At 40.1% G+C, this 72,089-nt stretch overlaps 2 protein-coding genes across 2 annotated transcripts; one reads left to right on the top strand and one right to left on the bottom strand.

Annotated features, from left to right (window-relative positions):
* Positions 1-30,765: 30,765 nt before the first annotated feature.
* LOC101693967 (olfactory receptor 7A17-like) lies at positions 30,766-37,435 on the top strand. Its single transcript, XM_013060462.2, has 3 exons — positions 30,766-30,778; positions 32,089-32,176; positions 36,448-37,435. Exons 1-3 carry the CDS (start codon positions 30,766-30,768, stop codon positions 37,433-37,435), a joined length of 1,089 nt encoding a protein of 362 aa, XP_012915916.2.
* A 19,513-nt stretch (positions 37,436-56,948) lies between these two features.
* Positions 56,949-57,911, bottom strand: LOC101693687 (olfactory receptor 7C1-like). Its single transcript, XM_004761200.1, has one exon. It carries the CDS (start codon positions 57,909-57,911, stop codon positions 56,949-56,951), a length of 963 nt encoding a protein of 320 aa, XP_004761257.1.
* Positions 57,912-72,089: the final 14,178 nt, after the last annotated feature.

Below are 72,089 nucleotides of genomic sequence, written 5' to 3'. Positions count from 1 at the left end.
GAATCTGTTTACTTTTTTATTCCTAAATCATTAAAATAGTGCAAAAAAAATCTAAATATATTTTTTATAAGTAACAAATGCTTGACAATAAGGGATGAAATGACAGCTCTAAATTTACTAGTATGAAATTCCTAATCATTTGGCAAATGTATCAAAAGCTGAGGTATGTCTTGCTCAAGGCATTTTGTTTGGTTGGGGTTTACCTGATTTCAAGCTTTATCACAAAGCTGTGATCACCAAGACAGCATGGTACGGGCATAAAAACAGACACATAGACCAGTGGAACAGAGGAGAGAGCCCAAATATGGACCCTCAACTCTATGGGCAATTAATCTTCGACAAAACAGGAAAAAATATACAGTGGAAAAAAGACAGTCTCTTCAATAAATGGTGCTGGGAAAACTGGACAGCTATAAGTAAAAGAATGAAACTCGACCATTCTCTTACAGCGTACACAAAGATAAACTCAAAATGGATAAAAGACCTCAAAGTGAGACAGGAATCCATCAGAATCCTAGAGGAGAACATAGGCAGTAGCCTCTTCGATATCAGCCACAGAAACTTCTTTCAAGATATGTTTCCAAAGGCAAAAGAAACAAAAGGGAAAATAAACTTTTGGAACTTCATCAAAATCAAAAGCTTCTGCTTTTGGAAAGCTTCTGCAAAGGAAACAGTCAAGAAAACAAAAAGGCAACCCACGGAATGGGAGAAGATACATGAAAATGACAGTAAGGACAAAAGGTTGATATCCAGGATCTATAATGAACTCCTTAAACTCAACACACATGAAACGGGCAAACATATCAAAAAATGGGCAGAAGATATGAACAGACACTTCTCCAATGAAGACATACAAATGGTATCAGATACCTAAAAAAATGTTCATCATCACTAGCCCTCAGGGAGATGCAAATTAAAACCACATTGAGATATCACCTTATAGCAGTTAGAAAGGCCAAAATTAACAAAACAGGAAACAACATGTGTTGGAGAGGATGTGGAGAAGGGGGAACCTTCTTCCACTGTTGGTGGGAATGCAAGTTGATGCAGCCTCTTTGGAGAATAGTGTGGAGATTCCTCAAGAATTTAAAAATAGAACTTCCCTTTACCCTGCCATTGCACTCTTGGGTATTTACCCCCAAGAATACAGATGTCGTGAAAAAAAGGGCCATCTGTACCCCAATGTTTATAGCAGCAATGGCCACGGTCGCCAAAAGATGCCCTTCAACGGACGAATGGATAAGGAAGATGTGGTCCATATACACTATGGAGTATTATGCCTCCATCAGAAAGGATGAATACCCAACTTTTGTAGCAACATGGATGGGACTGGAAGAGATGATGCTGAGTGAAATAAATCAAGCAGAGAGAGTCAATTATCATATGGTTTCACTTATTTGTGAAGCATAACAAAAATCATGGAGGATAAGGGGTGTTAGAGAGGAGAAGGGAGTTGGGCTAAATTGGAAGGGGAGGTGAATCATGAGAGACTATGGACTCTGAAAAACAATCTGAGGGGTTTGAAGTGGCAGGGGTTGGGAGGTCGGGGTACCAGGTGTTTGGTATTATAGAGGGCACGGATTGCATGGAGCACTGGATGTGGTGAAAAAATAATGAATACTGTTTTTCTGAAAATAAATAAATTGAAAAAATTTTAAAATAAATAAAATTGTTTCCTTTTTCCCTCCCTTCCCCTATAAAAAAAAAAAAGAAAATGTTTTTTTTTTTTTAATTCTAAAAATGTTGGGGCGCCTGGGTGGTTCAGTGGGTTAAGCCTCTGCCTTCGCTCAGGTCATGATCTCAGGGTCCTGGGATCTAGCCCCACGTCAGGCTCTCTGCTCAGCGGGGAGCCTGTTTCCCTTCCCCTCTCCCTGCCTGCCTCTCTGCCTACTTGTGATCTCTGTCTGTCAAATAAATAAATAAAAATCGTTAAAAATAAATAAATAAATAGGGGAGGAGTCAAGATGGCGGAGAAGTAGCAAGCTGAGACTGCTTCAGCTAGCCGGAGATCAGCTAGATACCTTATCTAAAGATTGCAAACACCTGAAAATCCATCGGCAGATCGAAGAGAAGAAAAACAGCAATTCTGGAAACAGAAAAACAACCACTTTCTGAAAGGTAGGACCGGCGGAGAAGTGAATCCAAAGCGACGGGAAGATAGACCCCGGGGGGAGGGGCCGGCTCCCGGCAAGCGGCGGAGCAACCGCGCACAAAATCAGGACTTTTAAAAGTCTGTTCCGCTGAGGGACATCGCTCCAGAGGCTAAACCGGGGCGAAGCCCACGCGGGGTCAGCGTGGCCTCAGGTCCCGCAGGGTCACAGAAGGATCGGGGGTGTCTGAGTGTCGCAGAGCTTGCGGGTATTGGAACGGGAAAGCCGGCTACAGAGACAGAGCCGACAGTAAGCTCGCAGCTCCGTGTTACCTTGAACCGGTCGTAGGCTCGGTGAGCTCGGAGCGCGGCCGGAGGTCAGGCAGACGGGAGTAACTGGGTGCTGTTCTCTGAGCGCGCACTGAGGAGTGCGGCCCTGGGCTCTCGGCTCCTCCGGGCCGGACCAGGAGGCCGCCATTTGTATTCCCGTCCTCTGGAACTCTACGGAAAGCGCTCAGGGAACAAAAGCTCCTGAAAGCAAACCCCGGCCCTGGGTAAGGGCGGCGTAATTCCGCCTGGGGCAAAGACACTTGAGAATCACTACAACAGGCCCCTCCCCCAGAAGATCAACAAGAAATCCAGCCAAGACCAAGTTCACCTACCAAGGAGTGCGGTTTCAATACCAAGGAGAGCAGCAGAATTCCAGAGGAGGAGAAAGCCAAGCACAGAACTCATGGCTTTTTTCCTGTGATTTTTTTTAGTCTTGCAGTTAATTTAATTTTTTCTTTTTCATTTTTTTTTTTTTTTTCTCGCCTCTCGGGTAAAATTTTTTTTTTTAACTGTTACCTTTTACTTTTTTAAAACGATTTTATACTAGTTTATCTATATATATATATTTTTTTTTCTTTTTTACATTTTTTTCTTAGGTGTATTCTTTTTTTAAAAAAATCTCTTTTCTTTTCTTTTCTTTTTTTTTTTTTTTTTCTTTTTGTTTTTTTTTTTTTTTTCTTTCTTCCTTTTTTTGAACCTCTTTTTATCCCCTTTCTCCCCACTCACGATTTTGGGATCTCTTCTAATTTGGTTAAAGCATATTTTCCTGGGGTTGTGTGCCACCCTTTTAGTATTTTACTTGCCCCTTCATTTACTCTTATCTGGACAAAATGACAAGACGTAAAAATTCAACACAAAAAAAAGAACAAGAGGCAGTACCGAAGGCTAGGGACCTAATCAATACAGACATCGGTAATATGTCAGATCTAGAGTTCAGAATGACAATTCTCAAGGTTCTAGCCGGGCTCGAAAAAGGCATGGAAGATATTAGAGAAACCCTCTCGAGAGATATAAAAGCCCTTTCTGGAGAAATAAAAGAACTAAAATCTAACCAAGGTGAAATCAAAAAAGCTATTAATGAGATGCAATCAAAAATGGAGGCTCTCACTGCTAGGATAAATGAGGCAGAAGAAAGAATTAGTGATATAGAAGACCAAATGACAGAGAATAAAGAAGCTGAGCAAAAGAGGGACAAACAGCTACTGGACCACGAGGGGAGAATTCGAGAGATAAGTGACACCATAAGACGAAACAACATTAGAATAATTGGGATTCCAGAAGAAGAAGAAAGTGAGAGGGGAGCAGAAGGTATCCTGGAGAGAATTATTGGGGAGAATTTCCCCAATATGGCAAAGGGAACGAGCATCAAAATTCAGGAGGTTCAGAGAATGCCCCTCAAAATCAATAAGAATAGGCCCACACCCCGTCACCTAATAGTAAAATTTACAAGTCTCAATGACAAAGAGAAAATCCTGAAAGCAGCCCGGGAAAAGAAGTCTGTAACATACAATGGTAAAAATATTAGATTGGCAGCTGACTTATCCACAGAGACCTGGCAGGCCAGAAAGAGCTGGCATGATATTTTCAGAGCACTAAACGAGAAAAACATGCAGCCAAGAATATTATATCCAGCTAGGCTATCATTGAAAATAGAAGGAGAGATTAAAAGCTTCCAGGACAAACAACAACTGAAAGAATTTGCAAATACCAAACCAGCTCTACAGGAAATATTGAAAGGGGTCCTCTAAGCAAAGAGAGAGCCTACAAGTGGTAGATCAGAAAGGAACAGAGACCATATACAGTAACAGTCACCTTACAGGCAATACAATGGCACTAAATTCATATCTCTCAATAGTTACCCTGAATGTGAATGGGCTAAATGCCCCTGTCAAAAGACACAGAGTATCAGAATGGATAAAAAAACAAAACCCATCTATATGTTGCCTCCAAGAAACACATTTCAAGCCCGAAGACACCTCCAGATTTAAAGTGAGGGGGTGGAAAAGAATTTACCATGCTAATGGACATCAGAAGAAAGCAGGAGTGGCAATCCTTATATCAGATCAATTAGATTTTAAGCCAAAGACTATAATAAGAGATGAGGAAGGACACTATATCATACTCAAAGGGTCTGTCCAACAAGAAGATTTAACAATTTTAAATATCTATGCCCCCAATGTGGGAGCAGCCAACTATATAAACCAATTAATAACAAAATCAAAGAAACACATCAACAATAATACAATGATAGTAGGGGACTTTAACACTCCCCTCACTGAAATGGACAGGTCATCCAAGCAAAAGATCAGCAAGGAAATAAAGGCCTTAAACGACACACTGGACCAGATGGACATCACAGATATATTCAGAATATTTCACCCCAAAGCAACAGAATACACATTCTTCTCTAGTGCACATGGAACATTCTCCAGAATAGATCACATCCTCGGTCCTAAATCAGGACTCAACCGGTATCAAAAGATTGGGATCATTCCCTGCATATTTTCAGACCACAATGCTCTAAAGCTAGAACTCAACCACAAAAGGAAGTTTGGAAAGAACCCAAATAAATGGAGACTAAACAGTATCCTTCTAAAGAATGAATGGGTCAACCGGGAAATTAAAGAAGAATTGAAAAAAATCATGGAAACAAATGATAATGAAAATACAACGGTTCAAAATCTGTGGGACACAACAAAGGCAGTCCTGAGAGGAAAATATATAGCGCTACAAGCCTTTCTCAAGAAACAAGAAAGGTCTCAGGTACACAACCTAACCCTACACCTAAAGGAGCTGGAGAAAGAACAAGAAAGAAACCCTAAGCCCAGCAGGAGAAGAGAAATCATAAAGATCAGAGCAGAAATCAATGAAATAGAAACCAAAAAAACAATAGAACAAATCAACGAAACTAGGAGCTGGTTCTTTGAAAGAATTAATAAAATTGATAAACCCCTGGCCCGACTTATCAAAAAGAAAAGAGAAAGGACCCAAATAAATAAAATTATGAATGAAAGAGGAGAGATCACAACTAACACCAAAGAAATACAAACTATTATAAGAACATACTATGAGCAACTCTACGGCAATAAATTTGACAATCTGGAAGAAATGGATGCATTCCTAGAAACATATAAACTACCACAACTGAACCAGGAAGAAATAGAAAGCCTGAACAGACCCATAACCAGTAAGGAGATTGAAACAGTCATTAAAAATCTCCAAACAAACAAAAGCCCAAGGCCAGACGGCTTCCCGGGGGAATTCTACCAAACATTTAAAGAAGAACTAATTCCTATTCTCCTGAAACTGTTCCAAAAAATAGAAATGGAAGGAAAACTTCCAAACTCATTTTATGAGGCCAGCATCACCTTGATCCCAAAACCAGACAAGGATCCCACCAAAAAAGAGAGCTATAGACCGATATCCTTGATGAACACAGATGCGAAAATACTCAACAAAATACTAGCCAATAGGATTCAACAGTACATTAAAAGGATTATTCACCACGACCAAGTGGGATTTATTCCAGGGCTGCAAGGTTGGTTCAACATCCGCAAATCAGTCAATGTGATACAACACATCAATAAAAGAAAGAACAAGAACCATATGATACTCTCAATAGATGCTGAAAAAGCATTTGACAAAGTACAACATCCCTTCCTGATCAAAACTCTTCAAAGTGTAGGGATAGAGGGCACATACCTCAATATCATCAAAGCCATCTATGAAAAACCCACCGCAAATATCATTCTCAATGGAGAAAAACTGAAAGCTTTTCCGCTAAGGTCAGGAACACGGCAGGGATGTCCATTATCACCACTGCTATTCAACATCGTACTAGAGGTCCTAGCCTCAGCAATCAGACAACAAAAGGAAATTAAAGGCATCCAAATCGGCAAAGAAGAAGTCAAATTATCACTCTTCGCAGATGATATGATACTATATGTGGAAAACCCAAAAGACTGCACTCCAAAACTGCTAGAACTTATACAGGAATTCAGTAAAGTGTCAGGATATAAAATCAATGCACAGAAATCAGTTGCATTTCTCTACACCAACAGCAAGACAGAAGAAAGAGATATTAAGGAGTCAATCCCATTTACAATTGCATCCAAAACCATAAGATACCTAGGAATAAACCTAACCAAAGAGACACAGAATCTATACTCAGAAAACTATAAAGTACTCATGAAAGAAATTGAGGAAGACACAAAGAGAAATGGAAAAATGTTCCATGCTCCTGGATTGGAAGAATAAATATTGTGAAAATGTCTATGCTACCTAAAGCAATCTACACATTTAATGCAATTCCTATCAAAGTACCATCCATCTTTTTCAAAGAAATGGAACAAATAATTCTAAAATTCATATGGAACCAGAAAAGACCTCGAATAGCCAAAGGGATATTGAAAAAGAAAGCCAACGTTGGTGGCATCACAATTCCGGACTTCAGGCTCTATTACAAAGCTGTCATCATCAAGACAGCATGGTACTGGCACAAAAACAGACACATAGATCAATGGAACAGAATAAAGAGCCCAGAAATAGACCCTCAAATCTATGGTCAACTAATCTTCGACAAAGCAGGAAAGAATGTCCAATGGAAAAAAGACAGCCTTTTCAATAAATGGTGCTGGGAAAATTGGACAGCCACATGCAGAAAAATGAAATTGGACCATTCCCTTACACCACACACAAAAATAGACTCAAAATGGATGAAGGACCTCAATGTACGAAAGGAATCCATCAAAATCCTTGAGGAGAACACGGGCAGCAACCTCTTCGACCTCTGCCGCAGCAACATCTTCCTAGGAACAACGCCAAAGGCAAGGGAAGCAAGGGAAAAAATGAACTACTGGGATTTCATCAAGATCAAAAGCTTTTGCACAGCAAAGGAAACAGTTAACAAAATCAAAAGACAACTGACAGAATGGGAGAAGATATTTGCAAACGACATATCAGATAAAGGACTAGTGTCCAGAATCCATAAAGAACTTAGCAAACTCAACACCCAAAGAACAAATAATCCAATCAAGAAATGGGCAGAGGACATGAACAGACATTTCTGCAAAGAAGACATCCAGATGGCGAACAGACACATGAAAAAGTGCTCCATATCACTCGGCATCAGGGAAATACAAATCAAAACCACAATGAGATATCACCTCACACCAGTCAGAATGGCTAAAATCAACAAGTCAGGAAATGACAGATGCTGGCGAGGATGCGGAGAAAGGGGAACCCTCCTACACTGTTGGTGGGAATGCAAGCTGGTGCAGCCACTCTGGAAAACAGCATGGAGGTTCCTCAAAATGTTGAAAATAGAACTGCCCTATGACCCAGCAATTGCACTATTGGGTATTTACCCTAAAGATACAAATGTAGTGATCCAAAGGGGCACATGCACCCGAATGTTTATAGCAGCAATGTCCACAATAGCCAAACTATGGAAAGAACCTAGATGTCCATCAACAGATGAATGGATCAAGAAGATGTGGTATATATACACAATGGAATACTATGCAGCCATCCAAAGAAATGAAATCTTGCCATTTGCGACAACGTGGATGGAACTAGAGCGTATCATGCTTAGCGAAATAAGTCAAGCAGAGAAAGACAACTATCATATGATCTCCCTGATATGAGGAAGTGGTGATACAACATGGAGGCTTAAGTGGGTAGAAGAAGAATAAATGAAACAAGATGGGATTGGGAGGGAGACAAAGCATAAGTGACCTTAATCTCACAAAACAAACTGAGGGTTGCCGGGGGGAGGGGGTTTGGGAGAAGGGGGTGGGATTATGGACATTGGGGAGGGTATGTGATTTGGTGAGTGCTGTGAAGTGTGTAAACCTGTTGATTCACAGACCTGTACCCCTGGGGATAAAAATATATGTTTATAAAAAATAAAAAATTTAAAAAAAAAAAATTAAAAAAAAAAAAAAGGTTATTATGGGATTTGAGCACTGAACATCTCATTGTGATGGTAAATAGGTTAAAAAGTTATATATATATATATATAATTAAAAAGAACCAGAATAGTGGGAACGAATTAAAAGTAAAAGTTATGTCTATGAAGTAAAAATAAATAAATAAATAAATAAATCTAAAAATGGAATTGATAAGATAGGTTGGTTGGGAGAGAAAAATAAAAAGAAAGTGGAGAGGACCGCATGGTCCTCTCAATTGATGCAGAAAAAGCATTTGACAAAATCCAGCATCCGTTCCTGATCAAAACGCTTCAAAGTATAGGGATAGAGGAAACATTCCTGAACCTCATCAAATCTATCTATGAAAGAGCGACAGAAAATATTATCCTCAATGGGAAAAGCTTGAAGCCTTCCCGTTGAGATCAGGAACAAGACAAGGATGCCCACTCTCACCACTCTTGTTCAATATAGTATTAGAAGTCCTAGCAACAGCAATCAGACAACAAAGAGAAATAAAAGGTATCCAAATTGGCAATGAAGAAGTCAAACTCTCTCTTTTCGCAGGTGACATGATTCTTTATATGGAAAACCCAAAAGACTCCACCCCCAAACTATTAGAACTCATACAGCAGTTCAGCAACGTGGCAGTATAGAAAGTCAATGTGCAGAAATCAGTGGCTTCCTCATACACTAACAATGAAAATACAGAAAGAGAAATTAGAGAATTGATTCCATTTACTATAGCACCAAGAACCATAAGATACCTGGGAATAAACCTAACCAAAGAGGTAAATGATCTGTACTTGAGGAACTACAAAACACTCATGAAAGAAATTGAAGAAGACACAAAAAGATGGAAGACCATTCCATGCTCTTGGATTGGAAGAATAAACATGGTTAAAATGTCTCTACTGCCTAGAGAAATCTATACTTTTAATGCCATTCCGACCAAAATTCCACCGGTATTCTTCAAAGAGCTGGAGCAAATAATCCAAAAATTTGTATGGAATCAGAAGAGACCCCGAATCACTAAGGAAATGTTGAAAAACAAAAATAAAGCTGGGGGCATCACGTTACCTGATTTCAAGCTTTATTACAAAGCTGTGATGACCAAGATAGCATGTACTGGCATAAAAACAGACACATAGATCAGTGGAACAGTGGCCCAGATATGGACCCTCAACTCTATGGGCATTAATTTTCGACAAAACAAGAAAAAATATACACTGGAAAAAAGACAGTCTCTTCAATAAATGATGCTGGGAAAACTGGACAGCTATAAGCAGAAGAATGAAACTCGACCATTCTCTTACACCATACACAAAGATAAACTCAAAATGGATAAGAGATCTCAATGTGAGTCGGGAATCCATCAGAATCCTAGAGGAGAACATAGGCAGTAGCCTCTTCAATATCAGCTACAGCAACTTGTTTCAAGTTATGTCTCCAAAGGCAAAGGAAACGAAAGCGAAAATAAACTTTTGGGACTTCATCAAAACCAAAAGCTTCTGCACAGCAAAGGAATCAGTCAAGAAAACAAAGAGGCAACCCACGGAATGGGAGAAGATATTTGCAAATGACGGTACAGACAAAAGGTTGATATCCAGGATCTATAATGAACTCCTTAAACTCAACACACATGAAACAGGCAAACATATCAAAAAATGGGCAGAAGATATCAACAGACACTTCTCCAGTGAAGACATACAAATGGTCAAACACATGAAAAAATGTTCATCATCACTAGCCATCAGGGAGATTCAAATTAAAACCACATTGAGATATCACCTTACACCAGTTAGAATGGCCAAAATTAACAAAACAGGAAACAACATGTGTTGGAGAGGATGTGGAGAAAGGGGAACCCTCTTCCACTGTTGGTGGGAATGCAAGTTGGTGCAGCCTCTTTGGAGAACAGTGTGGAGATTCCTCAAGAAATTAAAAATAGAACTTCCCTATGACCCTGCCATTGCACTCTTGGGTATTTACCCCCAAGAATACAGATGTCGTGAAAAAAAGGGCCATTTGTACCCCAATGTTTATAGCAGCAATGGCCACGGTCGCCAAACTATGGACAGAACCAAGATGCCCTTCAACGGACGAATGGATAAGGAAGATGTGGTCCATATACACACTATGGAGTATTATGCCTCCATCAGAAAGGATGAATACCCAACTTTTGTAGCAACATGGACGGGACTGGAAGAAATTATGCTGAGTGAAATAAGTCAAGCAGAGCAAGTGAATTATCATATGGTTTCACTTATTTGTGGAGCATAACAAATATCATGGAGGACAAGGGGTGTTATAGAGGAGAAGGGAGTTGGGGTAAATTGGAAGGGGAGGTGAATCAATCACGAGAGACCATGGACTCTGAAAAACAATCTGTGGGGTTTGAAGTGGCGGGGGTGGGAGGTTGGGGTACCAGGTGGTGGGTATTATAGAGGGCACAGATTGCATGGAGCACTGGGTTTGGTGAAAAAATAATGAATACTGTTTTTCTGAAAATAAATTAAATTATTTAATTTAAAAAATTATAAAATTTTTAAAAAGTTCAGTTTAGAAGGTTATTATGGAATTGGATGTACTGGACATCTCACTGTGACGGTAAATAGGTTAAAAAATTATCTATATAATAATAAAAAATTAACTATATAAAAAAATGAGCCACAATAGTGGGATCGAATTAATAATAATAATTGCCGTATGAAGTAGTGGTGGTTGTTCTCTTGTCTTTTTGTTTGTTTTTCCTTTCCTGGTTGGTTTTCTAGGACAGGGGCCTTCCACGTGGGATTTCAGTCTATGATGTTCTCTGAGTTAATTCCTCCCGCCCCCCCCCTCAAGGGGGTGGGCTCTGAGGAAACCGGTTTTTTCAGAGTTTTGTTCTCTGAAGGTTTTTATATTTGTTCACTTTTGTTTTTCCTCTCTCACCTTGACCGCTTTTGATGGTTTTTGTAGGTTTAGAGGAAAGCAAACTGTACTCTGACCTCCCTCTCAGAGAGAGGCCACAGTCTGGCTGCAGAGCCCAAATAAATCCCCCCTTGGCCACTGGCAGAGCAGGTTCCCTGTAGCGGTCCCTGAAGTCTCAGGATTTTTTGCTTGTACCAAAAACCATGGCAGTGGCGGCTGTCTGGGCAGCTCCAGACTGCCAGAGAAGTTCCAAGCAGCGATCACACACTGAGATTTTACCGTTGGCCGGGGCTGGGGTCTTTCTGGTCTGGGAGCAGCTGGCTGGCGCCTGTGTGCACCTCTCTCACGGGAGGGAGCAAGGCATGACTCGGACTCTGATGGCATGGTAGGGCTCTCGCGTGGGGACTGCAAAAAGGCTATGCTTCTGTTGGCTGGTGAGGATCCCTGCCCCTCTCCGGAGCCAGGTGCCAAGCACTCTCAGGCACACTGGTGGTTCAAGGACTGAGACCTGGTTTCTCTGCTGCACTCTCTCTGGCTCTGCACCAGGGGTGGCTGTCCTGGGTCTAGAGACTTAAGCCCCGACCCTAACACGCCAATTCCCGCAATTTATCCCCCCCCCCCGTGATCCTTTGCTCTTTTGTAGTGCTTTCTACCAGACTCCCGAGTTAATGCTGGTCCCCAGGCACAGGGCACTCTCGTATTGGGGTATTAATTTCCAATGGGTTACCTCTGGTGGCTCCCTCCCCCTTTCCTGTATCTTCCGATATCAGTTCGACTTTCCCACTCTGCTTTACCTGCCCACTGGCGTCTTCTGCTCCAGTAGAGATCCAGACGTGTATAATTCTGATCTCAGGCTGATTTCATGAGTGATTGGCATTCCTTGGAAGGTAATCAGCTCACTTTAGGGTACAGGTTGAAAGGGTGCCTCCTCCTACTTCCCCGCAATCTTGTCTCCCCTTATTCACACCATTAGTTTTTGATGTACCATTCAATGATTTGTTCATTTTATATAACTTAAATTTTAATCATGAATTACTTTTACCTTAATTCTTCAAAGGCCTCAAAATCAGAACCATATTTATATCTATGCAGTGGGAAATTCTCTGTACCATCAAATGGGGCCAAATCTCTCCAAAATTAACTTCAATGTCTCTATTTAATGTGTGATGTCAACACAAAATGCCTTGGCCCAAGGGCAGGTAAGTGAATGATTTCTGAGACTCAAACTCAGTTCCTGTGAACAATATCTTATTAGATAAATATGTGATAGATTCCTTTTACTGTTGCAACAAATATCCATGTAAGTGTCTCAAAACCAATAATTCTCTGAAAGTTCTAGGGGTCAGAAGCATGAAAGGCATCTGATGGGCTAAAATAATGATGTCTTTGGGCCATGATACTTCTGGATGCTCTGGGGAGAAAATTCCCTTTCCCACTCCAGTGTCTAGTGGCTTCTGCATTGCTAGGCATATGGCCTTTCCTCCACCTGCAAAACCAGCACAATAGTAGTTTCAGGTGTCTCTCCGACTCCATTCTTCTTCCTCACTCTTCCACATTTAGAGGGCCATTTAAATTGTACTAGTTCAATTATTTTCTTGTTGTAGAATAATGATTAGTAGCTTTATTCTATCTGCTATCTTAATTACCCTGCTAAGTAAGCTAACATTTTCAAATGCTCTTCCAGATGACATCTTTTGGAGGCCCTTCTTGTGCCTACTATAAAACTTTCTCAGTATATATTACTTGGTATCTCCCAAGAGCCTTTTCACTTAAAAAATTGAGTGTAGAATTTTTTTCCACCCAAAGAGTGAGTGAAAAAATATTCTTTCAAAAATACTTGCAAGGAAGATTCCCAGTGGAGAAGCCCTGAAACTACCTACATGTGACTCTAACACAGCCCACAGCCTTGCTCTCAAATTATGCTACACAGACCAAGACCTGTAGCATCAACACCACCTAGGAGCTCATTAGAAATACAAGGTCTTGGGTGCCTGGGTTTCTCAGTTGGCTAGGCAACTGCCTTCAGTTCAGGTCATGATCCTGGAGTCCCAGAACCGAGTCCCACATTGGGCTTCCAGCTTGCCAGGGTGTCGGCTTCTCCCTCTGACTCTCTCCCCATCTCATACTCTCTCATTCTCTCATTTCTCTCATTCTCTCTCTCTCAAATAAATAAAATCTTTAAAATAAAAAAAATAAAAAATAAAAAAGAAATGCAGTGTCTCTAGGGGATCCTGCATGGGTGTTGGAGAGGCTCAGTCAGTTAAGTGTCCACTCTTGGATTTGGCTCAGGTCTTGATCTCAGAGTCCTGATATTGAGCCTCATGTCAGGCTCCATGTTCAGCTCAGTCTGCTTGACATTCTCTTTCTCCCTCTGCCCATCCCCCAGCACTCAATAAATAAACAAATCAATAAAATCTTGTTAAAAATGCAGTCTCCAGGCCCACTGCAGTCCTGATGAGTCAAAATTTGCATTTTAACTACAAACTTCAGTGATTTGTGTGTAGAATGAAGGTGAGACCTGGTCTAGAATCCTATTTCTCATTTACTCACTGTCAGCAGTGGGGCTGGATAATTACTTTTGCTGGGTGCTGGCATGTGGGTTACAGGTATTTGGCAGCAGCCTTTCAGACATGGACAAATATTCCCAGTTGAGAACCACCATACCATTGGATGTTCTCTCCTATTTTACTGAAGATTAGTTGATCTTAGAGTTGAGGGTCATTTCTGGGATCTCTATTGTGTCCCATTCATCTATGTGTCTTTTTTTTGTGACAATTCCATGTTGTCTTGATGATCACAGTTTTGTAAAATGGTTTGAAGTCAGGCATTGTGATGCCACCACCTTTGAATTTTTTTTTAATTTATTTTTTAATTTATTCTCAGCATAACGGTATTCATTATTTTTGCACCACACCCAGTGCTCCATGTAATCCATGCCCTCTCTAATACCCACCACCTGGTTCCCCCAACCTCCCACCCCCCGCCATTTCAAACCCCTCAGATTGTTTTTCAGGGCCCATAGTCTCTCGTGTTTTTTTTAAACAATCTTTTTTTAAATTAAATTAATTTATTTATTTTCAGAAAAACAGTATCATTATTTTTTCATGACATCCAGTGCTCCATGCAGTCCATGCCCTCTATAATACCCACCACCTGGTACCCACCCACCCACCCCCCCGCCACTTCAAACCCCTCAGATTGTTTTTTAGAGTTCATATTCTCTCATGATTCACCTCCCCTAAACAATCTTATGGTAATTCAGAGTCTTTTCTTGGTTCATACACATTTTAGGATTGTTCCTTCCAGCTGTGTGAAAATGTCAATGGTATTTTGGTAGGGATTGCATTGAAAGTGTAGATTTCTCTGGGCAGCATAGATATTTTAATGATATTTATTCTTCCAATCCATGAGCATGGAATGTTTTTCCATCTCTTTGTGTCTTCCTCAATTTCTTTCATAAGCATTCTGTAGTTTCTAAGGTGATCAGGATGACATTGAAAGTATAGCTTGCTCTAGGCAGCATAGACATTTTAACAATGTTTATTCTTCCAATCCATGAGCATGTACTGTTTTTTCCATCTTTTTGTGTCTTCTTCAATTTCTTTCATGAGTATTCTGTAGTTCTTTGAGTATAGATCCTTTACCACTTTGGTGAGGTTTTTTCCCAAGGTATCTTGTGGTTTTGGGTGCTACTATAAAAGGAATCAATTCCCCAATTTCCCTTTCTACAGTTCCGTTGTTACTGTAAAAGAAAGGAACTGATTTCTGTGCATTTATTTTGTATCCTGCCACACTAATAAATTGCTGTGTGAGTTCTAGTAATTTGGGGGTGGAGTCTTTTGGGTTTTCCACCTAAAATATCATGTCATTTTCAAAGTGTTGTAACAAACAATCCTAAAAGTTGTATGGAACCAGAAAAGACCCTGAATTGCAAAGGAAATGTTGAAAAAGAAAAACAAAGATAGGGGCATCAAATTGTCTGATTTTGAGCTTTATTACAAAGCTGTGATCACCAAGAGAGCATGTTACTGGCATAAAAACAGACACAAAGACAAATGGAACAAAGTAGAGAGCCCAGATATGGACCTTCAACTCTATGGTCAAATAATCTTCGACAAAGCAGGAAAAATTTTACAGTGGAAAAGACAGCCTCTTCAATAAATTGTGCTGGGAAAATTGAACAACTATGTATAGAAGAATGAAACTCAACCATTCTCTCACACCATACACAAAAATGAACTCAAAATGGATGAAATACCTCAATGTGAGACAGGAATCCATCAGAATCCTAGAGAAGATCACAGGCAGTAACCTCTTCGACATTGGCCACTGTAACTTTTTCAAGACATGTCTCCAAAGGCAAGGGAAACAGAAGTGAAAATGAACTTTTGGGACTTCATCAAGTTAAAAAGCTTCTGAATAGCAAAGGAAACAGTCAACAAAACTAAGAAGTAACCCATGATATGGGGGAAGACACTACAGATGAAGGGCTGATATCCAAGATCTATAACGAACTTCTTAAACTCACCACGCAAAAAACAGATAATCAAGTGAAAAAATGGGCAGAACATACGAACAGTCTCTTCAATGAAGAGATACAAATGGCTAGCACACACATGAAAAAATGTTCATCATCATTAGCCATCAGGGAAATTAAATAAAAATCTCATTGAGATACCACCTTAAACCAGTTAGAATGTTAAAGATTAACAAGGCAAGAAACAATAAATATTGGACAGGATGTGGAGAAAGGGGAGCCCTCTTACACTGTTGATGGGAACGCAAGTTGGTGCACTTTGGAAAACGGTGTGGAGATTCCTCAAAAAATTTTAAAAATAGAGCTACCCTATGACCTGGCAATTGTACTACTGGGTATTTACCCCAAAGATACTGATGGAGTGAAAAGAAGGGCCATCTGTACCCCAATTTTCATAGCAGTAAGGTCCACAATAGCCCAACTGTGGAAAGAGCTGAGACACCCTTCAATTGACAAATGGATAAAGAAGATGCAGTCCAGAGTCAGCTATGCCACTGCCTCCACCACTTCCTTCTCCTCACCAGCACTAAACCTGGGACTGGACAGAGCGGAGTTGTGCATGTTGCAGAAGGGGAGTATGGGCCAGGGGAGGATAGGTTTGTTCCATGGACCCAGAGCCAGAACTGGGATCAGGAATTACCTTCAGACCCATCTGGTGAAATGTTGCTGGAAATTAAGGAAGAAAACATACCCTTTGAGATGGAAGAGAAGAAAAGCAGAAATCCTAGAAACAGAAAATCAATCACTTTCTGAAAAGTAGGACCTGTGAAGAAGTGAATCCAAAGTGATGGGGAAAATAGACCGCAGGGGGAGGGGCTGGCTCCTGGGAAGTGGCGGAGCAATGGAGCACAAAATCAGAACTTTTAAAAGTCTGCTACACTGAGGGACATCACTCCAGAGGCTAAACAGGGTGAAGCTCACGTGGGGACAGCGTGGTCTCAGGTCCTGCAGGGTCACAGAAGGATTGGGGGGTGTCTGAGTATCACAGAGCTCACATGTATTAGAGTGGGGAAGCTACAGGATGGAGCTGAGGAGTGAGCTCTCAATCGGGTGTATGTTAAACTATGATCTGTGCCACAGTAAGGCCACTGCTCTTTGAGCAGGAACCCCATAAGTGGCAGATCTGGGGAGATCCCCCTGGAACAGCAGCAGGGATATGCTGGGTTTGAGACTCTGGGTGGGGATGTGTACCAGAGACAGAGAGGCTCGGTCTCAGGCTGGGTGAGCTTGGAGCATGGCCTGAGACGAGGGAGATGGGAATGATTGAGCACTATTTTCTGAGGGTGCACTGAGGAGTGGGGCGCTGAGCTCTTGGCTCCTGTGGGCTAGAGATTGGGAAGCTCCATTTTCATTCCTCTCCTCCAGAATTCTATGGAAAGTATTCAGGGAATAAAAGCACCCAAGAACTAGTGAACCGGAGCAGATTACATAGCCCGGCCCCTGGCAGGAGCGGTGCAATCCACCTCAGGCAAAGACCATTGAGAATCACTACAGTAGTCCCTCTATTGCAGATGATCAGCAATAAATCCAGCCAAACCAAGTTCACTTATCAAGAAGAGTGGAATTCCGGAGGAGGAATGTTTTGGTTTTTTTTTTGACTGTTTCCTTTGCTGTGCAGAAGCTTTTGATTTTGATGAAGTCCCAAAAGTTTATTTTCCCTTTTGTTTCCTTTGCCTTTGGAGACATAACTTGAAAGAAGTTGCTGTGGCTGATATCAAAGAGATTACTGCCTATGTTCTCCTCTAGGATTCTGATGGATTCCTGTCTCATGTTGAGGTCTTTTATCCATTTTGAGTTAATATTTGTGTACGGTGTAAGAGAATGATCGAGTTTCATTCTTCTACTTATAGCAGTCCAGTTTTTCAAGCATCATTTATAGAAGAGACTGTCTTTTTTCCAGTGTATATTTTTTCCTGCTTTGTCAAAGATTAATTGACCATAGAGTTGAGGGTCCATATCTGGGCTCCCTACAATCCAAGAGCATGGAATGGTCTTCCATCTTTTTGTGTCTTCTTCAATTTCTTTCATGAGTGTTTTGTAGTTCCTCAAGTACAGAACCTTTACCTCTTTGGTTAGGTTTATTCCCAGGTATCTTATGGTTCTTGGTGCTATAGTAAATGGAATCTATTCTCTAATTTCCCTTTCTGTATTTTCATTGTTAGTGTATAAGGAAGCCACTGATTTCTGCACATTGACTTTGTATCTGGCCATGTTGCTGAATTGCTGTATGAGTAGTTTGGGGGTGGAGCCTTTTGGTTTTTCCATATAAAGAATCATGTCATCTGCGAAGAGAGAGATTTTGACTTCTTCATTGCCAATTTGGATACCTTTATTTCTCTTTTTTGTCTGATTGCTGTTGCTAGGACTTCTAATACTATATTGAAGAAGAGTGGTGAGAGTGGGCATCCTTGTCTTGTTCCTGATCTCAACGGGAAGGCTGAAAACTTTTTCCCATTGAGGATGAAATTTCCTGAGGGTCTTTAATAGATAGATTTCATGAAGTTCAGGAATGTTTTCTCTATCCCTATACTTTGAAGCGTTTTAATTAGGAACCTATGCTGGATTTTGTCAAATGCTTTTTCTGCATTGATTGAGAGAACCATGTGGTTCTTCTCTCTTCTCATATTAATTTGTTGTATCACATTTATGGATTTGCGAATGTTGAACCAGCCTTGAAGCCCAGGAATGAATCCCACCTTATCATGGTGGATAATCTTTTTAATGTGCTGTTGGATCCTGCTGGCTAGGATCTTGTTGAATCTTAGCATCCATATTCATCAGTGATATTGGTCTGAAATTCTCCTTTTTGGTAGGGTCTTTGCCTGATTTGGGGATCAGGGTAATGCTGGCTTCATAGAAAGAGTCTTGAAGTTTTCTTTCTGCTTCCATTTTTTTGAAACAGCTTCAGGAGAATAGGTGTTATTTCTTCTTTGAAAGTTTTGTAGAATTCCCCAGGGAATCCATCAGGTCCTGGGCTCTTGTTTTTTGGGAAGTTTTTGATCACTGTTTCAATCTCGTTACTAGATATCGGTCTAATCAGGTTGTTGATTTCTTCTTGGTTCATATTTGGTAGTTTAGTTTTCCAGGAGTGCATCCATTTCATCTAGGTCGCTAAGCTTATTGGCATCTAACTATTGATAATGACTTCTGATGATTGTTTCTACTCCTTGGTGTTACTTGTGATCGCTCCCTTTTCATTCATAACTTTATGAATTTGGGCTTTCTCTCTTTTCTTTTGCATTAGTGTGGCCAATGTTTGATCCTCCAGTTCTTTAAGGTGTAGAGATAACTGGTGTATTCTGGATTTTTACATTTTTTTAAGGGAGGCTTGGATGGCTATGTATTTCCCCCTTAGGACCACCTTTGCTGTATCCCATAGGTTTTGGACTGAAGTGTTTTCATTGTCATTGGTTTCCATGAATTGTTTCAGTTCTTCTTTGATCTCCTGGTTGATCAAAGCATTCTTAAGCAACGTGGTCTTTAGCATCCAGGTGTTTGAGTTCCTTCTGAACTTTTCCTTGTGATTGAGCTCCAGTTTCAAAGCATTGTGATCTGAGAATGTGCAGGGGATAATCTCAGTATTCTGAGTAATCAGGATTCCCCACCCAAACAAGAGAAAAAAAGAAAAGAAAAAAGAAAGAGAGAGACAGGAAAGAAAGGGAAGATGAAAGAAAAAGTTCAGACCAAATGTGTCCCAAGGTAGGATTTATAAAGTATACAAACAAAAACAGACAAACAAAAAGACTGATAAAAATATATGACAAGAGAAAAAAATATATATATATGCAAATAAAGGAAGAACCTCGTCAAAAAGAACCTCAAGTGTAAGATGTATATATTATCAGTACAAACACAAAGACACAGAGACACTGGTGGAAGAAAAAGATGGGAGAGTGGTTATGAATTCTCAGTGTGGCGAGGAAGGTTGTTTTGATTATTCCTGGATGTATCTTGATATCTTTGTTAAAGGACTCAAATCCTAAGATAAAGGAGGATTATAAATTGGTTTACCTATAGGGATAGTTTTGATTCAGGAAAGGGAATTTTGAAGTTTAACTCTATATGAATATTAGAAAATAAAAATTAAAAAGGAATAAGCTATACTAAACTAAACTAAATTTAAAAAAAGAAATTTAAAAAATAGAAATTCAAAAGAAAAACACAGGTGTATGTATGAAAAAGTTCAGGTTAGAAAGTTATTATGGGGGGAGGAGTCAAGATGGCGGAGAAGTAGCAAGCTGAGACTGCTTCAGCTAGCCGGAGATCAGCTAGATAGCTTATCTAAAGATTGCAAACACCTGAAAATCCATCGGCAGATCGAAGAGAAGAAGAACAGCAATTCTGGAAACAGAAAATCAACCACTTTCTGAAAGGTAGGACCAGCGGAGAAGTGAATCCAAAGCGACGGGAAGATAGACCCCGGGGGGAGGGGCCGGCTCCCGGCAAGCGGCGGAGCAACCGCGCACAATATCAGGACTTTTAAAAGTCTGTTCCGCTGAGGGACATCGCTCCAGAGGCTAAACCGGGGCGAAGCCCACGCGGGGTCAGCGTGGCCTCAGGTCCCGCAGGGTCACAGAAGGATCGGGGGTGTCTGAGTGTCGCAGAGCTTGCGGGTATTGGAACGGGAAAGCTGGCTACAGAGACAGAGCTGACAGTAAGCTCGCAGCTCCGTGTTACCTTGAACCGGTCGCAGGCTCAGTGAGCTCGGAGCGCGGCCGGAGGTCAGGCAGACGGGAGTAACTGGGCGCTGTTCTCTGAGGGCGCACTGAGGAGTGGGGCCCTGGGCTCTCGGCTCCTCCGGGCCGGAGACCAGGAGGCCGCCATTTGTATTCCCGTCCTCTGGAACTCTACGGAAAGCGCTCAGGGAACAAAAGCTCCTGAAAGCAAACCCGAGCAGATTACTCACCCCGGCCCCGGGTAAGGGCGGTGTAATTCCGCCTGGGGCAAAGACACTTGAGAATCACTACAACAGGCCCCTCCCCCAGAAGATCAACAAGAAATCCAGCCGAGACCAAGTTCACCTACCAAGGAGTGCGGTTTCAATACCAAGGAGAGCAGCAGAATTCCAGAGGAGGAGAAAGCCAAGCACGGAACTCATGGCTTTTTTCCTGTGATTTTTTTTAGTCTTGGAGTTAATTTAGTTTTTTCTTTTTCATTTTTTTTTTTTTTCTCGCCTTCGGGTAAAAAATTTTTTTTTTAACTGTTACCTTTTTTTTTTTAACGATTTTTTACTAGTTTATCTAATATATATATATATATATTTTTTTTTTACATTTTTCTTAGGTGTTTTCTTTTTTTTAAAATTCTTTTCTTTTCTTTTCTTTTCTTTTTTTTTTTTTTCTTTTTTCTCTCTTCCTTTTTGAACCTCTTTTTATCCCCTTTCTCCCCACTCACGATTTTGGATCTCTTCTAATTTGGTTAAAGCATATTTTCCTGGGGTTGTTGCCACCCTTTTAGTATTTTACTTGCCCCTTCATTTACTCTTATCTGGACAAAATGACAAGACGTAAAAATTCAACACAAAAAAAAGAACAAGAGGCAGTACCGAAGGCTAGGGACCTAATCAATACAGACATCGGTAATATGTCAGATCTAGAGTTCAGAATGACAATTCTCAAGGTTCTAGCCGGGCTCGAAAAAGGCATGGAAGATATTAGAGAAACCCTCTCGAGAGATATAAAAGCCCTTTCTGGAGAAATAAAAGAACTAAAATCTAACCAAGGTGAAATCAAAAAAGCTAATAATGAGGTGCAGTCAAAAATGGAGGCTCTAACTGCTAGGATAAATGAGGCAGAAGAAAGAATTAGTGATATAGAAGACCAAATGACAGAGAATAAAGAAGCTGAGCAAAAGAGGGACAAACAGCTACTGGACCACGAGGGGAGAATTCGAGAGATAAGTGACACCATAAGACGAAACAACATTAGAATAATTGGGATTCCAGAAGAAGAAGAAAGTGAGAGGGGAGCAGAAGGTATACTGGAGAGAATTATTGGGGAGTATTTCCCCAATATGGCAAAGGGAACGAGCATCAAAATTCAGGAGGTTCAGAGAATGCCCCTCAAAATCAATAAGAATAGGCCCACACCCCGTCACCTAATAGTAAAATTTACAAGTCTCAATGACAAAGAGAAAATCCTGAAAGCAGCCCGGGAAAAGAAGTCTGTAACATACAATGGTAAAAATATTAGATTGGCAGCTGACTTATCCACAGCGACCTGGCAGGCCAGAAAGAGCTGGCATGATATTTTCAGAGCACTAAACGAGAAAAACATGCAGCCAAGAATACTATATCCAGCTAGGCTATCATTGAAAATAGAAGGAGAGATTAAAAGCTTCCAGGACAAACAACAACTGAAAGAATTTGCAAATACCAAACCAGCTCTACAGGAAATCTTGAAAGGGGTCCTCTAAGCAAAGAGAGAGCCTACAAGTGGTAGATCAGAAAGGAACAGAGACCATATACAGTAACAGTCACCTTACAGGCAATACAATGGCACTAAATTCATATCTCTCAATAGTTACCCTGAATGTGAATGGGCTAAATGCCCCTGTCAAAAGACACAGGCTATCAGAATGGATAAAAAAACAAAACCCATCTATATGTTGCCTCCAAGAAACACATTTAAGCCCGAAGACACCTCCAGATTTAAAGTGAGGGGGTGGAAAAGAATTTACCATGCTAATGGACATCAGAAGAAAGCAGGAGTGGCAATCCTTATATCAGATCAATTAGATTTTAAGCCAAAGACTATAATAAGAGATGAGGAAGGACACTATATCATACTCAAAGGGTCTGTCCAACAAGAAGATTTAACAATTTTAAATATCTATGCCCCCAATGTGGGAGCAGCCAACTATATAAACCAATTAATAACAAAATCAAAGAAACACATCAACAATAATACAATGATAGTAGGGGACTTTAACACTCCCCTCACTGAAATGGACAGGTCATCCAAGCAAAAGATCAGCAAGGATATAAAGGCCTTAAATGACACACTGGACCAGATGGACATCACAGATATATTCAGAATATTTCATCCCAAAGCAACAGAATACACATTCTTCTCTAGTGCACATGGAACATTCTCCAGAATAGATCACATCCTCGGTCCTAAATCAGGACTCAACCGGTATCAAAAGATTGGGATCATTCCCTGCATATTTTCAGACCACAATGCTCTAAAGCTAGAACTCAACCACAAAAGGAAGTTTGGAAAGAACCCAAATACATGGAGACTAAACAGTATCCTTCTAAAGAATGAATGGAAAAAAAAAAAAATAAAGAATGAATGGGTCAACCAGGAAATTAAATAAGAATTGAAAAAAATCATGGAAACAAATGATAATGAAAACACAACGGTTCAAAATCTGTGGGACACAACAAAGGCAGTCCTGAGAGGAAAATATATAGCGGTACAAGCCTTTCTCAAGAAACAAGAAAGGTCTCAGGTACACAACCTAACCCTACACCTAAAGGAGCTGGAGAAAGAACAAGAAAGAAACCCTAAGCCCAGCAGGAGAAGAGAAATCATAAAGATCAGAGCAGAAATCAATGAAATAGAAACCAAAAAAACAATAGAACAAATCAACGAAACTAGGAGCTGGTTCTTTGAAAGAATTAATAAAATTGATAAACCCCTGGCCCGACTTATCAAAAAGAAAAGAGAAAGGACCCAAATAAATAAAATTATGAATGAAAGAGGAGAGATCACAACTAACACCAAAGAAATACAAACTATTATAAGAACATACTATGAGCAACTCTACGGCAATAAATTTGACAATCTGGAAGAAATGGATGCATTCCTAGAAACATATAAACTACCACAACTGAACCAGGAAGAAATAGAAAGCCTGAACAGACCCATAACCAGTAAGGAGATTGAAACAGTCATTAAAAATCTCCAAACAAACAAAAGCCCAGGGCCAGACGGCTTCCCGGGGGAATTCTACCAAACATTTAAAGAAGAACTAATTCCTATTCTCCTGAAACTGTTCCAAAAAATAGAAATGGAAGGAAAACTTCCAAACTCATTTTATGAGGCCAGCATCACCTTGATCCAAAAACCAGACAAGGATCCCACCAAAAAAGAGAGCTATAGACCGATATCCTTGATGAACACAGATGCGAAAATACTCAACAAAATACTAGCCAATAGGATTCAACAGTACATTAAAAAGATTATTCACCACGACCAAGTGGGATTTATTCCAGGGCTGCAAGGTTGGTTCAACATCCGCAAATCAGTCAATGTGATACAACACATCAATAAAAGTAAGAACAAGAACCATATGATACTCTCAATAGATGCTGAAAAAGCATTTGACAAAGTACAACATCCCTTCCTGATCAAAACTCTTCAAAGTATAGGGATAGAGGGCACATACCTCAATATCATCAAAGCCATCTATGAAAAACCCACCGCAAATATCATTCTCAATGGAGAAAAACTGAAAGCTTTTCCGCTAAGGTCAGGAACACGACAGGGATGTCCATTATCACCACTGCTATTCAACATCGTACTAGAGGTCCTAGCCTCAGCAATCAGACAACAAAAGGAAATTAAAGGCATCCAAATCGGCAAAGAAGAAGTCAAATTATCACTCTTCGCAGATGATATGATACTATATGTGGAAAACCCAAAAGACTGCACTCCAAAACTGCTAGAACTTATACAGGAATTCAGTAAAGTGTCAGGATATAAAATCAATGCACAGAAATCAGTTGCATTTCTCTACACCAACAGCAAGACAGAAGAAAGAGATATTAAGGAGTCAATCCCATTTACAATTGCATCCAAAACCATAAGATACCTAGGAATAAACCTAACCAAAGAGACACAGAATCTATACTCAGAAAACTATAAAGTACTCATGAAAGAAATTGAGGAAGACACAAAGAAATGGAAAAATGTTCCATGCTCCTGGATTGGAAGAATAAATATTGTGAAAATGTCTATGCTACCTAAAGCAATCTACACATTTAATGCAATTCCTATCAAAGTACCATCCATCTTTTTCAAAGAAATGGAACAAATAATTCTAAAATTCATATGGAACCAGAAAAGACCTCGAATAGCCAAAGGGATATTGAAAAAGAAAGCCAACGTTGGTGGCATCACAATTCCGGACTTCAAGCTCTATTACAAAGCTGTCATCATTCAAGACAGCATGGTACTGGCACAAAAAACAGACACATAGATCAATGGAACAGAATAGAGAGCCCAGAAAATAGACCCTCAAAATCTATGGTCAACTAATCTTCGACAAAGCAGGAAAGAATGTCCAATGGAAAAAAGACAGCCTTTTCAATAAATGGTGCTGGGAAAATTGGACAGCCACATGCAGAAAAATGAAATTGGACCATTTCCTTACACCACACACAAAAAAATAGACTCAAAATGGATGAAGGACCTCAATGTACGAAAGGAATCCATCAAAATCCTTGAGGAGAACACGGGCAGCAACCTCTTCGACCTCTGCCGCAGCAACATCTTCCTAGGAACAACGCAAAGGCAAGGGAAGCAAGGGAAAAAATGAACTACTGGGATTTCATCAAGATCAAAAGCTTTTGCACAGCAAAGGAAACAGTTAACAAAATCAAAAGACAACTGACAGAATGGGAGAAGATATTTGCAAACGACATATCAGATAAAGGACTAGTGTCCAGAATCTATAAAGAACTTAGCAAACTCAACACCCAAAGAACAAATAATCCAATCAAGAAATGGGCAGAAGACATGAACAGACATTTCTGCAAAGAAGACATCCAGATGGCCAACAGACACATGAAAAAGTGCTCCATATCACTCGGCATCAGGGAAATACAAATCAAAACCACAATGAGATATCACCTCACACCAGTCAGAATGGCTAAAATCAACAAGTCAGGAAATGACAGATGCTGGCGAGGATGCGGAGAAAGGGGAACCCTCCTACACTGTTGGTGGGAATGCAAGCTGGTGCAGCCACTCTGGAAAACAGCATGGATGTTCCTCAAAATGTTGAAAATAGAACTGCTCTATGACCCAGCAATTGCACTATTGGGTATTTACCCTAAAGATACAAATGTAGTGATCCAAAGGGACACATGCACCCGAATGTTTATAGCAGCAATGTCCACAATAGCCAAACTATGGAAAAAACCTAGATGTCCATCAACAGATGAATGGATCAAGAAGATGTGGTATATATACACAATGGAATACTATGCAGCCATCAAAAGAAATGAAATCTTGCCATTTGCAACAACATGGATGGAACTAGAGCATATCATGCTTAGCGAAATAAGTCAAGCAGAGAAAGACAACTATCATATGATCTCCCTGATATGAGGAAGTGGTGATGCAACATGGAGGCTTAAGTGGGTAGAAGAATAAATGAAACAAGATGGGATTGGGAGGGAGACAAACCATAAGTGACTCTTAATCTCACAAAACAAACTGAGGGTTGCCGGGGGGAGGGGGTTTGGGAGAAGGGGGTGGGATTATGGACATTGGGGAGGGTATGTGATTTGGTGAGTGCTGTGAAGTGTGTAAACCTGGTGATTCACAGACCTGTACCCCTGGGGATAAAAATATATGTTTATAAAAAATAAAAAATTTAAAAAAAAAAAAAAACAAACAACAACAACAAAAAAAAAAAGAAAGTTATTATGGAATTTGATGTACTGGACATCTCACTGTGATGGTAAATAGATTAAAACATTATCTATATTTTTTTAAAAATGAGCCAGAATAGTGGGAACGAATTAAAAATTAAAGTTGTCCTATGAAGTAGTGGTGGTTGTTCTCTTGTAGTCTTTTTTTTTTTTTTTCTTTCCTGGTTGGTTTTCTGGGGGAGGGGCCTGCCACTTGGGTTTTCAGTCAATGATGTTCCCTGAATTAAGTCCTGCTGCCCCCCTCAAGGTGGTGGGCTCTGAGGAAACCGGTTTTTTCAGGCTTTTGTTCTCTGGAGGTTTTTACATTTGTTCACTTTTGTTTTTCTCTCTCGCCTTGACCACTTTTGATGGTTTTTGTAGGTTTAGAGGAAAGCAAACTGCACCCTGACCTCCCTTTCAGAGAGAAGCCTCAGTCTGCTCTCCTGTGGGTGCTGCGAGCCCATCTAAATTCCCTTTTAGCTGCTGGCAGAGCAGGTTCCGAGTCATGGTCCCTGGTGATGCAGGATCTTCTGCTTGTACACAAAACCACAGCAGTGGCAGCTGTCTGGGCAGCTCCAGACCGCCAGAGAGGTTCCAAGCAGTGATGGCACCCTGAGATTTTCCCACTGGCCCAGTATGGGAATGCCTGGTCTTTCTGGGTCTATTAGCTCCGGGCTTGCGCACACCTCTCTCAGGGGAGGCTGTGGGTCATGCACGCGTCTCAGGCTCTGATTGCAGGGCGCGGGTCCAAGAGCACCAGGCTGGGCCTTCGTGCACCTCTCTCAGGGGAGAGTTTGGGGCAGGAGCGTGTCTCAGGCTCTGAAACAATGGTGCAGGTCTAAGAGCGCCAGGTGAGCCTTGCCCACCTCTCTCAGAGGAGGGTGAGGGGCACGCGTGTCTCAGGCTCTGTAGCACGGCTCAGCATTCTGCCATCTGGTGAGGCTCCCAGCCCCTCACAGGAGCCGGACCCCATGCAATCTAGGGCGCGCTGGTGGCTCATGGACCAAGACCTGGTTTCTCTGCTGCACTCTCTCTGGCTCAGCACCAGGGGAAGCTGTCCTGGGTCTGGTGACTTAAGCTCCTGTCCCTAGCCACCCCGACTCCCACAATTTCCACACACACACCCCCCCACAATCCTTTGCTCTTTCTGAGTGTTTCACCCAGTCTCCAAGTTAATGCTGGTTCCCAGATGCAGGGCACTCTCCTATTAGGGGTATTACTTTCCAGTCGCCTCTGATGACTCCCTCCCCCTTTTGTTTATCTTCCGATATCAGTCAGATGTTCCCACTCCACTTTACCTGCCCACTGGTGTCTTCTGCCCCTGTAGAGATCCAGACCTTGTATTATTCTGATCTCAGGCTTATTTCATGGGTGGTCGGAGTTCTTTGGTAGGTAATCAGCTCACTTTAGGGTACAGGTTGAAAGGGCGCCTCCTCCTACTTCCCCACCATCTTGTCTCCCCCAATTTCCTTATTTCTAAAGGCAATGTGGGTTCATTACCCCAACTTCAGAAATGTTGTGAGGAATAAATGAAATGCATACAAGCACCTAATGAGTTCCAAGAAAACATTCAAGGTTAAGAGTATAGTTATGGATATGTGTGTGCACATTGTATATATCTACCAAATAAACACATTCATAAACATTTATGTAGACACAGACTAATTTATTTTATTTTTTATTAACATATGATGTACTATTTTTTTGAATGGTACAGGTCTGTGATTCATCAGTCTTACACAATTCACAGCACTCACCATAGCACATACCCCCTCCAATGTCCATCACCCAGCTACCCCATCCCTCTCACCTTCCTCTCCACCAGCAATCCTCAGTTTGTTTCCTGAGATTAAGAGTCTCTAATCATTTGTCTCCCTCTCTGGTTTCATCTTGTTTCCTTTTTCCCTCCCCTCCCCTATGATCCTCAGTCATCTTTCTCAAATTTCAGAGAGACTGATTTAAATCCCATCTATTGTGTTGAAAGAAAACGTGAAAGTTAGAGGAGATACAAATGAAACAAACATTTGCATCAACATAATATAGAAAAAAAAATGAGGAATTTTGACACAAACATTTAAAATAAAATAGGTGATCTTAATTTTAATAATAAATTGCTTTTCTATCTCAAATCTTCAAAGGCCTAGAGTCAAAACCACATTTGCATTTCTGCAGTGGGAAATCACCATCCAGCTAATGGGAAAGAATATCTCCAGATTGAAACTGATTTTCTCCTTCCATTTAAGGTGGGATTGCAATACCAAATACCTTCATCCAAGGGGAGTTCACTGAATGAGTTGAAAGGCTCAAACTCCATTCCTACAAGCAACATTTTTCTGAACAAATGTCTGTTTTTAATTCCTGCTATAATAAGCCACCACAGAAATGGCTTAAAACAAAGATTTATCACAAGTTTCTAGAAAGTCAGAAACCTGAAATGGGTCTCATTGGGCTACAATTAAGAAATCTGCAAGTTGTGATCCTTCTGGATACTCCAGAGAAGAATTCACTCTCTTTCTTATTTCACTTTTCACTGGCTATCTGCCTTTCTTTTAATTTCTTTTCAGAATAACAGAATTCATTGTTTATGTGCCACACCCAATGCTCCATGCAATCCCTGACCTCCATAATACCCCCACCTGGCTCCCCCAACCTCCCAACCCCTGCCCCTTCAAAACCCTCAGATTGTTTTTCAGAGTTGATAGCCTCTCATGGTTTATCTCCCCTTCCAATTTCCCCCAATTCCCTTCTCCTCACCATCTCCCTATGTCCTCCATGTTATTTGTTATGCTCCACAAATAAGTGAAACCATATGATAATTGACTCTCTCTGCTTGACTTATTTCACTCAGCATAATCTCTTATCTGACTCTCTTGTTTGGTGGCCCTTCTTCCACCTTCAAAGCCCACAGCCCAAAGTCTGAAAATGTCACTCTGATTCCAATTCTTTGTCCTCCTTCTTCCACATTTAGAGTGCCATTGTGATTACACTAGTCCATCTGGATAATCCAGGTTAATGTTTTTATACTGAAATCGGTGATTAGTACCCTTTTTCCATCTTCTGGCTAATTCTCCTTGCAAGAGAAACAAACATTTTCAAATGCTCTTTGGATTAAGAAGTGGACATCTTTTGGAAGCCCATATTCTGCCTACTATAAAGTCTTCTTCATATATAAATTTTCTGATGCCACTTAAGAGCCTTTATATAAAAGAATTGAACACAGAATATATCAAACCCTATAGACATATGTGAAAACCTTTTTTTTTTTTTCAAAATTACAAACACAGAAGATTCCTTGTGGAGAAGACCTAAAACTATGTACCCATCTTCTAATACAGGAACACAGCCTTGATCTCAAACTGTGCCCCATGGACTTGGATCTATGCATCAACACCAATAACTTGTTAGAAATGCTGAGTCCCTAGGCCCACAGGAGACTGATGAGTCAGAATTTGTGTTTTAGCTACAAACTTTGATGATTTGTATGCATAATGAAGGTAGAAAAGTGCTGCTCTATAATCATATTCCTCACCTTCCCAATGTTTATATTTGGAGCTGGATAAATATTTGGGATTATAAATGTTTAGTTGCATCCTTTCAGACATGACCCAAATATCCCCAAAGGTATATCATGTCTGGTTGAGAACCATTGTGCCAGAGTTTGAGACAAGAAACATTGTGACAGAATTCCAATCAAGGCTTCTTCCAGTACTACAGTTATAACTGTGATATTGTAATTTATGCTAAAATATATATATATATATATATATATATATATATATATATATATTTTTGGTCTTCATCCCCATTTCCAGCATAGAGCTTCTAAAAATTTGAATTTCCTAAGTGATGAGAGCCATAAAGATGTCTTTCAGCAGGTTAATGAAGTGAGTTTAGGAAAGTACCTATGGAGAGGGGCAGCTTGCCAGGAGGACCAACAATGTGATTAGAGAACCAGAACTTCAGTTCCCATTCCCTCACTTCCTGGGATGGGAGAGGGGCTGGAGATGGAGTCTCATCATCAATGATTTAATCAATCATGTCTGTATAAGGAATATTCCATGAAACCCAAAAGAATGATTCAGAGAACACTCAGGTTGGTGAACATATGGAGAATGGTAGAATGGTATACCTTGAGAAGGCATGGAAGCCCCATACATTTTCCCTATACCTTGCTTTATGCATCTCGTCCATCTGGAATCATCTCCCCCCTGAGGCAGCATGGTACAGGAGGGAAATACTCAAGAAACACACATAAACTTAGGAATGCACAAGGTCACCTACTGAGTACATCAGGTGACCACCTGAGGTCAAACCTGAGGTGAGCATGTGGATTCTTGGTAGAGAAGATCTAAAAATAACTATCCCTGACTCAAACACTGAACCACAGCCTTATTACTCAAAGACTGGTTTATAGACCAGGACTGGTAGCATCAGTAGCAATTGGGAAACAGTTGCAATTACAGGATCTCTGAGCCTCACCCATATTCTGCCAAATCAGAATCTGATATTGAACAGGATCCTCAAGTGAATCAAACACATGTTAGTGTTGTAGAAGTTCAGGTCTAAAATAGTGTTTCTCATCCTCTTCACTGTTGACTTTTGAAGTAGATAATTCACTGTGGTGGGGGTCATCCTGTGCATTGTGGGATATGGGGCAGCACCACTGGACTCAAGTCTCTAGGTGCCAGTAGCACCTCCCTAGTTATGACAACCAAGATTTCTTCATATGTTGTTAAGTGTTCTCTGGAGGCAAAATTGCCACTGGTTGAGAACCACTGACCTATAGTTTGAGAACTAGACATATCTTGGTGGAGTTCCAGTCCAAGCTCATTCCTCCCTCAACTCTTAACTCTGGGTAGCTCATTTGACACCTCTGAACTCCACTTTTCAAGTGTAGATTAAGGTTAATTATAGTACAGACCTTACAAAGTGGACTTTGCAAAAATGAAAAAAAAAATCCAAATAAGATCCTACCTCAGTGTATGGCACATAAAGCAATCCAAATATCTTATAATTAACAAACATTTAAAATTGAGCACTAAACAGCAATTCTGAATTTGCGTCATCAGTATGACTCACATGATTGATCAGTCAAAAGCATCATGAAGACAAGGGCACTGTATCCATATGTTTATCACAAATTAACATACCCCTTTCAACTGTTGAATAGAAGAACAGAAATTTTCTAGAGATATAAGGAGATCTTCTCTGCCATAAAACAGTAGATTGGAGGTCCATGAGACGTGGATAAGCAAATTCCTCAGTCTTGGATTTGGAGAAAACATTAACTAAAAACTGGGATAAGATGCAAAGTGGTTAGAGCTCTGGAAGGCAGGCAAGATTGTGGAGAAGGTAATAATAACTAGATTCACCTGATTACTAATCTGGTCTCCTGGGAACATAGAATTGGCAGGAAAAAACTTTTTTTCCATCCATACCAGTGGCCCACAGGGGAATAATATGCTCAGAGGTGGAGGTAACAATGCAAACAGTGCCTAATGACCAGGGACAGAGATCTGTAAATATCTCCGCTGCTTCAATCTCTTACCATGGTGCATCCTTGTGTGGGAAAGGATATGGTTCTTGTTTTGGGGTACTCTGTCTGGCTGGGGGACCCATGCTTCACTCCTTCCTGCTGTCCTTTCAGGAAACAGAGCTTCTGACTCCATTGTCAGCTATCCAGGGACAAATTTGGACCTCCACACAGAGACTTTCATCCTGCAGACCCAACCCAGGTGAGTATCAGAGCTCAGCCGGTATTTCAGGAAAGGACCAGATAGAATGGATCCTGACACTCTTTACCTGAGGTCAACTGAGAGCCCAACCAGCCTATTCCAGAGTCAAGAGACTATATTTTTGTTTGCTGGGTTGACTACTAAGCTTAAAAATAATTAATTTAGTATATTTTATTAGTTATATTTTCTAAAGAATATAGATCTTCAAATTATTATGTTTCTTATTTCAGCTTAAAGATTTTATTTAATTATTTGAGAAAGAGCAAGAAATAAAGAGCATGAGCAGGGGGATGTGGGTGGGGGAGAAGCAGATGTCCCCCTTAAGAAGGGACCCTGATGTGGGACTAGATCCCAGGACCCTGTGATCATTACCTGAGCCAAAGTTGATGCTTAATTGACTGAGCCACCCATGCACCCTATTTAATATATTTTAGAAAGAAGTGTTCATTGGACTCAGCATTATAAGATCATGGTTAACAATACATGGTGGGAACCAAGAAAGACTGTGGACTCTGAGGAACTAACTCAGGGTTTTGGAGGGGAGGGGGTGGGAGGTTGGATGAGCCTGGTTGTGGGTATTGTGGAGGCCACATATTGCATGGAGCACTGGGTGTGATGCATACACAATGAATTCTGGAACACTGAAAAGAAACTTAAAAAAAATAAAAATTTTTAAAAAATACACGGTGGGAATGGAAGTGCAGTTGGATGAGACAATGTAAGGACTAGGGGGCATAAAGTGGTTCCAGTGAAATTAGAATATATTCAAGGATTTTTGCAGCTAAGGGAATAGGGAAACAAGGCATTAGGCTTGGAGGTATGAGCAGGGAGCAAGAACTTTTTTTTTTTAATTTTCAGGTATTGGTATATTTAGTTTGTTCTGTACTTATTAGAAAGATCCAGCCCCATGGAAGGTAATACTACTTTGTGACAGTAGTTTTTGAGACATACATTTTACAGTATCATCTCTCCCACTGATATTCCCTGGGGGGAGTGGGATGTACCTAAATGCAAAAAGGGATATGCCAAAGAGAATCACTTTGACACTATTTTATTACTGAGGAGGCTAATATATTTTTTTGCTTTATTTTCCATTTACTTCCTGTATGCAAATTGTTTTCACAAGTACATTGCTTTCATCTACTGGGAATCTGGTGTCTATATTGTATTTTGGTTACATTCTTTAAAAAAAAAAAAAGAATGGTAATTTTTTCACCAAGCTTGCTGTTTGCCTCTTACTCTTTGTATTGTATATAGATGTGTTGATGGGATTCAGTGACAGCCTACCTATTTCGTGTGGTCAAATCTATCAGTTGGTCACATCATGTTCCCCTCCTTGCTTTCAAGTACTGAAATTCTTCTGCATTCTTAGTAGTAAGAGTTGATTTTTATACATATTGTCATCTTATTGCACATCTAATAGTCCCTATTTCTACCATTGTATATTTTGGAATTAGATTTGTTTGTTTGTTTGTTTGTTTTTAATAACAACTGCCTTCTGACATTATGTGAAACACACTTTTTTGTATTCAACTAAAGATCTTTTGCATCTTTATCATAAGCATGATTGAGTCCCTTCATGGTCACATATGACAAACTACAATTTTAGCTACTATCCCTTGCAATGTATATTAAGAGGATGTTTTCCTATTCTTTTATCTCCAAGCTTTCACTTCATTTTATCCTGAACAAGAGTCCCATGTTGATGTGATTGTCGCTATTGAATATCTTGTTTGTAAGATGTTAGTATTAGACTATTGTTCATTTTGTTGAAGACAATTATTTGAATCCACCATATTTAACTTGATTTATTTTCCCTAGCATTCTATTTAATGAATTCTCATTTCTTTTAAACGTGTTTCTATATAAATGTGCACTTTTGTGAACACAAAGAGTCAAACAAAGCAAGAGATGCCCTGCTCCTTTGGATCATAGGTTATAATGGAGAACAGGGAATTAAGTGCTAGCATAGCACAAGGTCTTCAAGGATAAATCATATATAGGAATGGGATAGATTGTCACAGAACATGCCAGACTTTACAGAGTATGGTCTAACAAGGTTTCTTCATGACAGACAAGGAACAGAAAACCAGGCCAAGTGAGGACCCATTGGATTTTGTGTCAAACAAAAATCAAAACCCAAAGCCCATCATAACAAAGGAAGGAATGTCATTAAGGAAAATAAGAAGACCCAAAATCATCCACAATTATATCAGGGACATGGGGTGGACCTCATGAGGAGGACAGTGGAGCAGTCAACATAGGATCCCTGGAGTCTGATGTAACCTAAGCACTCACACTGACAACCTTTTCTCTCTGCAAACTGGTCTTCTGATAGACTCTTTATTGATACTCTTTTCCCACATTAGCCACCACTGGACTTCTACTAAAACCATTTTTTTTTCTTTTATGAAGTGGATTCCATTTTTTTCTTTACTGTCCACAGTAAGCATGCCTTTTACATTAAGATGAAGCATGTACGCACATGCAAACACACAAATCCCCATATATGTACACACACACACATATAAACACAACTGAACAGAGAATAGCCATTGATACACTAAGAGGAAGGAACTCTATATACGCTATGGAGTATTATGTCTCCATCAGAAAGGATGAATACCCAACTTTTGTAGCAACATGGACGGGACTGGAAGAGATTATGCTGAGTGAAATAAGTCAAGCAGAGAGAGTCAAATATCATATGGTTTCATTTATTTGTGGAGCATAACAAATAGCATGGAGGACAAGGGAAGATGGAGAGGAGAAGGGAGTTGAGGGAAATTGGAAGGGGAGGTGAACCATGAGAGACTATGGACTCTGAAAAACAATGTAAGGGTTTTCAAGGGGCTGGGGGTGGGAGGTTGGGAGAACCAAGTAGTGGGTATTAGAGAGGGCACGTATTGCATGGAGCACTGGGTGTGGTGCAAAAACAATGAATACTGTTAAGTTAAAAAGTAAAAAAAAAGAGGAATGAACTCTGCTCAACTTTATATATATATGGACTCAATCTATTGACCATCTTAGTAGGATGAATACCACTACCGCCATTATTCTGGTAAGAATATTACAATTTTAGAATGAGTTTGTTGTCTTCCCAAATTCAAATGGCTACTGTGTGGTAGATCCAGGATTCAAAATTCATTAACTAATCACAAAATTTTGCATTAAATATCATTTGGGAAAATATATTACCATTTAATCTTGGCTAATACCCTCTATTTTTGTACCTTGTGTATTTCCTTTAGTCAATGTGTTTTCCTTTTATTCATACATCTAGTGGGTGTTCATACATTAAGGTGTCTTGACACCATAAATATATCACTCTTTTCTCTTTTGGACTAATGGGTTTTTGCTGCCTTATTAGTTATTCTGGGCATCAAGGGGTTGGAAGGCAGCCAGAACCAGGGAATATTTCATGTCTTCATGATCTCTCAGGGACCATCTGGACTTATTAGACCTTTCTCCCCCTTCTTTTTCTCTTCCTTTAAAATTTTTGTAGTTCTCTAAATACAGGAAAAACTGGTCATATTTAAATAAAGCACCAAGTTATATGTTCATGGGAGTCTTACCAACTGGAATGTGGGGACTTTTCTATATTCCTTTGGGTAATGATAACTTGATGCTGAGATCTTAACTAATATCATTTCTTTCCTAAATATGTAGCTGGAGGTGAGAAGAGCCTGGTAGTTACATGGCCCCAGGAGTCTGTTGTGTCCCAATATGGTACCCTTAAAATACAGCCTCCAGAGTGTTAACCAACACTTGAAAATAAGGAATGGATCCATATTTATTAACAGTTTTTCTAGGAGAAAAATTAATGAAGTGCAAGGAATATCACATGAATGAAAGACTCCCTTCCTTCTTGAAATCTCAGGTGCCACCTTGTTCAACATTCCCTGACATCATCACTCATCACTCTCCCTCTTGCTGGTCTCCTGACCACACTAGCTCCATTTTTAGACCTGTCTGAAACAAGTACTTTCCTCAGGCCTTTGCACTGGCTCCTTTTCCTGCAGGGCACATATCCTGCAGATAAACTTGTGTCTTCTCTGCAGATTTCCCTGAGGTCTGTCTTCAAATGTCACCTTGTGTTGAGGTCTTCCGAAGTCCCAGTAAAGGGCACACCTCATCCAATTTCTTTAATCCAATTTCTTTAATGTCTGCATTTTTACCTATGTAAATATATTTTCCCATGTAAATATAGCACTTCTGCCATGTTACTAATGTCTGTGCTAAAAGTAATCATTTTTTTTCTTAATTTCAAGTCACTACAACCATGACACAGGGCATGGCAATGATACCCAATTTTCAGGATTTCTTCTTCTGGGATTATCAAACAAACCAGAACTGCAGCTCCCCATATTTGGGCTTTTCCTCTCCATGTACCTGATCACTCTGTTTGGAAACCTGCTCATCATTCTGGCTGTCAGCTCTGACTCTCAAATCCACACCCCCATGTACTTCTTCCTTGCCAACCTATCCTTTGTAGACATCTGTTTCACAACCACCACCATCCCAAAGATGTTGGTGAATATACAGACGCAGAGCAAAGTTATAACCTATACAGGATGCATCAGCCAGATCTGCTTTGCCTTACTCTTTGCAGGATGGGATGACTTACTCCTGGCTGTGATGGCCTATGACCGTTTTGTGGCCATCTGCCACCCCCTGCAGTACACGGTCATCATGAACCCCTGGCTCTGTGGAGTCCTGGCTCTGGTGTCCTGCATCGTTAGTGTTCTGAATTCCTTATTACAGAGCTTGATGTTGTTGCATCTTTCCTTCTGTTCAGAGGTGGAAATCCCCCACTTCTTCTGTGAACTCCATCAGATGATCCAACTTGCTTGTTCTAATACCTTTCTTAATGACACAGTGATATATGTTTCAGCTGTACTGCTGGCTGGTGCTCCCCTTGCTGGGATCCTTTGTTCATACTCTAAGATTATTTCATCCATAAGAAGAATCTCATCAGCTGAGGGCAAATACAAAGCATTTTCCACCTGTGCATCTCACCTCTCAGTTGTCTCCTTATTTTATTGTACGGTCCTGGGAGTGTACCTTAGCTCTGCTGCTACCCAGAGCTCCCACGCAAGTGCAGTAGCCTCAGTGATGTACATGGTGGTCTCACCCATGCTGAACCCCTTCATCTACACCCTGAGGAACAGAGACATAAAAGAGGCTCTAGAAAGATTCTTCAGGAGGGCACCTATAAAAGGGACAATTGTCCTGGTGGTGAAGAAGTGCCTTGACTGAAGGACTCAAACCCATGATTTTTTATCATTGTGACATAGAATCTGCTCCTTTTTCCAGAAACTTCTATTTCTTACAATTCAACTTCTCTATTCAATTTCAGAATACTTCATTTAGTAAGCTTTCTGCTCTGTCTGAAAAACAGACAATTTACCACTAGGTACATTCTCATATGTTCCCACAGTTCTTCCCAAGCTTGGATTAGTTACATTTAGACTGGATATTATAATTGAAGAATAAAACTGAAATATTCAGTGCCTGTACTTCTTTAAAAAAAAAAGAAATATTTGAAAGCTGTTTCTTTTACAAGACCACTTTGATATCTGAAAAATTATTTCTTTTCAGATGGCATATATCATGCCAAGTAAAATTTCCCTAGACTTACTGAAGGAATAATCATGAGTTGTATTACTTATATGGATAAAACTAACACTTGGTATCTAAGGCCATTTATATAATTTCACCATAGAGGAAAATACAAAATCAGTTTTCACATTGGGTCTGCTATCATTCCTTTTTACTCCTTAACTGCGCTTCTGAATGATGTAGACCTTTTTTTTCATTTTATTTTATTTTATTTCTTTTCAGTATTCCAGCATTCATTGTTTATGCACCACACCCAGTGCTCCATGCAGTACCTGCCCTCCATAATACCCACCACCAGGCTCACCCAACCTCTACCCCCATCCCCTCAAAAACCCTCAGTTTGTTTCTCAGAGTCCACAGTCTCTCATGGTTCATCTCCCTCTCCAATTTCCCCCATCTCACTTCTCTCCATCTCCCCATGTCCTCAGTGTTGTTCCTTATGCTCCACAAGTAAGTGAAACCATATGATACTTGACTGTCTCTGCTTGAATTGTCATCATCTCCTTTAAGGTTCAGCCAATGGACAGTGATGCCTGTAACACTCACCTGTGGCCACCATACTTGTGAGGCAACCTGAGCCAATGTTATGGATGAACTGTTACTTGTCATTATATTTGTTGTTGTTTAATGTTGTTAACAAATAATTGACATCATTTTACATTAATTACATGTGTACAATGCAATGATTCAATATTTGTGTATATTGCAAAGTGACCAGAATAAGTTCAGTTAACATCCATTACAATATACAGTTACAAACTTTCCTTCAGAATGACAATCATCAAGATCACTTCTCCTAGCTTCTTTCAAATGTGCAATACAGTTTTTTTAGCTAAAGCCACCATTCTAGACATAATATGCCCATGACTTACTCATTTTATAACAGGAAATTTTTACTTTTTGACATTATCATGCATTTCACCCAATCCCGACCTCCTAGTTCAGGGTACTACCAATCTGTTCTGCATATCCACAAGCTTGGATTGGTTTCGTCTTGTTTTAAGATTCCACTTGTAGGTGAGATCATAGTATTTATCTTCTTCTGTCTGAATTATTTCACCGAGCATAATGCCCTCAGGATCCATACATGGTGACACAAATGCCAAGATTCCACTCATTAGTATGACTAAACAATATCCCATTATATATATATATCCCATTATATATATATCCCATTATATATATATATATATAACTATATATAGGTATCTATAGGTATATGTATGTATATAGGTATATATATATACACGTATATATACACGTACATATACCTATAGATACCTATTATATATATTATTATAATGTATATATTATATATTATATATTATATATATTATATCTTGTTTCATTTATTCTTCTCCTGCCCACTTAAGCCCCCATGTTGCATTACCACTTCCTCATATCAGGGAAATCATATGATAGTTGTCGTTCTCCACTTGACTTATTTCGTTAAGCATAATACGCTCTAGTTCCGTCCACATTGTTGCAAATGCCAATATTTCATTTCTTTTAATGGCTGCTAGTATTCCATTGTGTATATATACCACATCTTCTTGATCCATTCATCTGTTGATGGACATCTAGGTTCTTTCCATAGTTTGGCTATTGTGGACATTGCTGCTATAAACATTCAGGTGCACGTGCCCCTTTGGATCACTACGTTTGTATCTTTAGGGTAAATACCCAGTAGTGCAATTGCTGGGTCATAGGGCAGTTCTACTTTCAACATTTTGAGGAACCTCCATGCTGTTTTCCAGAGTGGTTGCACCAGCTTGCATTCCCACCAACAGTGTAGGAGGGTTCCCCTTTCTCTGCATCCTCGCCAGCATCTGTCATTTCCTGACTTGTTCACCAGAATGACTGGTGTGAGGTGATATCTCATTGTGGTTTTGATTTGTATTTCCCTGATACTGAGTGATATGGAGCACTTTTTCATGTGTCTGTTGGCCATCTGGATGTCTTCTTTGCAGAAATATCTGTTCATGTCCTCTGCCCATTTCTTGATTGGGTTATTGGTTCTTTGGGTGTCAAGTTTGCTAAGTTCTTTATAGATTTTGGACACTAGTCCTTTATCTGATATGTCATTTGCAAATATCCTCTCCCATTCTGTCAGTTGTCTTTTGATTTTGTTAACTGTTTCCTTTGCTGTTCAAAAGCTTTTGATCTTGATAAAATCCCAATAGTTCATTTTTGCCCTTGGTTCCCTTGCCTTTGGCGAAGTTCCTAGGAAGATGTTGCTGCGGCTGAGGTTGAAGAGGTTGCTGCCTGTGTTCTCCTCAAGGATTTTGATGGATTCCTTTCGCACATTGAGGTCCTTTATCCATTTTGAGTCTATTTTTGTGTGTGGTGTAAGGAAATGGTCTAATTTCATTTTTCTGCATGTGGCTGTCCAATTTTACCAACACCATTTATTGAAGAGGCTGTATTTTTTCCATTGGATATTCTTTCCTGCTTTGTCGAAGATTAGTTGACCATAGAGTTGGGGGTCTATTTCTGGGCTCTCTATTCTGTTCCATTGATCTATGTGTCTGTTTTTGTGCCAGTACCATGCTGTCTTGATGATGATAGCTTTGTAATAGAGTTTGAAGTCTGGAATTGTGATGCCACCATCTTTGGCTTTCTTTTTCAATATTCCTTTGGCTATTCGAGGTCTTTTCTGGTACCATATAAATTTTAGAATTATTTGTTCCATTTCTTTAAAAAGATGGATGGAATTTTTATAGGAATTGCATTATATGCTTTAACCAAATCAAAAGAGATCCCAAATTGTGAGGGGGGGGAAGGGGATAAAAAGAGGTTCAGAAAGAAAGAAAGAAAAAAAAGAGTTAAAAAAAGAAAATGAATAAAGAAAAGTATTAAAAAGAAAATATAGGGGCGCCTGGGTGGCTCAGTGGTTAAGCCGCTGCCTTCGGCTCAGGTCATGATCCCAGGGTCCTGGGATCTAGCCCCGCATCGGGCTCTCTGCTCAGCAGGGAGCCTGCTTCCTCCTCTCTCTCTCTGCCTGCCTCTCTGCCTACTTACGATCTCTGTCTGTCAAATAAATAAATAAAATCTTTAAAAAAAAAAAAAAAAAGAAAATATATATATATTAGATAAACTAGTTTAAAAACGTTAAAACAAAAAGGGTAAAAGTTAAAAAATTTTTAGCAGAAGAAGAGAAAAAAAAGAAAAAGAAAAAAAATTAAATTAACTGCAAGACTAAAGAATCACAGGGAGAAAGCCATGATTTCCGTGCTTTGCTTTCTCCTCCTCTTGATTCTGCTGCTCTCCTTGGTATTGAAACTGCACTCCTTGGTAGGTGAATTTGGTCTTGGCTGGATTTCTTATTTATCCTCTGGGGGAGGGGCCTGTTTTAGTGATCCTCAAGTGTCTTTGCCCCAAACGGAATTGCACCGCCCTTACCAGGGGCCAGGCTGAGTAATCCGCTCAGGTTTGCTTTCAGGAGCTTTTGTTCCCTGAGTGCTTTCTGTAGAGTTCCAGAGGATGGGAATACAAATGGCAGCCTCCTGGTCTCTGGCCTGGAGGAGCCAAGATCCCGGAGCCCCATTCCTCAGTGTGCCCTCAGAGAACAGCGCCCAGTATCTCCCGTCTGGCTGACCCTCGGCCGCGCTCCGAGCTCACCAAGCCTGCGACTGGTTCAAGGTAACTCGGAGCTGGGAGCTCACTGTCGGCTCTGTCTCTATAGCCGGCTTCCCCGTTCTAATACCTGTAAGCTCTGTGACACTCAGATACCCCCGATCCTTCTGTGACCCTGTGGGACCAGAGGCCAAGCTGACCCTGTGTGGGCTTTGCCCTGGTTTAGCATCTGGAGCCATGTCCCTCAGCGGAAAAGACTTTTAAAAGTCCTGATTTTGTGCTCCATTGCTCTGCTGCTTGCCAGGAGCTGGCCCCTCCTCCCGGGGACTATCTTCCCATCGCTTTGGATTCACTTCTCCACCAGACCTACCTTTCAGAAAGTGGGTTTTTTTCTGTTTCTAGAATTGCTTCTCTTCTTCTCTGATCTGCCAATGGATTTGCAGGTGTTTGCAATCTTTAGATAAGCTATCTAGCTGATATCCTGCTAGCTGAAGTAGTATCAGCCTCCTACTTTTCTGTCATCTGGACTCCCTAGTATGGATATTAAAACATTATTAATTCTTCCAATCAATGATCATATAATATCTTTCCATTTCCTTGTGTCTTCAATTTCATTCAGCAATGTCTTATAGCTTTCAGTGTACAGATGTTTCACCTCCTTGTTAAATTCATTCTTAGGCATTTTATTCTTGTTGATGCAGCTCTAATTAGGATTTTTTTCTTAATTTCTCTTTCTGAGAGTTTCTTATTAGTGTATAGAGTTGCAACCAATTTTTCTATATTTGTATATCCTGATGAATTCATTGATTACTTATAACAATATTTTTCTTTTAAACAATTCATTGAATTACAATGACATAGAAGAAACTAAGCAGATTTGTGTTGGAGGGGATGTGGAGAAAGGGGAACCCTCTTCCACTGTTGGTGGGAATGCAAGTTGGTGCAGCCTCTTTGGAGAACAGTGTGGAGATTCCTCAAGAAATTAAAAATAGAACTTCCCTATGACCCTGCCATTGCACTCCTGGGTATTTACCCCAAAGATACAGATGGAGTGAAAAGAAGAGCCATCTCTACCCCAATGTTTATAGCAGCAATGGCCATGGTCACCAAACTCTGGAAAGAACCAAGATGCCCTTCAACAGATGAATGGATAAGGAAGATGTGGTCCATATACACTATGGAGTATTATGCCTCCATCAGAAAGGACGAATACCCAACTTCTGTAGCAACATGGACGGGAATGGAAGAGATTATGCTGAGTGAAATAAGTCAAGCAGAGAGAGTCAATAATCATATGGTTTCACTTATTTGTGGAGCATAACAAATAGCATGGAGGACATGGGGAGTTAGAGAGGAGAAGGGAGTTGGGCGAAATTGGAAGGGGTGGTGAACCATGAGAGACTATGGACTCTGAAAAAAAATCTGAGGGTTTTGAAGGGGCGAGGGGTGGGAGGTCGGGGTATTAGGTGGTGGGTATTATAGAGGGCACGGAGCATTGGGTGTGGTGCAAAAATAATGAATACTGCTATGCTGAAAATAAATAAAAATAAATTTTTAAAAAATGTAAAATTTTCTGAATTCAAGTAATCATACAAAAATTAAGAATACATGCCATCATGATGCCCATTTATATATATTTCAAGAAAATGCACAAAAGCTTTAAAGATTTATTATATATTGTAAAATATATTATTATATATTGTAAAAAATGCAATCAACCTGAAATCTCTGTTTCTTTATATCTAATTCAGGTGGGGGTTCCTGGGAATAAATACAGTGTTTGGAAGTATTTGGTGATTCCAACAAGTCTTTCATGGGTAAGAAGCATAGACATGTATATGTATATGACATTTGTACAATACATCCTACAAATACACTCCTAAACATGTATGTACAAAACAGACACAATAACCACATCTCTTATATTGAAAAGAAATCTGAAAGAAATTTGGAGAGGTTAGAAATGAAAAGACAATATTTGAATTATCATGAAATTAAAAGGATATATATTTAGACACAAAGGCTTAAGGTAGAATGGGCAAACATTAATTTTAGTAATGAATTCTTGTTTTTAATCTCAATGCAAAAATGGACCACAATCAGAATTTATAGTTTCTTAAAGATTTTGTTTATTTATTTGGCAGAGTAAAAGATCACAAGTAGACATAGAGGCAGGCAGAGGGAAAGCCACGACATCATTAAACTTGGTAAGAAGGAATTCAGAATACATGTGACCTAGGACAGAAGAAGCAGTAGTCCACAGGTCTGGGGATTCATGACTGTGTAATGCAGGGGATGGGAGATGGCCACAAACCAGTCATAGGCCATCATGGTCAGAAGAAAGTCATCCAGTACAGCACAGAGTATGAAAAAGTACATCTGTGTGAGGCAGCCTGCATAGGTTATGAATTTTCTCTGAGTCTGGATTTTCCACAGCATCTTGGGGATGGTGATGTAGGTGGAACATATGTCTGCAAAGGACAGGATCGAGAGGAAGCAGTAAATGGAGGTGTGGAGGGATGGGATTCAAAACTAACAACCAGAATGATAAGCAGATTCCAAAACACAATGATCATGTACATGGAGAGTAAAAGTCCAAATATGAGGGTTTGCAGTTCCATTTGCTCTGATAATCCCAGAAGATGAAATTCGTGTAACATGTCCTGGTTCTAGGTGGTGGAGATGTCTACCAGGGAATAAAAAATAAATGACTAATTTTTTTCAATAAGGAACATTACAAACATCATTGAAATCCTAAAATTTTCATTTTATATTAAGAAAGTGAATATCCATAGATTTTATATGGAAATTGTCCCCTCTCAGGACCCCACATTCCAGCTCTGAATAGGAATGCACATTCCACACTTGGCCTTTTCCCAAGTACTCATGTATTCTATACTTTCAGTGAGAAATTCTGTCACACATTTGGGGAATAAACTTTCATACTGACTAACCTCCAGGGAAAGAGTATAGGTGTCGAGAAACAAAGTCTGCATAGTGCAGTGATGGAGAAGATAAGCAAGTAAAAGATTAGATAGAATGTCAGAAGGTGACAGGTGGTATGAAGAAAAATCTAGTAAAAAGGAAAAAGTATATGGAGGTGCTTTTTTTTTTTTTTTTTTTTTTTTTTTTTTTTTTTTTTTTTTTTTTTTTTTACTGGTTGCTTGGATATGCCAGCACACACTTCTACAGAGGCCTCAAGAGGAGACAGCAGGGTTATCCAGGGAAGTGTGTACCCATCAGAGGGAATAATCTGGTCAGAGACTCTGAAAAGATAGGAATCCATAATTGTGGGGGAGTGGGAAACCTTAGTTTTGTCTGGTCCCAGGAATTCAACTAGATAGCTATCAAATCATTCTGAATACCTGCAAACTGAACCAGATATCTAATAGCTACAGCTCTACAAATAGAAAAGTGACCACTTTCTGCAAGGTAGGAGGTTTGGAGAAGTGAATCCAAGGCAATACAGGGAAAGATAAACAGCAGGGGGAGGGAACCTCCAAAAGCCCACTATCAGAAAGTCATATAGGGGTGGAGGCAAGATGGCAGAGAAGTAGCAGGGTGAGACAACATCAGGTAGCAGGAGATCAGATAGATAGCTTATCAAACCATTCTGGACACCTAGTGATTGAAGAAAAGAAGAGCAGCAATTCTAGAAAGAGAAAATTGACCACTTTCCAAAAGGTAGGACTGGTGGAGTAGTGAATCCAAAGCTATGGGAATACAGACCGTGGAGGGAGGGGCCAGCTCCCAGCAAGTGGCAGAGCAATGGAGAACAAAATCAGAACTTTTAAAAGTCTGCTTCACTGAGGGACACCATTCCAGAGGCTAAACCGGAGTGAAGCCCATGCAGGGACAGCGTGGTCTCAGGTCCTGTGGGGTCACAGAAGGATCGGGGGTGTCTGAGTGCTGCAGATCTCACAGGTATTAGAGCAGGGAATCCATCTACAGAGATGGAGCTGAGGAGTGAGCTCTCAACTCAGGGTTACCTTAAATTGTGATCCGTGGCACAGGACACTGCTCTGTGAGCGGAGACCCCAAAAGATCCAGGGAGACACCCCCCCGGAAGAGCTCAGGGATCTGCAGGGTTCAGAGACTCCAGGCGGGGCTGTGTGCCAGAGACAGAAAAGCTAGGTCACAGGCAGGATGAGCTAGGAGCGCAGCCAGAGGCCAGGGAGACAGGAGTGATTGAGCACTTTTTCAAGGGCTCACGGGCTCACTGAGGAGTGGAGCCCCCGGTCCTCCAGGCCGGAGATTGGGAGGCCGCCATTTTCATTCCCATCCTCCACAAGCCTACAGAAAGAGTTGGGGGGGGCAAGATGGCGGGGAAGTAGGAGGAGGCACCTTTTCAACCTGTACCCTAAAGTGAGCTGATTACCTACCAAAGAACTGTGATCACCCATGAAATCAGCCTGAGATCAGAATTATACACATCTGGATCTCTACAGGGGCAGAAGATGCCAGTGGGCAGGTAAAGCGGAGTGGGAATGGCAGACTGATATCGGAAGATGAAGAAAAGGGGGAGGGAGCCACCAGAGGTGTCCAGTTGGAAAGTAATACCCCTAATATGAGCAAGAGTGCCCTGGATCTGGGGACCAGCATTAATTTGGAGACTGATTGAAAGCACTTCAAAAGAGCAAAGGATCACAGGGTGGGGGGCATATTGTGGGAATCAGGGCAGCTAGGGACAAGGACAGCCTCCCCTGGAACTGAGCCAGAGAGAGTGCGGTGGAGAAACCAGGTCTTAGTCCCTGAGACACCAGCATGCCTGAGATTGTGTGGGTTCTGGCTCCTGTGAGGGGATGGGAGCCACGCCAGATGGCAGAATGTGCAAGCCCTGCTACAGAGCCTGAGATAGGCGTGCCGCCCATCCTCCCCTGAGAGAGGTACAAAGGCCCAGCTGGCACTCTTTGATAAGCGCCATTGTTTCAGAGCCTAAGACGCATGCCCAAACTCTCCCCTGAGAGAGGTGCGGGAAGGCCCAGCCTGGTGCTCTCAGACCTGTGCCCCGTTCTCAGAGCCTGAGACACGTGCGCAACCCACAGCCTCCCCTGAAAGAGATGCACACAAGCTGGGCGCTCTTAGAATCAGAAAGATTAGGCACTCCCAGCCTGGGCCAGTGGGAAAATCTCAGTGTGCCATTGCTGCTTGGAACCTCTCTGGCGGACTGGAGCTGTCCAGACAGCCGACGCTGCCATGGTTTGGGGTACAAGCAGAAGATCCTACATACCCAGGGACCGCGACTTGGAACCTACTCTGCCAGCAGCCAAGGGGAAATTTATATTGGTTATGCAACATCCACAAAAGAGCAGACTGAGGCTTCTCTCTGAGAGGGAGGTCAGGATACAGTTTGCTTTCCTCTAAACCTACAAAAACCATCAAAAGTGGTCAAGGTGAGAGGGAGGGAAAAAAAAGGTGAACAAATATAAAAAAACCTACAGAGAACAAAAGCCTGAAAAAAACGGTTTTCTCAGAGCCCACCCCCTTAAGGGGGACTGGAGGACTTAACTCAGGGAACATCATTGACTGAAAACCCACGTGGCAGGCTCCTCCCCCAGAAAATCAACCAGGAAAATACAAAAAAAAAAAAAAAGACTACAAGAGAACCACCACCACTACTTCATAGGACAACTTTTATCTTTAATTTGTTCCCACTATTCTGGCTCATTTTTTTTACACAGATAATTTTTTAACCTATTTACCATTACAGAGAGGTGTCCAGTACATCAAATTCCATAACCTTCTAACCTGCAATTTTTGATACATACACCTGTGTTTTTCTTTTGCATTTCTACATTTTGAATTTTTTAGTTTAGTTTAGTCTAGTTTATTCCTCTTTTATTTTTATTTTCTAATATTCATATAGAATTAAACGTCAAAGTAATCCCCTTTCCCCAATCAACACTACCCCTATAGGTAAAACAATTTTTAATCACCCTTTAACCTAGGAAAATTGAGTTCTTAACAAAGATATCAAGATACATCCAGAAAGGATCAAAACAACCTTCATCGCCCACATGAGATTTTGTAACCACTCTCCCATTCTTTTCGTCCACCAGTGTTTCTGTGCTTTTGTGTTTTTACTGATAGTATATAAATCGTACATTTGGGGTTCTTTCGACTGCTTGCTTCCTTTATTTGCATATATATTTTTTTCTCTTGTTATATATTTTTTTAAATATTTCAATTTATTTATTTTCAGAAAAACAATATTCATTATTTTTTCACCACATCCAGTGCTCCATGCAATCCGTGCCCTCTATAATACCAAACACCTGGTACCCCAACCTCCCAACCCCCGCCACTTCAAACCCCTCAGATTGTTTTTCAGAGTCCATACTCTCGTGATTCACCTCCCCTTCCAATTTACTCCCTTCTCCTCTCTAACACCCCTTGTCCTCCATGATATTTGTAATGCTCCACAAATAAGGGAAATCATATGATAATTGACTCTCTCTGCTTGACTTATTTCACTCAGCATAATCTCTTCCAGTCCCGTCCATGTTGCTACAAAAGTTGGGTATTCATCCTTTCTGATGGAGACATATTACTCCATAGTGTATATGGACTACATCTTCTTTATCCATTTGTCCGTTGAAGGGCATCTTGGTTCTTTCCATAGTTTGGTGACTGTGGCCATTGCTGCTATAAACATTGGGGTACAGATGGCCCTTCTTTCACGATATCTGTACCCTTGGGGCAAATACCCAGGAGTGCAATGGCAGGGTCATAAGGAAGGTCTAATTTTAATATCTTGAGGAATCTCCACACTGTTTTCCAAAGAGGATGCACCAACTTGCATTCACACCAACAGTGGAAGAGGGTTCCCCTTTCTCCACATCCTCTCCAACACATGTTGTTTCCTGTTTTGTTAATTTTGGCCATTCTAACTGGTGTAAGGTGATATCTCAATGTGGTTTTAATTTGAATCTCCCTGAGGGCTAATGGGCTACAAGAATGGTTCAACATTCGCAAATCAAACAATGTGATACAACAAATTAATATGAGAAGAGAGGAGAACCACATGGTCCTCTCAATTGATGCAGAAAAAGCACTTGACAAAATCCAGCATCCGATCGTGATCAAAACGCTTCAAAGTATAGGGATAGAAAGAACATTCCTGAACCTCATCAAATCTATCTATGAAAGACCCACAGCAAATATCATCCTCAATGGGAAAAAGCTTGCAGCCTTCCCGTTGAGATCAGGAACAAGACAAGGCTGCCCACTTTCACCACTCTTGTTCAACATAGTATTAGAAGTCCTAGCAACAGCAATCAGACAACAAAGAGAAATAAAAGGTATCCAAATAGGCAATAAAGAAGTCAAACTCTCTCTCTTCGCAGATGACATGATTCTTTATATGGAAAACCCAAAAGACTCCACGCCCAAACTAATGGAACTCATACAGCAATTCAGCAACGGTGCAGGATACAAAGTCAATGTGCAGAAATCAGTGGCTTTCTTATACACTAACAATGAAAATACAGAAAGGGACATTAGAGAATCGATTCCATTTACTATAGCACAAGGAACCATAAGATACCTGGGAATAAACCTAACCAAAGAAGCAAAGGATCTGTACTTGAAGAACAACAGAACACTCATGAAAGAAATTGAAGAAGACACAAAAAGATGGAAGACCATTCCATGCTCTTGGATTGGAAGAATAAACATTGTTAAAATGTCTATACTGCCTAGAGCAATATATACTTTTACTGCCATTCTGATCAAAATTACACCGGTATTCTTCAAAGAGCTAGAGCAAATAATCCTAAAATTTGTATAGAATCAGAAGAGACCCCGAAACGCTAAGGAAATGTTGAAAAACAAAAATAAAACTGGGGGCATCACGTCACCTGATTTCAAGCTTTATTACAAAGCTGTGATCACCAAGACAGCATGGTACTGGCCTGAAAACAGACACATAGACCAGTAGAACAGAGTAGAGAGCCAAGATATGGACCCTCAACTCTATGGTCAATTAATCTTCAACAAAACAGGAAAATATATACAGTGGAAAAAAGTAATTCAATAAATGGTGCAGAGAAAACTGGACAGCTATATGTAGAAGAATGAAATTCGACCATTCTTATACACCGTACACAAAGATCAACTCAAAATGGATGAAAGACCTCAATGTGAAACAGGAATCCATCAGAATCCTAGAGGAGAACATAGGCAGTAATCTCTTCGATATCAGCCACAGCAACTTCTTTCAAGATATGTCTCCAAAGGCAAAGGAAACAAAAGCGAAAATAAACTTTGGGACTTCATCAAAATCAAAAGCTTCTACACAGCAAAGGAAACAGTCAAAAAATAAAGAGGCAACCCACGAAATGGGAGAATATATTTGCAAATCACAGTACAGACAAAAGGTTGATATCCAGGATCTATAATGAACTCCTCAAACTCAACAGACACGAAACAGGCAAACATATCAAAAAAATGGGCAGAAGATATGAACAGACACTTCTTTTTTTTTTTTTTTTGATTCTTTATTTTTTTAATTTTTTTTTTAATTTTTTATTTTTTATAAACATATATTTTTATCCCCAGGGGTACAGGTTTACACACTTCACAGCACTCACCAAATCACATACCCTCCCCAATGTCCATAATCCCACCCCCTTCTCCCAAACCCCCTCCCCCCGGCAACCCTCAGTTTGTTGTGAGATTAAGAGTCACTTATGGTTTGTCTCCCTCCCAATCCCATCTTGTTTCATTTATTCTTCTACCCACTTAAGCCTCCATGTTGCATCACCACTTCCTCATATCAGGGAGATCATATGATAGTTGTCTTTCTCTGCTTGACTTATTTCGCTAAGCATGATACGCTCTAGTTCCATCCATGTTGTTGCAAATGGCAAGATTTCATTTTGAACAGACACTTCTACAATAAAGACATACAAATGGCTATCAGACACATGAAAAAATGTTCTTGTTATATACTTTTATCGCTCTTTTTTTTTTGTCTGTTTTTGTTTGTATAACTTCATAAACCTTACATCGGGGCCCATTTGGGAAGAACCTTCTCTTTCATCTTCCCTTTCTTTACTGTCTCTCTCTCACTCTCCTTTTTTTCTTTTTCTTTTCTTTTTTCTCTCATTTCATTGGGGAATCCTGATTACTCAGAAGTGTTCCACAGTGCACACGGACTGCACCACAGTAGATACATTCAGCTACATCTGTTCAGTCATCTCTCACCAAAATGACTAGGAGGAGGAATGCCCAAAAGAAGAAAAATACAGAGGATGGACCTTCTTCAACAGAGCTAAAGGCTATCAACATAGACAATATTTCATAAAAAGAATTCAGGCTAACAATTATCCAGGCAATAGCTAGGTTGGAGAAAGCCTTGGATGACCAAAAGGAATTGATTAGGGCTGAGCTGAAAACAACCAAACAGGATGTTCACAATGTTAGGGTAGAGCTAATAGCTACCAGGGCTGAGGTTCACAATGCTCTCAATGAATTCAAATCTAATCTAAATTATCTCAAAGCTAGGGTAACTGAGACAGAAGTGATCTGGAGATTACTTAGTGATCTGGAGGACAAAGAGATAGAGAAAAGGATCAAGAGGAAGTCTGGAACAAACAGCATAGAAGCCACGAAAACAGAATCAGGGAAATAAAAGATGCCATGGAACATTCCAACATCAGAATTATTAGAATCCCTGATGGGAAGGAGAAAGAAAGAAGTCTAGAAGGTATAGTGGAACAAATTCTTCATGAAAATGCTTGCAATATCGTGAATGGAACCAGCGTTCATGTACTAGAGGCCAAACGGTCTCCACCCAAGTTTATAAATTCCAGAAAAACATCAAGACACCTGATAGTCAAATTGAGGAATCATAATTGTAGGTATAATCTCTTGAAAGCCACTAAGACAAAGAGCATCCTTACTTACAAAGGAAAAACCAACAGAATAACGTCAGACCTGTCCAGAGAGACCTGGCAAGCCAGAAAGAGCTGGCAAGATATATTCAGGACATTAAATGAGAAGAACATGCAGCCAAGAATACTTTATCCAGCAAGACTGACATTCAAAATGGATGGGGAGATAAAGAGTTTCCAAGACCAACAAGGCTTAAAATGCTATGCAACCACCAAGCCAACACTGAAGGAAATATTAAGGGGGGGGTTCTATAAAAAAGAAAAAATCCTCAGAATAGCATTGAACAGAAATACAGAAACAAGCTACAGAAAGAAAGACTTCAAAGGTAACATGATGTCAATAAAAACATATCTATCAATAATCACTCTCAGTGTGAATGGACCGAATGCACCCATAAAATGGCACAGCATTGCATATTGGATAAAATGACAGGACCCATCCATATGGTGTCTATAGGAGACCCATTTTGAACCTGAGGATACACCCAGACTGAAAGTGAAGGGATGGAGAAGCATCTTTAATCCAATGGACCTCAAAAGAAGACTGGGGTAGCAATTCTCATATTATATAAATTCGATTTTGATGTAAAGACTGTAGTCATAGATACAGAATGACACTACATAATCCTTAAAGGGACTACCCACCAAGATGATCTAACAATTGTAAGTATCTATTCCGCCAGTATGGGAGCAGCCAATTACATAAGAAAACTGTTGATCAAGATAAAGACTCATATTGATATGAATACATTAATAGTAGGAGATCTTAACACACCTCTTTCAGAAGAAGACAGATCATTGAAGCAGAAAATCAATAAAGAAATAAGAGCATTGAATGACACATTGGACCAGATGGACCTCAGATATATACAAAATATTCCACCCTAAAACAACAGAATACTAATTCTTCTCAAGTACACATGGAACCTTCTCCACTATATACCACTATATACTGGGTCCAAAATCAGGATTCAACCAATACCAAAAGACTGAGATTATTCCCTGCACATTCTCAGATCACAAGGAAAAGTTCAGAACGAACTCAAAAACCTGGAAGCTAAAGACCACCTTGCTTAAGAATGCTTGGATCAACCAGGAGATCAGGAAGAACTGAAACAATTCATGGAAAACAATGACAATGAAGACACCTCGCTCCAAAACCTATGGGCAACAGCAAAGGTGGACCTAAGCGGGAAATACATAGCCATCCAAGCTTCCCTCAAAAAAAAATTGAAAAATCCAGAAGATACCAGCTCTCTCAAAACCTTAAGAACTAGAGAATCAACAACAAATTAAACCAAATACACACATAAGAAGGGAAATAATCAAGATTAGAGCTGAGATCAATGAGGTAGAAACCAGAGATACAGTAGAATGTATCAATAAAACTACAAGCTGGTTTTTTTAAAGAATCAATAATAAACATAAACCATTGGCCACACTAATACAAAAGAAAAGAGAGAAAGCCCAAATTCATAAAATTATGAATGAAAAGGGAGATCACAACGAAAACCAAGGAAGTTGAAACAATCATAAGAAGTTATTATCTTGCTTGCAGCCACTCTGGAAAACAGCATGGAGGTTCCTCAAAATGTTGAAAATAGAACTGCCCTATGACCCAGCAATTGCACTATTGGGTATTTACCCTAAAGATACAAATGTAGTGATCCAAAGGGACACATGCACCCGAATGTTTATAGCAGCAATGTCCACAATAGCCAAACTATGGAAAAAACCTAGATGTCCATCAACAGATGAATGGATCAAGAAGATGTGGTATATATACACAATGGAATACTATGCAGCCATCAAAAGAAATGAAATCTTGCCATTTGCAACAACATGGATGGAACTAGAGCGTATCATGCTTAGCGAAATAAGTCAAGCAGAGAAAGACAACTATCATATGATCTCCCTGATATGAGGAAGTGGTGATGCAACATGGGGGCTTAAGTGGGTAGAAGAAGAATAAATGAAACAAGATGGGATTGGGAGGGAGACAAACCATAAGTGACTCTTAATCTCACAAAACAAACTGAGGGTTGCCGGGGGGAGGGGGTTTGGGAGAAGGGGGTGGGATTATGGTCATTGGGGAGGGTATGTGCTTTGGTGAGTGCTGTGAAGTGTGTAAACCTGGTGATTCACAGACCTGTACCCCTGGGGATAAAAATATATGTTTATAAAAAATAAAAAATTAAAAAAAAAAGAAGTTATTATCAACAGTTAGATGCCAATAAGGTAAGCAAACTAGATGAAATGGATGCATTCCTGGAAAACTATAAACTACCAAAATTGAACCAGGAAGAAATCGAAAACCTGAATAGACTAATATCTAAGAACGGGATTGAAACAGTGATCAAAAACCTCCCAAAAAACAAGAGCCCAGGACCTGATGGATCCCTGGGGAATTCTACCAAACTTTCACAGTAGAAATAACACCTATTCTCCTGAAGCTGCTTCAAAATATTGAAGCAGAAGGAAAACTTCCAGACTCTTTCTACGAAGCCAGCATTATCCTGATCCCCAAACCAGGCCTACCAAAAAGGAGAATTTCAGACCAATATCATTGATGAATATGGATGCTAAGATCCTCAACAAGATCCTAGCCAACAGGATCCAACAGCACATTAAAAAGATTATCTATCATGACCAGATGGGATTCATCCCTGGGCTACAAGGATGGTTAAACATTTGCAAATCATTCAATGTGATACAACAAATTAATATGAGAAGAGAGAAGAACCACATGATCCTCTCAATTTATACAGAAAAAGCATTTGACAAAATCCAGCATCAGTTCCTGATCAAAACACTTCAAAGTATAGGGATAGAGGGAACATTCCTGAACCTCATCAAATCTACCTATGAAAGACCCACAGCAAATGTCATCCTCAATGGGAAAAAGCTTTCAGCCTTCCCATTGAGATTAGGAACAAGACAAGGATGCCCACTTTCAACACTCTTGTTCAATATAGTATTAGAAGTCCTAGCAACAGCAATCAGACAACAAAGAGAAATAAAAGGTATCCAAATAGGCAATGAAGAAGTCAAATCTCTCTCTTTGCAGATGACATGATTCTTTATATGGAAAACCCAAAAGACTCCACGCCCAAACTAATAGAACTCATACAGCAATTCAGCAACGTGGCAGGATACAAAGTCAATGTGCAGAAATCAGTGGCTTTCTTATACACTAACAATGAAAATACAGAAAGGGACATTAGAGAATCGATTCCATTTACTATAGCACCAAGAACCATAAGATACCTGGGAATAAACCTAACCAAAGAGATAAAGGATCTGTACTCGAGGAACTACAGAACACTCGTGAAAGAAACTGAAGAAGACACAAAAAGATGGAAGACCATTCCATGCCCTTGGATCGGAAGAATAAACATTGTTAAAATGTCTATACTGCCTAGAGAAATATATACATTTAATGCCATTCTGATCAAAATTCCACCAGTATTTTTCAAAGAGCTGGAGCAAATGATCCTAAAATTTGTATGGAATCAGAAGAGACCCGGAATCGCTAAGGAAATGTTGAAAAACAAAAATAAAGCTGGGGGCATCACATTACCTGATTTCAAGCTTTATTACAAAGCTGTGATCACCAAGACAGCATGGTACTAGCATAAAAACAGACACATAGACCAGTGGAACAGAGTAGAGAGCCCAGATATGGACCCTCAACTCTATTGTGAATTAATTTTGACAAAACAGGAAAAAATATACACTGGGAAAAAGACAGTCTCTTCAATAAATGGTGCTGGGAAAACTGGACAGCTATATGTAGAAGAATGAAACTCGAACATTCTCTTACACTGTACACAAAGATAATCTCAAACTGGATCAAAAAGCTCAACGTGAGACTGGAATCCCTCAGAATCCTGGAGGAGAACATAGGCAGTAATCTCTTCAATATCAGCCACAGCAACTTTTTTCAAGATATGTCTCCAATGGCAAAGGAAACAAAAGCAAAAATAAACTTTGGGGACATCAAAATCAAAAGCTTCTGCACAGCAAAGGAAACAGTCAAGAAAACAAAGAGGCTACCCATGGAATGGGAGAAGATATTTGCAAATGACAGTACAGACAAAAGGTTGATATCCAGGATCTATAATGAACTCCTCAAACTCAACACACATGAAACAGGCAAACATATCAAAAAATGGGCAGAAGATATGAATAGACACTTCTCCAATGAAGACATACAAATGACTATCAGGCACATAAAAAAATGTTCATCATCACTAGCCATCAGGGAGATTCAAATTAAAACCACATTGAAATATCACCTTACACCAGTTAGAATGGCCAAAATTAACAAAACGGGATACAACATGTGTTGGAGAGGATGTGGAGAAGGGGGAACCTTCTTCCACTGTTGGTGGGAATGCAAGTTGGTGCAGCCTCTTTGGAGAACAGTGTGGAGATTCCTCACGAAATTAAAAATAGAACTTCCCTATGACCCTGCAATTGCACTACTGGCTACTTACCCCAAAGATACAGATGGAGTGAGAAGAAGGGCCTTCTGTACCCCAATGTTTATAGCAGTAATTGCCATGGTCGCCAAACTGTGGAAAGAACCAAGATGCCCTTCAAGGGACGAATGGATAAGGAAGATGTGGTCCATATACACTATGGAGTATTATGCCCCCATAGAAAGGATAAATACCCAACTCTTGTAGCAACATGGACAGTACTGGAAGAGATTATGCTGAGTGAAATAAGTTAAGCAGAGAGAGTCAGTTATCATATGGTTTCACTTATTTGTGGAGCATAACAAATATCATGGAGGACAAGGGGTGTTAGAGAGGAGAAGGGAGTTGGGGTAAATTGGAAGGGGAGGTGAATCATGAGAGATTATGGACTCTGAAAAACAAGCTGAGAGTTTTGAAGTGGCGGGGGATGGGAGTTTGGAGTACCAGGTTGTAGGTATTATAGAGGGCATGGATTGCTTGGAGCACTGGGTGTGGTGAAAAAATAATGAATACTGTTTTTCTGAAATTAAATAAATTAATTTAATAAAAAAATAAAATAAAATAAAGTCAAAAGGAGAACCCAATATATACCCTGAAGGAAAATATAGAAGACAAGGAAGATCGAAGGATAGAACTGCTTTAAAATGTGCACACGTAAAGAAAAAAATAAAAGTATTGGATGCACCAAGATGCCCTTCAAAGGGTAAATGGATAAGGAAGATGTGGTCCATATACACTATGGATTATTATGCCTCCATCAGAAAGGATGATTACCCAACCTTTGTAGCAACATGGAAGGGACTGGAAAAGATTATGCTGAGTCAAATCAGTCAAGCAGAGAGAGTCAATTATCATATGGTTTCACTTATTTGTGGATCATAACAAATAGCATGGAGGACATGGGGAGTAAGAGAGGAGAAGAGAGTTGGGGGAAATTGAAAGGGGAGGTGAACCATGAGAGACTATGGACCCTGTAAAACAATCTGAGGGTTTTGAAGGGGCGGGGATGGGAGGTCGGGCTACCAGATGGTGGGTATTATAGAGGGCACGGATTGCATGGAGCACTGGATGCGGTGCAAAAATAATGATACTGTTATGCTGAAAATAAATAAAAAATACATTTAAAAAAAGAAAAAAAAATGTTGGATGCAGAACGCCAAGATCTCTTGGCCTCCATCTTGTGTGTCCAGCTACTCAAGAGTGTCGTGTAACAGGCCTGTTGCTGAGAGGCAGCACCCTTCCTAGCAGCCTGCTCAGGGCCCCCTTCATGTCCCTATTCCTCAAGCTGTAGATGAAGGGATTCAGCATGGGGGTGACAATGGTATACATCACCGAGGCCACCAGACTCATCATAGAGGTTGAAGTTGCTGCAGAACTGAGGTAGACCCCAAAGCCTGTGCCATAGAACAAGGAGACCACTGAGAGGTGAGACCCACACGTGGAAAAGGCTTTATATTTGCCCCTGGTTGATGAAATCCTCAGGATGGAGGAGAAAATCTGAGAATAAGAGAAGAGGATCCCTGAGAAAGGAAAAATACCTAAGACAACAGTCACAACATAAACAACTAAATTATTGATGAAGGTGTCAGAACAAGCGAGCTTCAAGACTTCAGGAAGATCACAAAAAAAGTGTGGGATTTCCATGTTTGTGCAGAAGGACAGCCTCATAAGGGTCAAAGTCTCGAGCAGGGAGCCCATGACACTGATGCACCAAGACGCCAAGGCCAGCAGCCCACATAGCTGGGGGTTCATGATGACCGAGTAGTGCAGAGGGTGACAGATGGCCACAAAGCGATCATAGGCCATCACGGTTAGGAATAAATTGTCCACACATCCAAACACAAAGAAAAAAAATGTCTGGCCTAGGCATCCTGCAAATGTGATAACTTTTCTCTGAGTGTGGATGTTCAGCAGCATCTTGGGGACTGTGGTGGAGATGAAACAAATGTCAGCAAAGGACAGGTTGAAGAGGAAGAAGTACATGGGCACGTGGAGGTGAGAGTCTGAGAAGATGATGAGGATAATGAGCAGGTTCCCTGTTAATGCAACCAGGTATATGCACAAGAACAGCCCAAAGAGCATGAACTGAATCTCTGGTTTTGCTGAAAATCCCAAGAGGAGAAATTCTGAAGCATGTGTTTGATTTCCTGATTCCATGTGGGTGAAATAACTAGCAGGAAAGAGAAAAAATCAGCATTCAATGACCAGCACAGTGACAGCACAGTAATGTGATTGCCTTTAGTATCCAGCGAATGTATTAATGAAGTATTACCCTGTTATAATTGCCTCAGTTGGGGAATTTGAGATGCTTTCTCCTGGGATTCTGCATTCAAAGCTGTTATGAGCAATGTGCTGGTCCACAGGCCACACTCTGAGTGAGGCAAAAAGGAGTACAACTACTTTGGAGGTAGGACTGCATTTCCAGATGACAGTGGCAGCAGGGGAAGTATGGGAGCATTTAAAATTCCTAACTGTAGCAATTATAACAGGCTAATACTTTATTAATCCTTTCACTGAATGTCCTACAGAACTGATGTTTAAAACAGCCAGATTTAGGGGTGCCTGGATAGACTTACTGAATCAGAATCCACATTGTGACAAGATTCCGGGTGATTCCCCTGCTCAATCATGACTGAGTAGTGCTTGTCTAGAACATCTGGGGCTTCCAGTCCTTCATATTTTATCTTCTCACTTTTATTTTCCTCTACACCTTCCCTCAAACAACCTTACTTCATATGTAGGTAAAAATAAGAGCTTGCAAGATCCCCTTCAATGGACAAATAGATAAAGAAGATATGGTCCATATATACAATGGAATATTACACAGCCATCAGAAAGAATGAATACCCAACTTTTGTATCAACATGGATGGGACTAGAGGAGATTATGCTAAGTGAAATAGGTCAAGCAGAGAAAGTCAATTATAATATGCTTTCACTCACTTAGGGAGCATAGGGAATGACATGGAGGACATTGGGAGAGGGAAAGGAGAGTGAATTGGGATAATTCAGAGGGGGAGATCAAGCATGAGAGACTGTGGACTCTAAGAAACAAACTGAGGGTTTGGACGGTAAGGAGGGGATGGGTAAGCCTGGAGGTAGATATTAAAGAGGGCATGTATTGCATGGAACAATTGGTGTGGTACATAAAAAAATGAACCTTGGAACACTGAAAATAAAATAAAATTTAATTTTTTTTAAATGAAAGCTCGACAATTAGGGAGTTTTTTAATTTTTTTATTAATTTCTTTTCAGCGTAACAGAATTCATTGTTTATGCACTACATCCAGTGCCCCGTGCAATATGTGGCCTCCATAATACCCACTATCTGGATCCCCCAACCTCCCACCCGCGCCCCTCCAAAACTCTCAGATTTTTTTTCAGAGTCCATAGTCTCTCATGGTTCACCTCCCCTTCCAATTTCCCCCAGCTCCCTTCTCCTCTCCATCTCCCCATGTCCTCTGTGTTATTTCTTATGCTCCACAAAAAAGAGAAGTCATATGATGATTGACTCTCTCTGCTTGACTAATTTCACTCAGCATAATCTCTTCCAGATCCATCCATGTTGATACGAAAGTTGGGGATTCATCGTTTCTGATGGGAGCATTTTTATGCCATGTGTGTGGACTTAATAATTCTCATGCCTTGGTCTTATTTGTACCAAGAACTGTGCATGAATCCTATATTTAGTTTTACAAAACAAGTATCAACAACTTTTCATAATGCTTTGCATTGCTTACATGATCGAATTACATTATTTTGCATGTTCATTGTGCGACACTCTGTTCTTTGTCATTGGAAAGTCTGTCAGCCATTGTGCCTTCTTTCTTTCATTTTGGAGGAGAATTTCTTTAAATATCGCATTAATTCATTAATTAATTTACTTATTTATTTATTTATTTTTGATGCAAAAAAGGTGATTTAATTAAAACATATGGACAGGACCTATGCGCAGAAAGAGCTGCACTGGGGTCATGAGGAGTGGCCCATTATATACCTTCATGTTGGGAAGGGTTTAGGGATAAAATAAATTTCTAAGGAATTTGAGGGACCTTGCAGGCCTACCTATTGTTGGATAAAGGTCATTTATTATCATCTAATAAAATCCTTAGCTGTGAGAACCTTCTGATGCATATGGGTGGGTCCTATATTTGGGGGATGATTGCCAACAAGTATCTTGCGGATTTAAAGGTAAATCCTGAGTATTTACCCCAAAGATACAGATGTAGTGAAAAGAAGAGCCATCTGTACCCCAATTTTCATAGCAGCAATGCCACAGTCACCAAACTGTGGAAAGAACCAAGATGCCCTTCAATGGACGAATGGATAAGGAAGATGTGGTCCATATACACTATGGAGTATTATGCCTCCATCAGAAAGGACGAATACCCAACTTTTGTAGCAACATGGACAGGACTGGAAGAGATTATGCTGAGAGAAATAAGTCAAGCAGAGAGAGTCAATTATCATATGGTTCCACTTATTTGTGGAGCATAACAAATAGCATGGAGGACATGGGGAGTTAGAGAGGAGAAGGGAGTTGGGTGAAATTGAAAGGATGAGAGACTATGGACTCTGAAAAACAATATGAGGGTTTTGAAGGGGCAGGGGGTGGGAGGTCGGGGTACCAGGTGGTGGGTATTATAGAGAACACGGATTGCGTGGAGCACTGGGTATGGTGCAAAAATAATGAATACTGTTATGCTGAAAATAAATAAAAAAATAAATAAAGATCTGGAATTGGAAAAAATGAATTAAAGTAAAGAAAATTACTAAATAAATTTGTGTATGTTAAAGTAGACTTATAGGATTCTGGGATGTGTGGGGTATGATTGGGCTAGGATTGCCTTTTGCCCTTAACAAAGTGTCAGCATCAAGGTAGTTGCAACCCCAGGGGAATATCCCTCTGACTCTTTTAAGGACTTGTCAGTGGGCTGTTGGTAATAAGAAAATTTTAAAATTTTCTTCTGTCTTTGTTCCCCCATGAACAATTCTGGCCCTTAAATCTTTAAAGTTTCTGATGTGGAAGGTCTCATCTTCTGTAACTTCTTCCACCTGAATAGCGGTGTAGAGATGTCCCTTGTCAATATTGGTCAGTTGGGGTTTACATAGATTTAGGAGTTACCAAAGACAGAGACAGCTGAGTCCGAGAAACACTGCATGTGTGGATTTTCCTCAGTGCTAAGGACCACCTATTGGCTTCAAGTTATGGAAATGAAGGAGTCTCAGCACCAAAAGTAGAGACATGGCAAAAAGCAGCAAAACAAGATTAGTGTAACCAAAAGAAAAAAGTTGCCCAAATAAGAGTACTTTGATTGTTGACAAAAATCCTCAACCAGTCTACAACTTTAACCAATCATTAAAGGAAAGAGAGGGACTGTTTAAAGCACAAGTTTGGGTATTCTTGTCAGTAAGAAATCCAGAAATAGTTTTGTGATGATCAAGAACATATACATATCATTTTGTTTCTATGCTAACACAAGTTCCACCATGTGCAGCAGTTAAAACATCTAATGCCTATATGCTGGCTAAGTGAACATAATAAAAAGTAAAAATTTAAAAACCCTTTGCACATCAAAATCAAAAGCTTCTGCACAGCAAAGGAAACAGTCAAGAAAATAAAAAGGAAACTCACAGAATAGGAGAAGATATTTGCAAATGACAGTACAGACAAGAGGTTGATATCCAGGATCTAAAATGAACTCTTCAAACTCAACACACACAAAACAGAATATCATATCAAAAAATTGGCAGAAAATATGAATAGAAACTTCTCCAATGAAGACTTAAAAATAGATATCAGGCACATGAAAAAATGGTCATCATCACTAGCCATCAGGGAGATGCAAATTAAAACCAAGAGGCAAAGGATCTGTACTCTAGTAACTACAGAACACTCATGAAAGATTGAAGAAGACACAAAAAGATGGAAGACCATTCCATGCTCTTGGATCGGAAGAATAAACATTGTTAAATGTCTATACTGCCTAGAGCGATCTATACTTTTAATGCTATTCCGATCAAAATTCCACCAATATTCTTCAAAGAGCTGGAGCAATTAACCCGAAAATTTGTATGGAATCAGAAGGGACCCCGAATCGGTAAGGAAATGTTGAAAAACAAAAATAAAACTGGGGGCATCACGTTACCTGATTTCAAGCTTTATTACAAAGCTGTGATCACCAAGACAGCATGGTACTGGCATAAAAACAGAAACATAGACCAGTAGAACAGAGTAGAGAGCCCAGATATGGACCCTCAACCCTATGGGCAAATAATCATTGACAAAACAGGAAAAAATATACAGTGGGGAAAAAGATAGTCTCTTCAATAAATGGTGCTGGGAAAACTGGACAGCTATATGTAGAAGAATGAAACTTCACCATTCTCTTACACCGTACACAAAGATAAACTCAAAATGGATCAAAGACCTCAACGTGAGACAGGAATCCATCAGAATCCTAGAGGAGAACATAGGCAGTAATCTTTTCAATATCAGCTGCAGCAACTTTTTTCAAGATATGTCTCCAAAGGCAAAGGAAACAAAAGCAAAGATGAACTTTTGGGACTTCATCAAAATCAAAAGCTTCTGCACATCCAAGAAAACAAAGAGACAACTCACAGAATGGGAGAAGATATTTGCAAATGACAGTACAGACAAAAGGATATCCAGGATCTATAATGAACTCCTCAAGCTCAACACACACAAAACAGACAATCATATCAAAAAATGGGCAGAAGATATGGACAGACACTTCTCCAATCAAGATATACAAATGGCTATCAGAGACATGAAAAAACGTTCATCATCACTAGCCATCAGGGAGATTCAAATTAAAACTACATTGAGATATCATCTTACATCAGTTAGAATGGCCAAAATTAGCAAGACAAGAAACAACATGGGTTGGAGAGGATGTGAAGAAAGAGGAACCCTCTTCCACTGTTGGTGGGAATGAAGTTGGTGCAGCCTCTTTGGAGAACAGTGTGGAGATTCCTCAAGAAATGAAAAATAGAACTTCCCTATGACCCTGCAATTGCACTCCTTGGTATTTATCCCAACGATACAGATGAAGTGAAACGAAGGGCCATCTGTACCCCAATGTTTATAGCAGAAATGGCTACGGTCGCCAAACTGTGGCAAGAACCAAGATGCCCTTCAACGGACGAATGGATAAGGAAGATGTGGTCCATATACACTATGGAGTATTATGCCTCCATCAGAAAGGACAAATACGCAACTTTTGTAGCAACATGGAAGGGACTGGAAGAGATTATGCTGAGTCAAATCAGTCAAACAGAGAGAGTCAATTATCATATGGTTTCACTTATTTGTGGAGCATAACAAATAGCTTGGAGGACAAGGGGAGTTGGAAATAGAAGGGAGTTGAGGGAAATTGGAAGGGGAGGTGAACCATGAGAGACTGTGGACTCTTAAAGACAATTTGAGGGTTTTGAAGGGGCGGTGGTGGGAGGTTGGGGGAACCAGTTGGTGGGTATTAGAGAGGGCACGAATTGTATGAAGCACTGGGTGTGTTGCAGCAACAATAAATACTATTATGCTGAAAATAAATAAATTTTAAAAAAACCCTTTGCAGAGAGGGTTTTAAAATTTAAATAAAATAAATAAATATGGGCACCTGGGTGGCTCAGTGGGTTAAGCTGCTGCCTTCGGCTCAGGTCATGATCTCAGGGTCCTGGGATCGAGTCCCGCATCGGGCTCTCTGCTCAGCAGGGAGCCTGCTTCCTCCTCTCTCTCTCTGCCTACTTGTAATCTCTCTCTGTCAAATAAATAAATAAAATCTTTAAAAATAAATAAATAAATAAATAAATAAATACTATATACTAAAAATGAACAAAAGAAAAACATCTAATGCCGTCTGCAAAACTGTTTTACGCAGTTGTCTTGTTTCAGTTTTTAGTAGAGAAATACTATAATAAGTATCATATAGGGCTTTGACAATGTACTTATTAAGAGCTTCCAGGGCTAAACAACATCATCTGGTACCAAAGAAGGAACAAAAGTTGATATTAAGTGGTTATACCAATGAGACAAAGAATACACCCAATGTTTTAAGTTTGGAAGGGTGGCTGGGTTGGTGATGGATTTAATAATGCATCTGTGCATCCAGAAAAAAACCCATAGTACAGTAGTCTATCCAGTCTGGAGGAAGCCATGAACACAGGTTAGAGCCTCATGCACATTGAGTCACATTAGGAGACAATCATCTAATTCTGGGCTTCCTTTAACTTCAGCCAAGATAGCACAGGCTATTCAGTTTTGAAGGGCCATCTTTTGAATTTGTGCAATAAAAGACAGTCTGTTGTCACTTGGTAAGGACCAAGGGAGCCCAAATCTAGGGACAATTTCTCTTAGTAAAGTTTTCATCATCTCTGTAACCTTTTTACCCAAATCAATAGCCTGCTATAAACCCTGTATTACCAACCATTGATTATTTTGGGCCATAAATATTTTCCCCTTGTCACTAACAGCATCAGTCTTCTTCATTTCTTGGTCTGAAAAGGCTGGACCGATGGTCTTTGTTGGAGTTGAGACTGGTAAAGACTTAATATTTGGTTATTTTGTGCTGTCTGCACAGTCTATCAAATTCCTTTGTTGTTGTTGTTTTGTTTTGTTTTTTAAATTCTAAGTCATATCCTTTGATGTCCTTTGAGGTTAATAATAGTTAAGTGAGAGTACAAAGCTCCCAAGGAGGGAGGGAGCCCAAAAGGGCTGCCACCGGAGTTCGTAAGTCTAGGGATTCTTATGGGCTTATTGGAGGGTATTTATTTTTAATTTTTTTTATTCTTATTGTGTTGTTAGTTGTATTGTGTTATACAATACATCACTAGTTTTTAATATAGAGTTCCAAGATTCATTGCTTATGTATAACACCCAGTTCTCCCTGCAATACATACTGTCCTTAATACCCACTACCAGCCTCACTCAACCCCTCACCCACCTCTCCTCTAAAATCCTCATTGATCCAATTATCCTTCATCATTTCCCCCTCTGGAGGGTAATCCTAGCTATTGTTCAGGAAGTCATATATATGAGAAAGTTTCCTTAATCTGCAAGAGGAAACATTAGAGAATCGGCAATGTTTCAAACAAGAGTCACAAAACTATAGTCATCTTTTTAGTTCATTTAGTCCCATGTTACTCTTTTTCAGTCTGAATGCAGCTCTTAGTTAAGTCTGGAAATTTTTTAAAATTAATTAATTAATTGATTGATTGATTTTTTATTATGCTCCATTAGCCAGCTTATAGCACATCATTGATGTAGTGTTCAATGATTCATTAGTTGCATATAACACCCAGTGCTCATTACAACATGTTCTGGAAATTCTTACCCATTTCAGTTTTATGATCATAAAGATACTGAATACCTGTATTTGTCCTAAAAGCCCCTTTTTTCAATCTTCTTGAGAATGAAACTCACTTGCAAGAGAATAAGAACAATTATAAGTGCCAAAAAGGCAGAAACGAACATTGTTAATGATCTGATATGAGAATTCATTATGATGCAATTGACGAGGAAACTTGGCTATTTCTGTGACACACAATGCTTCAATAGCCAGAATATTGAGTGATGATGACCTTATACTAGAAGGTAACATACCAAACGAACAAGCCTAATCAGTCAATGAGACTTTGTTTACAATAAAATCTTGGGGAAATTTGTTAAAAACTTAGAAAGTTTTAAATCACATGCCTAAATAGAGTCAGGGGTGTTAAAGCACCAATAAAAACAAAATATGTAAACTTGTTTTTCTGGGCAGACAAAGAAAAACAGCTGTTTACATTTTCTTCTCAAGAACAAGCCAACATTTCAGGAAAACGTTGTCCTTTCAACAAAGAGAAGGCAGACTTTCAATCTTATACCAATGTACTTTTAAAATCCATTCATCTCAATCTTAGTCTGTCCTGACCACACGTAAAATTATGTTCCAATGTTTTCCTATCCATCACAAAGCTTTTACAACTTCCTTTCCTTCAGATTTTGTCTAAAACCATTTCTTTCCAAACAACAGGTCTCACTTAGGACAAAAACACCTTCTTTTACTGTCAAAAAAATTGCATTCCCATTTCTTATATCTTTCTTAATTTCTACAGAGTTGCTTCCTTTATTCCCATCAGTCTTAATTACATTTAGTAGAATTTCATACTCTTAGAAAACTTAGTCTCCATATTATTTCTTATGCTCCACGAATAAGTGATATGGGGAGATGGAGAGGAGAAGGGAGGGAAATTGGAGGGGGAGATGAACCATGAGAGACTATGGACTCTGAAAAACAAGCTGAGGGTTTTGAAGGGGTGGGGGGTGCGAAGTTGTGTGAGCCTGGTGGTGGGTATTATGGATGACACGTATTGCATGGAGCACTGGGTGTGGTGCATAAACAATGAATTCTGGTACACTGAAAAGAAATTTAAAAAGTCAAAATTTTAAAAAAAGAAAAAGAAAACTTAGTCTTCAGTGAAAACTTAGTCTTCAGTGAAGACTAAGTAGTAACCAATTGTGAACTGTTACACCAAAATTCTTTACATGGCAAATTTATGAATCTATTGAACACAAAGCATGTTTACCAACAGATTTAGATATCCTTAGTTTCAAAAGCATAAACCTGTATCCAGTAACCAATGCATTAGCACTTTATTCTATTTGGAAAAGACCTAGATGTCCAATGAATTACCTCCCATTTTCCATCCAAGCAAAACTTTAAAGTTCCAAGTTACCAAAGACTTTGAAAGGTATCTTAACAACTACCCATGAAAACACTGATGAGACAGACAACTGATTATCTTTTTAGTCATCTTTTTACCAACAAATTGCAAAAGAGATAACACAAACTTATCTGACCTTCAGCAAATCTTAATAGAATAAAAGCTTCATGTTTACTGCTGATAACATTAAAGACATGTCTATCTTAATTAAACCAAGAAACGTAATTTAGTTTAAATATTGAATTGTGTTCTACCTGTATCCTTGCCATTGTCCATTTTTACCTGAGACACCAGTAGGGAAATCTGGAGTGGGTGGTGTTAGGTCCAGGGGGTGCTCTTCTTGCTCTTTGATAGCAAGGGTAGGAGGAGCCATGGTGCCTGAGGTACCGAGGGTGGTATAGAAGATAGTTATGCAAGCTGCACCCAAGGTGGTGCAGACACAGAGGCAGGGGTTGGGGGGATTGGGAGAAGAAGCAAAATGCTTCCAAAAGGCATAGAAAAGTTCCCAGTTCTAGAGCTCATCAGCTCCACAGAGGAGCAGAGGCCATGTTTTCCCACCAATAAGGTGGAAGAGGCAGTCCATGTCAGGCCAGAGAAGACAGGGATTTTCCCCAAAAACAAAGGGAGTATTGGCAGCTGCTTGGGAATATTCCTTAAAACTTCTGTCCCAAGGTAGACTAAACACAGTTGGCTCCAGGTATAGCCATTAACCTGGGAAATAAGTAAGGCAGAAGCCCCCCGCATCTATTAGGAGGAGGAACAATGAGAGAGAGGGTCAGAGTCTCCTTTGCTGGGGAAGGCCTGTTTCCTCCAGAAATGTGGGTTTATTTGGAGGATAATTTTTATAGTTATCATCCTATTTTGATAATTGCCATCCAATATGTCAGAAAGGTTTAGCAACCAGACACATTTGAGGAAACACATTCTGCCCTGTTTCCTGCAGAAGAGATCCTGAGGTCACACAGTGGCCTGAATTTTTTCCAGTGGGTTAAAAGGCATCCCAAGGACTCTGAAGAAGAGGCCTATGGAGGCCATGCTCCCACAGGAGTAAAGAATTTCCATTGCAAAACTTCACCCCAGCTCTCAGTGGTATCCCATGCAGGATGTCAAAATTGACCAAAGGTGTCCCTCAAAGAAGAAACTATTGATCACCATCCAGTCTTACCATGAAGGCATTCCTGCTGTAAAAGTCCCCATAGGAGGGATGTTGCCATCGCTCCCATTGCATCCCAGGCTACTGATGAGTACCTGCTGTATGGACTAAAATAATACTATGCCCTGTCGCCCTATGCCCTGAAGGTTGCAAATTTCCCTGCCATTTTTAACCCATGGAAAATACTAGAAAAGTTTTAAAAGGGGACATTACCCAATTTTGTAGCTTAAGTAGTTAGTAGAGGACATTGACAGAAAACAGTAAAGGTAGAAATCGATGATGATCTAAGCAACATTCCAACACATGTACTCTTTACAGCCAGCTACCCAGGCAACAGTACCTAGTGGGTTTTAATTCAATTGGTACTGGTTTCAGCCAACTCCCAGTGGAGGTCTCACAGCCAGAAGTGGCTACACCAGGGATGTGAAGGGGTTTACATGAAATAAATCAGGAGAACACTTCACACAGCAGTCTTAAGATTGGCAGCTATCCTGGTGACTTAGGTGGCTGTCCTATGCTCAAGACTGACAACTTCGTATAAGGAGTTATAGAAAGACAACTTTGTATAAGGAATAAAGAGAGGGCATCAAGTTTCTGGGTCTTATTACCATTCTGGCCAGGGTACTAACTTCCAGCCAAAAGGCAGGCTTTCTCCTCCCCATAGAGTAGCCACAGGCTAAAAGATTGGAGCCTGAGCAATCAACATGAAAGTATTTCAATAAGATCATACTCCTCGAAGGGCCCCTGGAATGAGAGTGAAGGAAGAAGAGAGGAAGTACTCACCAAGTTTGCACCAAGGCTCAGAGTCCAGATGAAACTCAGGACTCAAGGCTCCAGGTTCAGGCACCATATGATGTAGGGAAGATGTTAGGGTTTGAAGCCAATGGCCAAGAAAGCATTCTTGAGATGTCTTGGGTGCAAAAAGGTGATTTTATTAAAGCATGGGGACAAGACACGTGAGCAGAAAGGGCTGCCTAAATATCATTTTTAAAACTAAATGAGCACCACAAATTATGCTGATGTTATATTTGAGCATGCTTTGTTTAAGATTATGATTCTAAATCCTGCGTATTTCATGACTCTAAGTCAAGGCTTTTCTCGCCCTGCAGGGCTTCCTCAGGCACTGATTCACATATAAGGGGAAAGGTAATCCTGGAACCTGAGAGGTGAGCAGACATACAGCAGGGTCAGCTACTGCTCCAGGGACTGAGGGGTCATGCAATGATGCTCTGAGAGGAGAAGCAAGAAGAGCTGAAAAGGAGTGAGAAGAAAGAATCCCCTTCACTCATGAAATGTGCAGAATTTGAAATCCATCCTATTGCACTATCACATCAACCTATTTACCCAGAGGACACGGTTAATAAAATCTTTTTTTCCTACACACCAATTTTCCAGAGTACTTACTGGACTGTTCTAGCTTCCCCTGATGCCTCACTCAATGGTTCTACAGGTCCTTCCTACCAAGGACAATTGATGTAGAAAGGACAATAAATGTAAGCCAGGCGCTGGTTTATTGCAGTGGGTGGACATCTCAGAGAGGCTTGGAGAGGATGCTCTTAGCCTGTGGTCGATGAGCAGCAGGTGAGCCTGGCAGAGGGAGATTTAGAAGCTGAATTCTCAGAGCTCCTGATTAAATAAATTCCCTTCATGTTACTCAATTCTCTAAGCAATTCAGCTCTCCTGAAGCCTAGGGACCATAAATAAAGGAAAATTCTCTGCCACTTCAGTCCCCATGTGTCCACCTTGGGAGCCAGGTGCATATTCCCTTTCTACCAATTGGTCCATCTATCCTGGAATGGACATCACTCCAATGTATATAACTTCCCATGAGTGACAGTCTCCAGTGTCTGACTCAGAGATATAGCTGTCACCTGACCACATCCATCCCAGCTAAGATCCTCCCTGGAACTTCATCCTGAATTCAATTTTGAACACTTCAGACAGATTCTGAAGAAAATTCATGTATCATTGCATTTGGTGGATGGTAAACTTTTCAGACACAGAGGTAGAATTTTCTTTATACATGTTCCCCAAGTCCAGTCATTCAGGATTTTAATATGGGATAAAGGTATTCACATGTTTAAACACCAATGGGTTTTTTTTTTTTTCAGGCTATATACCCCGGTGAACTATTCAGAACATTCCTTTCCAATGGGAAAGAATACTCTGTATGTTTTCATATTGATTTTTTTTGCGTATAATTGACACACAATGTTACATTAATTTCAGGTATAAAACATAGTGATTTGACAAGTTTATGCACTATGCTATGGTCACCACAAGTGTAGCTACCATCTGTCCTGATACATCACTATTACAATATCATTGACTGTATTCTTAATGTTGTGCCTTTTATTCTCATGATTGATTCATTCCATAACTGGAAGCCTGTTCTTCCCTCTCCCCTATCATCCATTCTGCTCATCCCCCACACTCCTCCTCTTAAAAATATTTGTTTATTCTCTGTATTTATAGGTCTGATTCTGCTTTTTGTTCATATAATTTTTTTAATTTTTATTAACATATAATGTATTATTAGCCTCAGGGGTACACGACTGTGAATTGCCAGGTTTACACTTCACAGCACTCACCATAGCAGATACCTTCCCCAATGTCCATAACCTATCCAACCTCTCTCTACTCCCCTCCCCCCATCAACCCTCAGTGAGTTTTGTGAGATTAAGAATCTCTTACGGTTTGTCTCCCTCCAGATGCCATCTTGTTTCATTTTTTCCTTTCCTACCCCCCAAGCCCCCCCATGTAGCCTGTCAACTTCCTCGTATCAGGGAGTTCATATGATAATTTTCTTTCTCTGATTGACTTATTTCGCTATTTGCTTATTTATTTTTTAGGTTCCACATATGAGTGGAATCATATGGTATTTGGTTTTTCAGTCTGACTTACTTCACTTAACCTAATATCTTCTAGATCCATAAATGTTGTCTCAAATGGCATGATTTTATTTTATGACTGAGAAATATGCCTGCGTGTGTGTGTATGGGTGTGCACCACATTTTCATTACTCAGTTGATTATGATAGATACTTAGGTTGCTTCCGTATCTTAACTACTGTAAATAATGCAAAATTAAACATAGGGGTGAGTATATTTTTTTTAAATTACTGTTTTTGTTTTCTTTGGAAAGAGTAGTGGCATTATTGGATCAGATGGTAGTTCCATTTTTTTTAATTTTTTATTTTTGATAAACATATATTTTATCCATTTTTAAGTTTCTGAGGAATGTCCATACTGTTTTCCGTAGTGGATATACCAGTTTCCATTCCTACCAATAGTTTGTAAGATACATTTTCCTACACTTCCTCACCAACAACTGTTGATTCCTCTGTTATTGATTTTAGCCACTCTGACAGGTGTGAGGAAGTATCTAATCGTGGTTTCCATTTGCATTTCCCTCATGATATTGAACACTTTTTCATATGTCTGTTGGCCATCTGCATGTCTTCAATAAAAATTATCTACTCAGAGTCTCTGCTCATTTTTTAATTTATTTCTTATTTATTTTCAGCATAGCAGTATTCATTATTTTTGCACCACACCCAGGGCTCCATGCAATCCGTGCCCTCTATAATACCCACCACCTGGTACCCCAACCTCCCACCTCCAGCCCCTTAAAAACCCTCAGATTGTTTTTCAGAGTCCATAGTCTATCATGGTTCACCTCCCCTTCCAATTTCCCCCAACTCCCTTTTCCTCTCTAACACCCCATGTCCTCCATGCTATTTGTTATGCTCCAAAAATAAGTGAAACAATATGATAAATGACTCTCTCAGCTTGACTTATTTCACTCAACATAATCTCTTCCCATCCCGTCCATGTTGCTACAAAAATTGGGTATTCGTCCTTTTTGATGGAGGCATAATATTCCATAGTGTATATGGACCACATCTTCCTTATCCATTAGTCCGTTGAAGAGCATCTTGGTTCTTTTTATTTTTTAATTAATTTATTTATTTATTTAAAATTAATTCATTTATTTTCAGAAAAACGGTATTCATTATTTTTGCACCACACCCAGTGCTCCATGCAATCCGTGCCCTCTATAATACCCACCACCTGGTACACCAACCTCCCACCCCCTGCCACTTCAAACCCTTCAGATTGTTTTTCAGAGTCCATAGTCTCTCATGATTCACCTCCCCTTCCAATTTACCCCAACTCCCTTCTCCTCTCTAACACCCCTTGTCCTCCATGATATTTGTTATGCTCCACAAATAAGTGAAACCATATGATAACTGACTCTCTCTGCTTGACTTATTTCACTCAGCATAATCTCTTCCAGTCCCATCCATGTTGCTACAAAAGTTGGGTATTCATCCTTTCTGATGGAGGCATAATACTCCATAGTGTATATGGAACACATCTTCCTTATCCATTCATCCATTGAAAGGCATCTTGTTTCTACCCACAGTTTGGCGACCATGGCCATTCTTGCTATAAA

This window comes from Mustela putorius, unplaced genomic scaffold (assembly GCF_011764305.1).
Source record: "Mustela putorius furo isolate JIRA1106 unplaced genomic scaffold, ASM1176430v1.1 tig00000095_pilon_pilon_pilon, whole genome shotgun sequence".
Taxonomy (NCBI): Eukaryota; Metazoa; Chordata; class Mammalia; order Carnivora; family Mustelidae; genus Mustela; species Mustela putorius.
Note: the sequence above shows the minus strand (reverse complement) of the source record. Positions and strands in the feature narration are given on the sequence as shown.

What these genes read in the sequence shown, in the direction of transcription:
- LOC101693967 (XM_013060462.2), top strand. An exon ending in ATCCTGCAGACCCAACCCAG is followed by an intron (nt 32,177 to 36,447) that starts GTGAGTATCAGA and finishes CTTAATTTCAAG; the next exon opens with TCACTACAACCATGACACAG.
- LOC101693687 (XM_004761200.1), bottom strand. Translation starts at nt 57,911, where the DNA reads ATGGAATCAGGAAATCAAACACATGCTTCAGAATTTCTCCTCTTGGGA.